The sequence below is a fragment of the Rhinolophus sinicus genome, linkage group LG11 (genome assembly GCF_036562045.2).
Source record: "Rhinolophus sinicus isolate RSC01 linkage group LG11, ASM3656204v1, whole genome shotgun sequence".
NCBI lineage: Eukaryota > Metazoa > Chordata > Mammalia > Chiroptera > Rhinolophidae > Rhinolophus > Rhinolophus sinicus.
Genome location: NC_133760.1, coordinates 66,363,660 through 66,435,748, shown reverse-complemented (window position 1 = coordinate 66,435,748; position 72,089 = coordinate 66,363,660). Strand labels below are relative to the sequence as shown.

The 72,089-nt window shown below is 38.6% G+C and overlaps 2 protein-coding genes and 1 pseudogene across 5 annotated transcripts in view; 1 reads left to right on the top strand and 2 right to left on the bottom strand.

Annotated features, from left to right (window-relative positions):
* Positions 1–7,255, bottom strand: part of ZC3HC1 (zinc finger C3HC-type containing 1) — a 15,749-nt gene extending 8,494 nt beyond the window's left edge. The window contains exons 1-4 of the mRNA XM_019751317.2: positions 7,072–7,255; positions 5,108–5,219; positions 2,184–2,334; positions 1,561–1,644 (exon numbers count right to left, since the gene is read on the bottom strand). Coding sequence (XP_019606876.1) covers positions 1,561–1,644; positions 2,184–2,334; positions 5,108–5,219; positions 7,072–7,217 — 493 coding nt within the window. The 5' untranslated portion in view covers positions 7,218–7,255. The remainder of the gene's footprint in view (positions 1–1,560; positions 1,645–2,183; positions 2,335–5,107; positions 5,220–7,071) is intronic.
* Positions 7,256–17,881: 10,626 nt separating this feature from the next.
* Positions 17,882–68,566, top strand: KLHDC10 (kelch domain containing 10). 4 transcript variants are annotated; one of them, XM_019751272.2, is made up of 10 exons: positions 17,882–18,157; positions 41,401–41,487; positions 54,488–54,709; positions 56,142–56,296; positions 57,422–57,570; positions 59,195–59,279; positions 60,153–60,219; positions 60,762–60,809; positions 62,623–62,762; positions 63,365–68,566. In XM_019751272.2, the coding sequence occupies exons 1-10, from the start codon at positions 17,986–17,988 to the stop codon at positions 63,572–63,574; spliced, it is 1,335 nt and encodes a 444-aa protein (XP_019606831.1). In that variant the 5' UTR covers positions 17,882–17,985; the 3' UTR covers positions 63,575–68,566. The 4 variants fall into 4 exon arrangements, with proteins under 4 accessions (XP_019606831.1, XP_019606845.1, XP_019606836.1 ...); XM_019751286.2 differs by having other exon boundaries at positions 17,883–18,061; XM_019751277.2 differs by lacking the exon at positions 41,401–41,487 and having other exon boundaries at positions 17,883–18,157.
* LOC109457991 (cyclin-dependent kinases regulatory subunit 2) lies at positions 34,587–34,843 on the bottom strand (annotated as a pseudogene).
* Positions 68,567–72,089: the final 3,523 nt, after the last annotated feature.

Genomic DNA, 72,089 nt, shown 5'->3' with positions numbered 1-72,089 from the left:
GAGGGTCCTATTTGAGGTCTATTTAGGAGGTAGAATGGATAGGACCAGGTGGTAACATAGGGAAGGCATCTAAGGTGACTTCCAAGTTTCTGGCTAGGACAACTGGAAGAGGAGGTCAGTACGATTTACCAACATGGAGAAAATATAAGAGAAGCAAGTTTTAAGTATGTGATGGAGTTTTCTTTACGTTGAGTTCTAGGTACCTGCAAGATATTAAGTAGAAATGTTTAGAAGGTAGTTCAAAATATAAGTTCAAAAGAGAGGTCTGGATAGGAGTTAGAGGTCTGCCAGTAGGTGGTAGCTGAAGTTATGAATGGGATCAAGACAGTGGAATGTATAATGGGAACCACCAACAGAGCTATAGGGGGACCCTTAAAAACGTGGACTGAGCACACTGGCCCTAGATCAATTTATATCCTCGTAGGACTCATAACTAGGCCAACAGCAGGAAATCCCTATTATACAGTCACCTTCTCTTTAAAAATGTTATTTCTTAATAATCCCTTTCCTATCACCTCTCCATTTAGCAGTAGATGGCACTCTACTGATGGTCACTTTGAATCCACTTTTTCCTCTTAGTGGCCACTCATGGACTATTGCTGGACATCAGTGACCTTGGAATTAGCCTGAGCTGTCCTACTGAGATAAAAAGTATGCCTACGAGGCACTCATCTCTGGCCAAGCATCAAATATATGAATTCCGTTGCTCTGTAACCATGGGTCGAAAGAGTTTTATACCTGGTCTTGCTGAGCCCCCCAGAGGGCTCTGCTGCCAAGGCTGGTTACTCAGTAGGAATATGTCTATGTGACCAGCAAAACTGAAGAAAATCCCACTAAGACTACATTCTGGGCTCCCTTGCTCTACAGCATTTTGCATCCACGTCAGTGGTTCCTGAATTAAGAGAGAGCACGTCCTGCCGTGGTCCTTACACAGAGTGGATGACAGGTGCCTGCACCTGGCTGGTCCAGACCATTCACTACTGCAGGGCAGTCTGGCTGTGACGATACCCTTAATTCAGTGCTGTTGTTATGTTGTGTCGTTTCACTGTAATAGACTGTAGATTTGTAATCACACTTACTTGGGGTTCTGTGAGTCCTCTTTAGCATCTGAACCCTGTTTGACTACCACCATTAGCGCTGTCAGTGCACCAGAGGAAGCTGGGCTAGAACACGGGGCTGCTTGCTATGGTAGGAAAAGCAGAGGGTTTGAAATCAGATGAAACCCTAAGTATGGCTCCTCACTAGCTGGTCTTAAGACTTCTGTTTCTTGGTTTTCTCACCTAAAAAAAATTGGGTTGACAGTGTCTACCTCCTAGGGCCTCAGTGAGGATTACATGGGACAATGTATGCATAGCTAAGCCGTTGGCATGTCAAATACATTTAATAAAGTTAAGCAGTAACATAGTAAGTGAATGAATGTTAAGTTATTTCTTCTTGAAAAGCACAAATAGAAAGGGAGAACAAGAACTTCAAAGATGAGACTTTCAGAAAAAAATAAACAATGTTAGAAATGCAGTGACCAAGAAGAGATGGTAAATGGGACATCTCGGAAACAAGTACCTGGAGAGGGACTGTCTGGCCAGAAACAGAACTTCTCATGGGCAGTACACAAGGCTTTCTTCAGCTCAGCACACCGTTCCTTATCTGAAACCCACATAGGTAACAACGCCTTAGAAAACACTATAGAGATTCAAAATCCAATGCTCTTAGCCTTTCAGAGTATAGCTACAACTAAAAAAGAAAAACCTAAGTGAATTTTAAAAATATGTAAAAATATTAGCAACCGCATCATCTTAATATTTTCTACAAAACAAGCTGTAAATCAAGATCCTAAGATCAATAACAGAGGGTATCATGCATCTTATCAGGCAGGGAGGACATTCCAAAGCGTGAGCACTCAACTAACATCCTACGTCTCTTTGCCTAAGCATCAATTTTGGAACCATAAAGTAAACACACTGCTTAGTTTCTCAGAATAGACAAAGTCAGGTCCACTCTAAAGTAGGTTAGTTTTTAAAAAAAGTGATGACTAAAGGTAATAATTAGGAGGAAGACTATCATAAATTCACCTTGTTGTATAGAGTACACAATCTTTGATCAAACACGTGACTGATCTTTTCAGAAAACCTAGCAGTGTATACCTTTGAATATGGTTAGAAATGTAATTTGTACATTATACTTACATCTGTCAAAATCAAAAGCTGGTTGTAAACTGGCACAGAGAAAAGCTTGGCAGCTGGAGCACTTGAGCATATCACATTCAACTGTGACCCAGCCATATTTTGCACAGACAAGTGGAGACAGCTCGGGGGGCTTACCTGCCCATTTCAAAGAGTATTCATGTTAAGAAAAACAACAAGTATATTCAATGCAAGTATATTAAAATGAGTAAGTCAGAAATGAAAGCTTTCACTCATTCTTTATGCACATAGGAATAAACACATTAAACTGAGGGGGAGGGCAGTAAGAAAATGTGTTAAAAAACTTTTTAAAGCACAGGCACATAATTCACAGAATGATGAGTCACTTGAGTAATAACCGGAGGGAAAAAGTTATGAACCTTTTCTCTAGGAAGCCCTATGTACTTTACGTTTAAATATTTATTTTATTATTGGCATGGGATGGCATATAGAAGCCATTCCCATCCACCTAATATGACATCCTAGGGATTTAAAAACACGAGTGGAATGCCTAATCAACAGGCATGGTGAAGGTCAAACAAGCAGCAATATTTTCCACCACTCATCAGGCTATTGTACCACATCCACTCTTACCTTCCAAAGAATAATCAGTATAATTAATAACATTCTTCATTATGGCCCCTGACCAAAAGTTACATACTAATGTGTGTGTGTGTAGTCTGTGTTTTAAATAGGCTGAGGACACCAAGAGCAGCTGTAAGCATGTGCTTGGGACAATGTCCTAAAACATTTCTTGATCTTTAATATTCAACACTCAGCTCTTTATATTTCACCCAAAGAGCTCTTATTTTACAGAGCACAGGAGGAAAAAAGGATAAAACATGAAAGAAGATGCAGGCAAGTTCTATATTTTTATAAAGAATGTGGGAATTTGAAAACATTCCAGTATCAGCAAAAGAAGGACTGAAGGCTAGAAAACAGAATTTAGATGTAAATGTGAAAGGAGCTGGGATTATTTAGAATAAAATTGAATTACTTAATTAGCTTAAGTTAAATAAATGATTATCATATCTGAAGTGGTGACCAATTTATATCCAACAAGAACAAAAGAGAACAAAAGGAAATGGTTCTAAATACTGTATTCAAATCAGAAATTAGTCCAGGGGACAAATGAAGTATCAAAATATATAATGATAGTAATGGATCATAACTCATTGAATAAAAAAGGAAATCATGACCCCATGCTGCTACAAATAAATTATATAAAGTTTGATGAGGAATGAGATATTTACAGTTTCAAAGCACCTCCCCACAAAACACTTTTTTATTGAAGGCGCAGCTCACAGTGGCCTATGTGGGCATTGAACTAGCAACCTTGGTGTAATTAGTGCCACACTAACCAACTGAGTAACTGGCCACTCCAAAACACTTCTTTTTTTTTTTACACTTCTTAATTACAAAGGAGGAAAGGGTTACTTTACGATGGAGAAGACTGACAGACACTCTCTTTATCAAGTAACCAAAGTGATCATTGCCAGTAAAGGGAAAAATCAAAAACCATGTGTCACCTGACACAGAACACCGCTCCACTTCTATGATACTCCTGCATGACCTGAATCTAATCATAAGGAAATACCAGACAAATGTGACCTGAGGTACATTCTACAGAAGAACTGGCCGGTAATTTTCAAAAGCATCAAAATCATGCAATGGAAAGAAAAACTGAGGGTTCTCAACTGGATCCATGTGATATAAAGAACATTACTGGGGCAACGATGACATAATTGGGGTCTGAGGGTTAGATGGGATTAACTTATTATGTGGATTCCCTGATTTTGATGGTTACATTGTGCTTATGTAGGAGAAAGTCCTTGTTTGTAGGAAATATTTGTGGGTAATGAGGTTATCACTTTGGCAACTTTTAAGTACTCAGGAAGGAAGTTCTTTGTAACCTGGGCAATCTTTCTGTAAGTCTGTATTTGTTTTACATTTAAAAAAAATCTCTAGTGAATAGAAAATGGCAAAGTGATGGGATGTCACTTCTGTAGATTATAGAGTCTAGCTTCTCTCTTGTTCTCTCTTGCTTGCTCACTCTGAGGAAAGCCAGCTGCCATGCTGTGAACTGTCCCAGAGGAAAGGCCCATGTAGCAAGGAACATAGGAAGGTCTCTAGCCAACAGCCAGTACAGAACTGAAGCCCTCACTCAATCCAACAGCCACAAGGAAATGAATCCTGCCAACAAACACATGAGCTTGGAAGTGGATCCTTTCCTAACTGAGCCCCAAGATCACTGCAGCCCCAGCCCACACCTTGACTGCAGTCTATGAGAAATCCTGAGTCAGAGGACTCAGCTGGCTGTACCTGGATTCCTGATCCACGGAAACTGAGATGCATGCTTCTTGTTTTAAGCCACTAAGTTTTAGGGTAATTTGTTCTACAATAATAAGTAACTAACATACAAAAGAAAATCTAGAAAGAGACAGGAAGCGCAGTATAGTCTCAAAAAAAAAGTCTGGGTGCCAAGAACCTAATCCTGCTTCTGCCACTTGTTAGCAGGTTGACCTTGGGCAAGTTACATAACCTACCTGAAACTGTTTCCTCTTCTGTAAAATGGGTATAAAAAATAATAATACCTATTTTCATAGGTTTAAGGTGAAGATCAAATGTCATACTACATGTGAAAACACATTACATATAAATGTTAGTTATTATTTGTTCTCCTCTCAGGCTTAGTTTTCTTCTGTAAAAGGAAAAGTTTTGATCATCTCAAATGTCCCTTTGAGGGATAACATTTTTGGGGGGTGGAGGGATAACATTTTATGATGCTGATTTTCCTGTAAAATTTCTTACCAAGTTTAACTCTTAAATTTAAAACATCAGAGTAAGTGGTGTTATTCCTGGGTGGGGGGAACAACAATTCCAGGGACAGGCAGAAAGTGCAACTCACATGAACTCAAAAAGGATATAGAAAATGTTTCCACTCTGCTAAAGAAGGCTTCTTTACTTGTAGATTCCAATGGAGGTTGTTCTGCTTGGGGTGACCCATTAACGGACTGGACTGTGGCAGAGGTGTCCTTCCTAAAATAAAGAGGCAGAACTGTTGGTAATCCTTTCATGGCATCACTTTACCTAAACACTTTGTACATAGTTTCCCTGAATTTCATATTATCAATCACACCACACACACTGGATTTTAACCTTTCAAAAAAATCATTTCAATCATGTTATTCCTCTGCTTTACATTTTCAATGGTTTCAAAATACAGTCGACCCTCTGTATCCATGGGTTCCACATCTGCGGGTTCAACCAACTGTGGATAGAAAATATTTGGGGAAAAAATGTTTTTGCTGATGTGAACTATGCAGTTAGGCCTAAGATGGTTGTTTCTATACTGAACACGTACAGACTTTTTCTTGTCCTTATTTCCTAAACAATTCAGTATAGTAACTATTTACATTGCATTAGGTATTTTAAGTAATCTAGAGATGATTTAAAGTATACGGGAGGATGTGCACAGGTCATATGCAAATACTACACCATTTTATATAAGGGACTTGAACATCTGAGGATTTTGGTATCTGAAGGGGGGTCTTGGGACCAATCCCCATCGGATCCCAAGGGACAACTGTAATTACTAAATAGAATCCAAATTCTTCAGTTTGGAATTCAAATGTCTTTACACTTTGGCCATACCTAAGTTTCAAGCAACTTCTGCCTCCACAGTGCTCCCCTCATCCTCTACTGGCAAACTGTTCCTCTAGTTCACTCACTGTACAACAATATTTTGCTTAACTTTAGTAAACACAAAATATGACTCAAAGCTTCCATGCATTATACAATTCGGACCACCTTAGAAATTTAACTCTTTTAACAGCAAAAAACAATCCTGATATTTCTACCTGGATTAACTCTCAATACCCACTCCTCCCCCAAAAAGCACCACTTTGAAAATTCAGACCAAAGTAAAGGTCTTCAGGCAATTTCATGAAAAAAATTCAGGGAGAAAAAGTCGCAAAAACAATTCTCTTATTTTCAGTCAAAGGCATTTCAACAGCACCTGGGAAGAGGTAGAGGGAGGAATGGCTGAAGACAAAAGTTATTTTAATAAAACCAGGATAACACCAACTATTATTACTCAAAAGAAATTTATTGTAGGAATCCTTCTCAGACAGTCACAGAGAGCTTCAGGGAGGTGTGGTTCTTGGAAAAAATTCAGAGGATTCCAGTAAACTTGGATGGGGAAAAAAATGACATTTATTTTACTAACTTCTAATTGAAATTTAGCACTGCCTTCGATTATGAATGAAAGTAATAAATAAAACCATAGTAGCATCAGCAATGGAAATTACAGAGATATTTTGTCACCGACAAAATGTTGTCCATGTTTTGAAATATTGTTTATGCTACTTCAAAATTATGGTAGCTAATCGACCTATAACTAGATATTATTTAACTTTTTAATAAAGAAGCATGCTACTGCATCACTTTTCTCTACTACCTTGATAACTTCATTCCAATGTAATGGGTTTCCTTTATAATCCTATGTAATTTACTTCATACATTTAAAATTATTATTCTGGTAAAGCTTATTATTCATAAGCTTTACCAGGCTCTCACAGGTGTCTACGGCTCAAAAAAGGTCAAGAAGCCCAAATAAAAGAAGTCAGGTAGGCATAGCTGGCGGTCTTTTTTTTCCTTTCCCCCCAAAACGGATTTATGGCAAAATTCCGCCCGTTGGTGCGTAATCCAGCACAAGCCGAGGAGATTAAAGCCGACTAAACATAGTAACCCCAGTCTCTTTCAGATCTCGGGACGAAGCCATCCATTCTCACCGCCGTTGTCGCCGACCCACGGGGTCTCCCTAGGCCTGCGTTACCCTAACCCTCTCCAATCTGCCAGCGCCGGACCCACGGTGCAATAGCGAACTCACGCTTCCGCGCCTCCCTCTTCCAGAGCAATTCCCTCATCTATCAGCTGCCGAATTTTTTGGGGAGTCCCTTCTGGGGAACGAACAACTGCACCCCAATTCTTTTCAACTCCCGCGGCAAACGCAGGCTCCTCACTGGGCGCCGCCATCTTGGTCCGTTGCCGAGTTGCTTCCCCGTGAGTTTGAAGGTTCAGAAACTTCCGTTCTGGGCGGTTAAGATTCTCTTTGCGGGCAACCACCCGCGCGATTGGCCACGCGATCCGCATGCAGAGTCTGACCCAGTGGAGGCCCACGCCTTCTTGGCCATTTTAGAACGAGATAAACCCCAACGGAAGGGCTCTGGTGATTAAACCTAAATTAATCTTTCCTTTATTCATGAGCTTATTTGGGCTGATAAAGGGATTTTCAGAGGACTGTCTCTCCAAATTCAGCAGGGTGAGGGGCCCAATTTAGTCCTCAAGTAATTAAGTTATATGGCTTTCCTAAATTAGGTCTTTTTACAAGTGAGGAATTGGCGACTGTCACTTGAGAGTAAATAATTTAGAATCCTTTCTAAACTGTGTTACAGGTGGGTTTAGAAGTCTGTAGCATTGGACATTATTGAACACTCCTTCCTTTGTCCAACAAATATTTATTGAGTGTGTCCTACTGACACTGTCCTAGGGGCTGGCAGTGACAGCAGTGAACAAAGAAAACATAGTTTAGAGGACTTTGACATCAAATAAATATATTTTACTATAGTTTTGAAATTATGATTATAAGTGCTTCAAAGAAGTACCAAGGGTATAAAAGGAGGACCTAATTTAGTCTGCAGAGTGTCCTCATAGTGTCAGGTGCTGAAGCTAAAGCGGGTGAGAGTGTGGGAAAGAGACCTGCTCAGAATCGTACAACATCCCAGATTGCAAGGAGTTTGTTTTATATAATAAACTGAAAAAAGAAAGCGGGACCAACCCTTCCAGCTCACTCCCTCTGGGGTCCTTACTTCAATGATCTTCCCGCCTACCAGGACCTTTAACCTACTGATCTAAGCTCCTTTCATTGTCCCTAACACCACCCCCTTTCTTATTTCTCTCCTTAGCCAGCTTAAGTTCATTGCCAATCATTATCATCCTTCCTTTGTAAAATGTGAATATGGACTGAGAATTAATATTCAAGAATTATTGTTAGTTTTGTTATATGTGATAGTAGCATTGTGATTATGGTTTTTTAAAAGTCCTTAGAAGAGATATATCTTGAGGTATTTATGGGTGAACTGGTATGATGTCTGGGATGTGCTTTAAAATTCTTGAGGAAAAGAATATGTGTGGAGGAATAGATGAAAGAAGATTGCGAAATGTTTTTAATTTTTGGATTTGGGTGATAGACATTATATTATTTTTTCTACTATTGAGATGTTTGGCAACATCATAAAAAACAAATGAGCTAAAAGTAATATATTCTTTTGAATATCCTCTCAATTTCCTTGAGCCTTTCTTGCTTTATAATACTTATTTGGCAAAACCTCAATCACAGTTGAGTTGAATTCAAGTCTCTACTAGTCTGCTCCTGCACCCAATCAGCTGACTATGTATGGTTAAAGAAAAATTTACGACATGCTGATTTGTCTCTATTTTCTCAACCCCAATGGCCCTTAATTCTGCCCAGTAATCATACAATACCGCGTTTCCCTGAAAATAAGACCTAACCAGAAAAATAAACCCTAGCATGATTTTTCAGGATGACATCCCCTGAACGTAAGCCCTAATTTGTGTTTTGGAGCAAAAATTAATATAGGACCTGGCCTTATTTTCAGGGAAACACGGTATTTCCCTAGTCCACTTCCTCTCTCATCTTCATATGTGACTATTTTCTATCTTTCTCCTCAAACCTTCAATGTCTCCACCTAGCATCTCGCCCCCTCCCATCCACAGATGTAGCTTGTTTCCTATTTCACTTAAAAATTAAAGCAATCAGAAGACTTCCACAAATTTCCATCACCTCATCTATTCTCTAGCATATAGAGTATCGGGAATTTTTTAATTTCCCACATTCTCATGGTAACAGCTAGAAATCAGAGCCAGTTTTAAGTTCAATTGATCAATGACAACTCACCGGAGTGAACATGCTTTTGCAAGCCCAATCAAGGACAACCCTTTGATGCTGAAAATCAACCAGTCATAAAGCGATTCACTTCAGTAAGCATGCCTCTGAATGCCAACCAATCAACAATAGTTTCACTCAAGTTATCACTTCTACATATGATGTCAACGCACTTAGACCCCTGAAAGTTCACCAATCCCTGAATTCCCGTTTCTCAACATCCAATATAAGATTAGCAGTCTGGTCTGTTTAGAGCCTGTGCCTGACCAGCATGGCTGTCACTGTCTCTAGTAAGCAACAAATTCAGCTTTGTCTTTCATTTCCTATATTGAGTAGTTGTCTTACCATCCTCTGATAATACTTTACTTTCTTTCCTGTAACTAAAGATCAGTGGTTCTCAAACTGGTGCATTTTTGCCTCCCAGGGGACATTTGGCAATTTCTCCCCCCTCCCCTTTACCCCTCTCTCCCTTTGTTGTTGTCTATAGTGTTTATCTTCCTATAACACAATATATACTTCTCGTTATGTTTATTTCTCTCCCTGTTCCCATTGGAGTATAATCTGTATACTCTTCTCAAGAGTAGGAATTTTTGTCTTCATTTTTGTATCCAGTGCTTACAACAGTGCCTGGAACAGAGTAGACACTCAATGAATCGTTTTTAAATGAATGTGTATAAACTTTCTAAAGGATTTGGACTTTCTCGTAAAACCCAAAGACAGCCATTGAAAGACCTTAAGCAGCCCAGTAACGTGAATAGTTGTGCATTTTTGGAAACATCACCCTAAAAGCTATGTGAAGAATGGATTGGAGCCAAGAGAGGATCTGGAGTGACCATTAGGAGGTTGCTAAAGGAACCCCTGCAGAAGATGATGATGGGTGTGGAGACAGCTGGACGTGGGAAGATTCAAGGCACATTTTGGAGCTAGAAACAACAGGACTTGGTAACGGGGTATATGTATATAGCAAGTGCGAGAATCGGTTTGAAGGAAGACTTACTGACTTTGGCCTAAACAGCTATGTTTGTATACATGTATTTCCAGATCCACTCAGACCTTGACATTTAGAGAAATTCCCCCCTTCTACCCCCTATTTCTTTGTTTGTTTGTTTGTTTTGTTTTTTGAAGTGAAAGATTGTTCAGGTACCAAAGGCAACTCCATCTTTGCTTGAATTTATTTGAAGCCCTTAGATTTGTTTAACACCTTTGTGTTTTGTGCTGTGTTTGTAAACTTACATTCTAAAAAGACATTGTGCTGTTTTGGGGGTAAGAGGTCTTCACTCTTAATGTTGCCACCCCAGAGGACAGAAAAATGGCTGTGGGTTAAAAGAATAAGGAAGTCCTGTTAAAAAAATTATAACAATATATCCAAGACACGTTCTATAAAAAAGAACAAAAGCCATCTGCAGAATATATTCTGTATAATCCCATTTATGTACAAACTAAAATAGAATACCTGTGTGGGTCCACATATGTGTATGTAAATACATAGAAAAAGATCTGGAAGGGTGGACATCAAACTGTTAACAGTCTTTTGGAGTGGGGAGTAGGATTGGATGGAGAGTGAAGGGGAGAGTTTCACTTTTTCTATACTATTTATAGAAGATTACACAGCAAGGATGTATTCATTATTTTTAAAATTAAAATTAAATTTAAAGACACAGTATAATTATCCATATGGCTATTGGGCTAATCTTGAGACTATTACAACTCTACATATTAATATTATTATCTTATTTCACCTCTCCCTGCTGAGTAATAAAAAAACATTTCTTAAGAATCTACTTTGTGTAGTAAATATCTCACATTTGTATTGTACTTTATGGTTTGCATCTATTGCTTACTACTCTAGGGGTAAGGTATTAGTTAGAATTTTATTGGCTTCAAGTAACAAAGCCAATTTAACTTAAGCAAGAAGGAGACTTCGGTAGAATAGTATTTCTTAAAATTGAGTAATGTTCATTCTACCTTTTAATTTTGTTTATCCTGTTTTAAACAGAAAAAAAACCTCCTCCTCAATGTTGACAAGTTATTTTTTATCGAAATGTTACTTAAATGCATAAATTATTTATAAGCTCCTTACGCTTATAGTGCTTATAAAACGTAAAATCAGAATAAACTTTACATAACCATAAACTCAAAACAATTCACATTAGTAATATTAATTTACTCTGATGAATGATGTTGCTTTGCTGAACTACGATTACCAATGTTGGAGAAAAGTAGAAAATATGTCCCAGTTTAACTTCTCTATTTAATCTGCTTCACAAATCTTTGCCAGAGAGCATTCCTTTAACGTCAGTTTAATGAGATGTCACTTGACATCTTCATAAAACTGTCTTGTTCCCTGGTAGTTAAGTTAGTGTTACTGAAATCTTTATCAAATGAGTCTATAAGTCAATTATTGCTGGAATTGGGAATAGGAAGTAATATCTGGACTTCAAGATCAATATTGCAGATGTCAAAAATATCATCTAGTTTTAGCTCAGAACTTTCTATTAGATTATTGGAGGAAATAAATACACAGATGACTCATTCATATAACTTTAAATGATTGACCATTGCTCAGTTTTTTAAAAATAAATTTCCACTTTTTATTGGACTTGGAGTATTAGGACCACTGTGAAACTTGCTTTGGATTTCTTATTGTGACGTCATGCAGACTTCATTTGATAAGAGTGTATATTTACATGTTATATGTCAGCCTTTGTCCTCTTCTCATTAGCCTGTAACAATTAGCCTGCAATATATTACTGCATCACATGATGTCATTTTCCTGACGTCAAGTATAAAACTAAATGTATTAAATAACAATAAACTAAAGTTGAATTCTGTTTCAGTCTTTCAGTTATAAAACACCACTAACAATAGCATTGTTTTTATAACTGATGGTTGTAAGACCAAGTGACTTAGTGCTAGAACAGTATTGCATTGAAATCGTAGCCTAAACAAGAATTTCAATCTTTTATTATATTGCTCTCACACACGCATAATGAGACGTGATATCATTATTGTGTCAGGTGGAAAGTATTTGGGAACAAAGGTCTTTTCCGAGGCTGTTGTTTATAGCCAGGTTCACCCATGGCAGTGGACAGCCTCCAGTGTAAATCCTCAACACAATCACTGGAGTGGTTTACATCTGGCAACCACTGATCTTTTTGCCATCTCCATAGTTTTGCCTTTTCCAGAATGTCATATAGTTGGAATTAAACAGTAGGTAGCCTTTTCAGATTGGCTTCTTTCATTTAGTAATATGATTTTAAATTTCTTCCATGTCTCTTCATGGTTTGATAGCTCATTTCTTTTTAGCGCTGAATACCACAGTTTATTTATCCATTCACGTATTATAGGGCATCTTGGTTACTTCCAAGTTTTGGCAATTATGAATAAAGCTGCTATAACCACCTGTGTGTACAGGTTTCTGTGTGGACATAAGTTTTCAACTCCCTTGGGTAAATACCAAGGTATGATAAGACTATGTTTAGTTTTTAAGAAACTGCCAAGCTGTCTTCCAAAGTGGCTGTACCACTTTGCGTTCCCACCAACAATGAACAATATTCCTGTTGCTCCACATTCTTGTCAGCACTTGGTGTTGTCAGTGTTTTGGATTTTAACCATTTTAATAGGTGTGTAGTGGTATTTCATTATTGCTTTAATTTTCAATTCCCTAATGATATATGATATTAAACATCTTTTCATATGCTTATTTACTATCTGCATATCTTTTTTGGTGAGGTATCTGTTAGCTCTTTTGCCCCTTTTTTAATTGAGTGAGTTATTGTTTTCCTACTGTTGAGTTTTAAGAGATCTTTGAATATTTTGGTTAACAGTCCTATATCAGATACGTCTTTGGTAAATATTTCCCAGTCTGTAATCTATCTAAATACATCAGTTACATGCCCTAATGTTGATAAAATGTCTGCCTGAACATTGTGAGGGAGGAGCTACTGTTTCTACAATCCATCCAGTCCTTCAGAGCAGGCCCTTTCAACTTGAATACTTAGAGGTGAGGTGTTTCAAAACCTTCCTGGACCCTTTGTACTCTGTTTTTTCTTGCACTATTGCATTTTTATTATTTTCCCACTGTATTTCATTCAAAAAATACTAGTCATGACCCCCTAAACTGATTTCATGACTTAAAGTTTCAGAAATACTATGGTAGGTTAATTTGCCCATTTAAAAAAAAATAATACACATAAAAGTGTCTAGTTTGTAAGAGGTGGTAAATAAATGTGAGCCTTCAGTCTTCTTTTCCTTGGGCAGCCAAACTTAACCTCAGCTACAATTTGCATTTTGTTTCTATGACATCTGTATGTGTAATCCTTATATGAGTAAATGATTATAATTTTCCTAATTAAGCAAATTAAAGACTCATTACTTTAGGCTTCTCAATATCAGTGCTGGCTTGAGCTGAGCTGATGACAAGCAGTTAGTCACCTTTGACTCTTCACCAAGGAATTTTTATGATCCTGGGTCATAGTTAATCTACAGCAAAATAACCAATAGTGCAAGAAGTAAACATTTTGAAAGGATTGCTATACATTGATTGGTAACATGGGACTATGACCTTATATTTACATAAAACATTATACTTTCCCATGTATTTTCACATATAACATTTCATTGATCTCACAATAACTGAGATGCTGCTAAAAGAAGATATTACTGCCATTTTACACGTGATAAAACTGGGGAACAGAGGATTACACTTGTGTTCTCAACCCCGGCTGTAGATTAGAATAACTTAGGGAACCTGAAAAATATGGCCAGTGCCTGTGCTCCAGAGATTCTGATCCAAATGGCTACATGGAAAACATCAGTGTTTTCCAAATTGGCTCCCAGTTAGTCCAATGTGCCGTCAGGCTTGAGATCCAGTGGCTTCCACAGTGCTGACTTTAAGATTCCAAGATGATAAATAAAATTAGATTTCATAATATAGTGAATACCTTTCAACACTTCCTCAATCCTTTCCTCCCTCACTGCATTACAGGTTGTAATTATAGAATCTGCTGGAAAACAATTCTGGAAATTTGTTTGAATCGTTGTATATATTCAACATTCACAAAATAGAATTTCCTGGAAAATATCCTCAATGCAGACTAGCTAATTCTGACTGACTTGTTTTCTGAGTTAGTGTGAACTGTGCATCCTTACCGCTGGTCATGTCATCTTCATGGGTAAGCCTCAGGCTGGTAGAGCGGGCCCTGCTATCTCAAGACATTACAATAGTTCATTCTTAAAATTTTATTATGCATCTCTAAAAAATAGATTTTCTTATACATTCTTGATATAATTATCACACCTAATCAATATAACGTTAATTCTCCAATATTCTCTAATAACCTTTCAAGTCCAATTTTTCCAATTGTCCTGAAGGTGTCTTTTAAGTTTGATTTGTTCAAGAGGACCACACGTATTTTGTTGTAAATTTCCTTCAATCTGGAATTGTTCTTTTAAAAATTACTAAAAAAAACACACTTTATGAGAGAAAAATTCAAATATATATAAGAGAGAGAATAGAGCAATGAACTCCAAGTACCCATCAACCAGCTACACTGAACATCAACTTATGACCATCCTTGTTTCGTCTACGTTCTCATCCTATCTCCTATGCCTCCTTCTTGGATTTTGAAGCAAATCCTAGATACAGCATTTTATCTGTAAATATTTCAGTATGATTCTCTAAAAGATAAGAGCTCATTAAATAAAAATCCACAGTACCTAAAAAAATTAACAATGATTTCTGAATATAATCCAATAGCCAAACCAAATCACCCATTAAAAAAATAGTCGGCTCGTTCTAATCAAAATGCAAACAAGGCCCAAATACTGCGTTTGGTTGCTGTGCTCTTAAAACTCTGTTAACCTGCAGGTTCCCTTTTCCTTGTTCTCCTTGAAATACAATGTTAAAGAAAATAGGCTGTTTATTCCATAGTTTTCTATATTACATATTTTGCAGATTACATCCTCAAGATAATTATTTAACAAATTTTCTGTCCTTTTTAATTTTCTGTAAACTGGTAGTTAAAAGTTTGACTTATTCAGATTTGTTTTTTTGGTAAGACTCCTTCATGATAATTGTGTGTACTTCTGTCAGCAGATACGAAATGTCTGGGTGTTCTTTTTTGTTATGCTAGGAGCCATCGATTATCATGGCCTGGATCTGTTATTTCATTAGGGATTACCACCCTCCCATTTTGTTTTCCATGACTTATTGACAAGGCCAGGCTAGACATTGTGGAGATTGTCCCCTGCATGTGTTTGATTGTTTCATATGTCGTTTAACTTGTTCCTTTGTCCTCGGAAAGTTCCTGTAACTGGACGTTATAGCCTAAATATTGATTAGATTCAAATTCACGGTTTTGGCATTATTACTTCATAGGTGATATTTTGTACTTCATGTTACATCATGTTAGCTGGTACATATTGTTTGCATGCACTTATTTTGAAGGTCCCTCTCCAAATCATGTCAATACCTAATCAAAGTATACCCACATTCCATGTTAAAAAATTTGGCTGTAACCTTTTTAAAAAGCTTTTAAAATAATTTAGTAACTTTAAATTTAGTAAGAATAAAGCTTACGTTTTGTTTCTGAAAATTAAAATTGATTACATATATAAAAACCTATATGAGTTAGTTGTCAGTTGATCGGTTAATATTAATATAATCTTATTTTTGTAGACTTTTTTTCCCCTTTATATTATGAGGAACTTCTAATAGACACAAAGGTAGGCAGAACAGTATAATGAACAGTTCTCATGTATTTATCACCCAGCTTCAGCTTATGGTTAATGTTATTTCATCTAGCTCCCCTTCCACTTCTCCTTTCCTGTATTATTTTAAAAAATTTTAATGAGATATAATTCACATACCATAAAATTCACCTTTTTTTCAAGTATATACTTCAGTGGTTTTTAATATATTTACTAAGTTGTGCAACCATTACTATTCAATGATTTTTAGTATGTTCACAGTTATACAACCTTCACAAGTCTCTTTTTAATCTATAGATTTTCCCCTCCAAATCCCTCTTTTTCCTTGCAATTTTTTTGTTGCAGAAACTTGCTTATTTATCCTGTACAACTCCCATAGTCTGGATTTTGCTGTTCACATCTCTGTGGTATTTTTTAAAATGTTTCTTTGTCCTCTGTATTTTCTGTAAATTGGTAATTAGATATAGATGTCTGTTGAGATTCAGGTTCAAATTTTTTCTACAAGACTACTTACTTCATAGTCATGTTTATGTTCTACAGATACATCTCATCTTTTATTTTGTGATGTTAGTGGTTGGTGCTCAATGGCTTGATCTCAGAATTCATTAAGGATTACAAATGGTAATGTTCTATCATTCACTCTTTATTACTTGGACTACTTACTCCAGTAAAAAGAAAATTTCCTTTACTATTTGGTTATTCAATGGTAGTGTTTCTTCAGAAAATTAATATTTATTAATTTTGATTTTTATATTTTAGAGCCATAGACTTTTTCAGGTCTCAAATATTTTCGTAAGCAATGCGTTATAGTGCTTAATGGGTAAAACACCTGCCCACAGGGATTAAAGTGGAAAATAAGGAGGCGGGGTCAGTGGCGACAAGAAATTTGCACCAAGAGGTGTGCATCCTCCAGCAGATTTTCTCTTTTTCCTCCTCATCGCAGAAGGTTCTCCCATAGGAAACATCACGGGGTGGGCGGGGTGAGGAGGAAAGAAGCCACCAGATCTAAGAACCTTGAAAAGTTTTGTCTTGCGGAATTTATATGCTTTCCCCTTATCATTCATAAACATCAATGAACAATCTGTGTTTTCCCACTTTGCACCGCGCTCACTAAGTTCAAAGCCAAATTTTCTGTTTGATTTTGGAACAATGGGAATTCCTGGTCTGTACATCTACGTTTTCCTTCGACCTTGAAGTTCTATACCTGTTTCTGTCTTTAAGCTGATTCAAAATTTCTACGAACAAAAGGGGTTTGATTGAACAAAAAAACATTTACAGAGCCATCAGTCACCTATGAAAACACCTTTCTCTTGGCACTCTACTCCCTGCTGGGTGTTACTTTAAAAATCTTTACTAACGTAATGAGTTAGAAATGGTTTCTCATTGGGGTTCTTAATTTGTGTTTTGTGACGACTGGTGAGCTTGAATTGTTCCATGTTTGTTAACAAGGTTTTGCTTGGCACGTGGCTTATATTGAATTAGGGAGGAGTTCATCCCGTCGATTTAAAGACGAGAAATGAAACCCAGGACTACCTCCTTACATTTAAGCTTTGACTCCACCCCTGGATTTTTCTCCCTCCAAGAAAGCCCTTTGTCAACGGTCAGGAAAAGGAATCTCAGTCTGCAAAGCTGGCAGGACACTGTATTGTTCCCACCTGTGCGTATTATGTGCATATCCTATTCCTGATTTCGGTATTTATGGGTAAGACTTCCTGAACCCTGAACGTGCCTGAAGTACTGGCTACCGCCGGGGCTCTTTCTGCAGGCGTGGCCTCTCTCACTCGGCCTTCGATTGGCCCGCCTGATCCGCAGGACTCGATGCGACGCGGGCTTGCTTAGCGCGGTGGATGCGAGCGAGGAGTAACTGCTTCTGCCTTTCTCTCCCCCATTTTTTTTTAGCCATAGCTATGGTTACCACGTCTCTCCCCGCCTCCCTCCACCAGGCAAGAAGGCAACTGGCCATTGGCTGCCTGTCACCAAGTCAGCCAGTCATTGGTCAATGGCGAAGACCGGGCGCTCCCCCTTCCCCTGTCTCCCGGGTCTCTAGAGGAGCCCAGGAAGGAGGCTCGGCTAGTGCCGGCGGGCCAGGGTCTGCCGGGACGCGGCTGCGGCAATCGTTAGCGGGTCATGTCGGCCGCCCAGGGCTGGGACAGGAACCGCCGGAGGGGAGGAGGCGCCGCGGGCAGTGGCAGCGGCGGCGGAGGTAGCGGGGCCGGCGGGGGCAGTGGGGGCAGCGGGGGTCGGGGGACTGGCCAGCTCAACCGCTTCGTGCAACTCTCCGGGCGGCCGCACCTGCCAGGTGAGTCGTGGGACGTGGTCCTGACTGCTTGCGCACGGGGCGGGAAGGTGACTGCTACCTTTTCTTTTATCTTTGGCTTTCTTTCCCTTGGGAGGAGGAAAGGCAGGCCCCACGCATAGCTCAGGAACTGGGGCTTAGAGAAAAGGAAAGGTGTCTTTGAGGTCAGGAGGGAAAAGGAGGAGCACAGCGAAAAAAAGTATTTTTGCTCTCTTGGAAGCTCTGTGTAGAGAGTTGTGTTTTCAAAGGAGAGGCCACTGTCTCATTGACATTCCCAAATGTTTCGCTTACTCGGTTCCCAGTCTCGTCCTCTTCCGCAGTTTGATCTTGTAAACGAAAGACATTGGCGCCTACCAGTGGAAATTAAAAGGGTGCTGAATTGAGGAGAGAAGAGGGTAGAGCATTCCACAGAGTGATTTTTGTAAAAACCATCCCGAGTTAGAGTTAGGCATTCTGAAACAAGAAAGGAGGATTGGGGTGGGGGATTGCTGGGAGGTGGCTGAAACAGAGCCAAGAGAATTAGGGGAAACTAGTTGAATGAGTAATATTTTGGAATATTCAGAGACAGAATGGATAGTGTGTCTGGATTTTAAGGAGAGAAAATGAAGATCGAGAATGTATTTAGTGACAAAATTATGCTCTACGACATAAAAACAGCTGGTTGAGAATTGGAAAAATGTACCCAATGTGATTATTTCACGTTTTGGCCTACAATTCCCTATCCTCGAGTTCAGATGCCTTAAAAAACAAAGACAAATCAAATCGATATGTGTGTGCAGACAATTGTAAAGAGCTACATTTGTAAGTGAATATTCAGTAGAATATTCAGTAGTAGAAGGAAGGTAGGGAAGTAAATATTGCACAGAATGTCACATATTAATTGGGCAAGCTTATTTTTATCATGAAGAGAACTATCTGGAATGATGTGTTAATCGTTCACCATGTTTTTTTGTGAATAATGTTGAACATTTTATCAGTGATACATTTGTTTAGCTGATGAGTTTTAAGAACATGATGGTTTTTGAATTGTGTTTACTACCGTGCCTTATATTTCTGAGAAGTCAAAAATTGTTATTTGATTAATTTGAAGGTAAATTAATTTTTCTTATGAAACAGTTGCTTATGTTTGTGATGAGGTTATTGACGTGTGCTAGAAATGCCCAATAACGCATTTGATGCGCTATTAAAATTAACATTGAAGCCGTTTTAAATAGTCAAATGTGTAATTTACCAGGATTTGGGTTTGAGAGGATAGTATCAGACTGGGTATTCTAGAATTGCTAAATATGTGATCTTCAACATGAAAAAGAACAACAAAAACGAAGTCTTTTTTTTCTTATCCCAAATTAATAGCAAAAACTTATATTTTTGTGTATTGACAGATTAGGAGATAAATCTCTTACCAAAGACCATCACCAGCTTGCTCTCTACTAATGCAATCTTTAGGTCTTTGACCTTAGATTAATTATACTATGGGCTTCATGTAGGCATTTCCAGGCTCCAACACACTGGTTGGTGCACTTGCTCACTGCCACCACCTGATGGCAGTGGAAGCCGTGATTTCTCATAAGGGGCTCCGTTGTGGAGCTATTATTTGTGCATTCCCTTAGCACACAAGGCCAAGAACAGCCGTTTGTCCAGAGATAAAGATAAACGTGTTTAAACTGAAAATTCATGCTGTGGGGTCATCAGCTTCTTCTTTCAGCTTTCTTCTTTCCTTGACTGGCACTTCATTCTTCCTTCCCTAAGTAGGCAGCCTCCGTCTTTTCTTCACCCTCAGAATTGGGAACATCTGATATCTCAATATATACTGTGAAATTCTTTCACACCAATGCTTTATTTACCTAAGTATTGCATTTTAAGCTTCCTCTTCCCCCCTTGATTGAACGGTTTTATTTTGAGATGTTTAAAAAGATTTTAGGTAATGGGGAAGGATAGAAATGTCTAGACATGTTTTATGGTTGACCCTGGAGGTGAAAAAAGAAATTAAGTTTTTGTAGCTAACGTTCTCTCTCTCGAACTCTAATCCCATTTTCCATTTTTCATCTTTTTCTACCAAGACTTCCAGATACCGAGCGCCCACATCCCTTTCTTTCTTTTTGCACATCTCTATCCAGCCTTTAATGAAACAAAACAATCTGGTCCCCCTGGAGTGCGGTTTTCTCTCTCTTTCAGCGATAGCATCATTATCCATGCAGTTATGCAAATCTGAAACTTGGGCATCCTCCTTAACATTTTCCTCTCCCTTGCATTTCAGGTGTAATCAATCACCAAGTCCTGTTTTATTTCTGATCTAACTCCAGTCCAGATGCTGCTGCTATCATCCCTCACTTAGGTGTTCTGCAGTAGATTTCTAAGCAGTCTTCCTGCTTCTACTCTTGCCTGCAATTTTTTTTATTTTTTTATTTTTTTAACATTTTGGCTCCAGAGTCAAAGCTTTTTTTTTTTTTTTTTTTTACTTTTATTTATTTAAGTGTGTTTTTCCAGGACCCATCAGCTCTTTTCAATCTAGTTGTGGGGGGCACCCCTCAGCTCCAAATCCAGTTGTTGCTTTCAATCTAGTTGGGGGTTGGGCAGCGCAGCCCACCTGCCCGTGTGGGAATCGAACCGGCAACCTTGTTGTTAAGGGCACGCACTCTAACCACCTGAGCTAACAGACCGCTTGTGCAATTCTTATAGCATACTGATCTTTTGCAAGCACAAATCTGTTCCTATCACTGCTTACAATCCTTTACTAGCTTTTTATTGCTCTTGGGATAAAGCAAAAATCCTTAACATGACCTGAAAGGCACTACATGGTCTGGCCCCCCTCATCTAGTTAATCCACCTCATATGGTCTTGCTCTTTGATCTTTTCCCGCCTCCTTAGACATATGGCCCGTCTGCCACAGGGCCATAGCATATGCTATCCCGTCATCAGGAACCCTCTTACTCCTCATTCTATTCTCTTTTTTTTTAAGCTTTGGATCTCAGCTTGATCACACTGTGTTTTTCAGGAAGCCTTCTCTGACCTTCTGATTTGTTCTCTTCTCCCTATACACACTCATAGCACCATGTGGTTTTCCTTGGTATACTTACCATTTGTGTGTGATTCCTTGATATGCACGATTTGATACTATTGAGATATATATACCAGGGGTGCCAAAAAGATGTATACAAGTGGACACTTTGGTCAACGTTGCTCAAGCAGTAGTTCGCCGTAATCAGAAGTGTTTGGATGCTGATGGTAACCACTTTGAGTACCTCTTGTAATTGCAGAGTCAAACGTGACTTGTATTCATCTTTTGTTATCGGTATATATTGAGTATTACAATTTTAATAGCTTTTTCCTTTCTTAAAATGTGTATTTTTTTGGCACTATACACACACACACACACACACACACACTTCAAGTATATATGTATATACACATGTACTTATAAATGTACACATATATTTTTAAAATTGTAAATACGTTGGCATTATGTGTAAGTAAGTAGTTTCTTGTGGATTTGATTGATTAGTGTAGTTCAGTCCTCTACAGCTCTATTGACTCTGGACAAATGGATAAAAGCAAGTTCTTAAATATAAAAATAATGGACTAGACTCTGCCTCTATGGTGACAGCACAAATGATATTTTCTGAGACCTTATTTGAGCAGCTTCTTGAGTTTTTGCTGTCTTCTGAAATACAGTAGTGATTATCTGTTTGCCCCATAGGCCAAGAAATTTGTAGCTTCTTGGTCCTGGGTTTTTACTAATTCATAATCTCCATTCACAAAGTAAAGAACAGTGCTTTTTGTAGAGTAGGGATGCAGAGGTGGAGCTCAGGGGCAAGGAGATCATGGGAATAATGGAACCCAAGTTACTATTGTGATTTAACTATGTGAGTTTAATTAAATACTATGTACAGCATTAATTGGGAAAACAGGTGAAAAAAAAACATGGTAGGAACTGGAAAATTGACAAAGAGGAGGGAAAATATAACAATTGGCAAAACTGGGTAAAAATAATATTGAAATCTTACTTAAAAATTTTAAATGCGATATATGTTCAGGATATAAAATTCAAATAGTACAAAGGAACATATGATAAAAGGCAAATTGTCCTGCCTTTGACCCCAGCTAATTGGCTTCCTTCTCTAGAAGCAACCAACTATAAATTTCCTGTGTATCCTTTCCAGAAAGATGTGGGGTGGTGGGGAGGGGGAGAAATGGTGGCATTTCTTTTGAATGGGCACTTAAAATGTTTACAGTCATGCTAATACAAATGATGATACAATGACTGTCCCTGTACATATATAATTTTGCACATGAGTGAGCCTGTCTTTAGAATAAATTCCTAGAAGTACAATTGTGGGGTCAAAGGATATATGTACTATTTAAATTTTGATAGATACTGCCCTCCGCAAAGGTTGTACCAGTTTATGTTCTATCGGTTTTGGGAGTGCTGGTTTCCCATTCCCTTGGTAACAGAGTGGGTTATCAAACATTTTTAAATTGCCAATTTAATAGTTATATTATTATTCATCTTTTCAGTAGGTGTGAGAACCATATTTTTTTATTTATAGCAGCTGCTTATATTTTTTATTCATCTGGTTATATTTTTTGTTCATATCTCTGTTGGCATGTTTAATATGGTTTATAGGAACTCTGTTTTTAAGGAATTTGTTTTTCGTTTTTGATATGTGTTGCAGATATTTTTCGCAATTTGTCATTTGACTTTGTTTATGGTATATTTTTATGGCAGAAATTTAAAAAAATTTTTGTAGTTGTATGTTTTCTGTTACTTCAGCAGGGAGAATCTGTTTCTCTTCAATTTATCATATGAATAACCTCTTAGGTTTTTTCCTAGCTGATGTGCTATTTTACTTCTCTGCCTCACACCCAAACTGTTAGGAAAAATAGACTCTGTTGTTTTTTTAATAACTTTTTTCTCTCTTTAATCTTTTGCAGTCTCTCTTCTGCCTCTATTGTTCTACTCAAGTACTCTTGCTAAGTAACTTCATAATTGCTAAACCCTTTAGATATCTCTTAGTCTTCATCTTACCAAACTTCTCTAGATTTTGATTTTAACTACCTCCTCAGAAGAGCCTGGCAATACATACTGATTATTTTTAAAGGGTCTGTTTTTAAAGAGCTCTTTTTTATCCTTTTATCTCTTGAACTTCTCATTAGCTTTCCTTTATCTGCCCCTTAAAATTGGTATCCAAGACTGTATCTGTTTGTTTGTTTGTTTTTCTTTCTTACTCTTATAGTTTCCCTGGCTGATAGCATGATATCCTGACAACGCGCAATCTGTCTCCAACCCAGACCTCTTTGTCTTGGCCTCTTTGCCAATGGCTATTAGACATTGCCATCCGACTGACTGATGAGTACCTTAAATTCAACATGTCCAAAAACAATTTCTTCATCATTCCTGCCAAACCTGCTCTCCCTTCTGTGCTTCTTATCCTGACTGATTTAATGTCTATCACATCAATTTAGTGACTCAACCCAGAAACCTGGGACTCACATTTGATTGTCCTTTTCCTCACCCCTTATCTAATTGATCACGAAGTCTTGTTGGTTTTTTCTCCTCACCCTAACTGTCCGGTTTCCCCTTTCTACCTCTCCAACCTCATCATTGACGCCTGTCATCTTATATTTCAGCTATACAGAAGTATTTGCAGTTAGTTGCCTTAAATTCTTGGAACAAGGTAGATTGGGAGAGATTAAAAACAACGCAATTTCATGCAATACTACACTGGGTCATGTTTCTGTACATACCATTTCTTCTTCCTAGAGTGCCATTCTCCAAATTGTCTTCTGAGACCCACCCAAGTATATTTTATATGGCTTTCTTCTAGTCTCTCTTTTAATGCAGATAGCTTACCTGTACTAAATAGTTACTATGTGTCTAACCCTAGCCAAGGTGTTTTACAAGCATTAATTTATTTAGTCCTCATTCTGAGGTAAGTAACTTTTTCATCCCCTTTTGTGATGAGGCACTGAGGCTTCCACAGAAGCTACATACCTTGCCCAGAGTTTACTAACAAATGTCGGCGTTAGGATTCAGCCCCAGTCTGTTAGACTTCAAAGCCTTGCTGTCCTGCCTCTTCTTGGTGCCACCACCTTCCATTGTATATACAAAGGATCACAGTACTTATCCTGAATTGCAAGTATTTGTTTTGAACTCACCTGCTTACTAACTACAGGCTTCTTAAAGGCAAAAATAATGTCTTACAATACAGAATGGGGAATAGAATCAACAATGTTGTAAAGATCATGTAAGGTGCCAGCTGGGCACTGGACTTATCAGGGGGATCACTTCATAGACCGTGTAGATGCCTGACCAACGTGCTGCACAACTGAAGCTGAAATAAAATAATGTTGTATGTCAACTATAAGAAAAAAATACGTAGATAGTCATGGGAGGTGGAGTATAGTAGCATAAGGAATACAGTCGATGGTATTGTAACAGGTATATAAGATGTCAGAGGGGTAATAGCTTGTGGGGGGTTATCACTTGGTGAGGGGTGTAAATGTCTAACTATTATGTTGCTTTGTGCACCTGAAACTAATAAAAAAAATAATGTCTTACTCTCTGTCACCTTCTACAGAGACTAGAGCACTGCCCAGCTTACAGTAGGTTTTTAGTAAATGCTTATGAATGAGTTAGGAATTGTCAATGTCTCTAGTTATTCATGCAAGAGAGTTGAATTTTGGTGATTATATGTTACAAAAGTCTAAATACATTTTTTAACCTAGGAATTTAGGGCATACAATTTTATATGGTTTTTCCAAATGCTTTTTTTTCAAGTACAATTTTATGTTGAGTGTTGTCAGAAATAGTTGTAGCATCCACTCCCTCCTACCTTTTCAGTAAATTTACATTATTATCCCTTCTCTGTCCTGTGTCTTAACGGTCTTAACTTCGCTCTCTCCATTGAATCATTCCTGTAGCTCAAGTTTGAGCTTGCTCAGGTTTGATCTCTTCTGATCTCTCCCCTTTCTGTTACTGTCAGTTCGGGAAAGCATCTACCACAGTTGCTGTCTTCATCGCCGGGCCTCCCCATCACGTCTTTGAAGTAGCTCTTGCTGAAGTCACAAATGGCTTATGTGTTGTCAAATCAAGTGGACATTTTTCAGTCTCCGTCTTCCTTGATCGCTCTTCTTCTTTTTTTTTTTTTTTAATTTTTATTGGGTAACTGTGTTTTTTCCAGGAGCACCCACCATCCCGCGTGGGACTTGAAATGGCAACCTTGTTAAGAGCACGTGCTCTAACCAACTGAGTTATTCAGCCGCCCCAGATCTCTCTTCATTTTGAAGCATCCATTTCCCTTGGTTTCCCTGGCCTTGGGTCTGGTTTCCTTTTGATGTATCCGGTCTCTTGTGCTTAGTCTCTGTCAGCTCTTCCTCTTCTGCTAGGCCTTCGTGTATTGGCGTTCTTAAGTCTTGATCCTATGTCTCCGTCCTTCTTTTTTCAACTATTTTCAGTATCTTCTTCCAAATCCATGGTTTTTATTTTACAGTTCACTTGCAAATAAGACCACTTTATAACTTATGCCCACATATCTCTTGAAAGCCATATACTTGCTTTCTCCATTGTCTCCACTGTAACACCTCAAGTTCAGCATGTCATTTGTGACCTTTCTTTATTTTAAAAGGGGGCTATTAGTTTTAAACAGGGGAGTGAAGTGATGTGACTTGCATTTTTTTTTTTTTTTTTAGATTTTATTGAGGAAGGGAAACAGGATTTTATTGGGGAACAGTGTGTACTTCCAGGGCTTTTTTTTTTTTTTTTCAAGTCAAGTTGTCCTTTTCAATCTTAGTTGTGGAGGGTGCCATTCAGTTTCAAGTTGTTGTCCTTTCAGTCTTAATTGTGGAGGGCGCAGCTCAGCTCCAGGTCCAGTTGCCGTTGCTAGTTGCAGGTGGCGCAGCCCACCATCCCTTGCGGGAGTCGAGGACACGCTCCAACCAACTGAGCCATCCGGGAGGCAGCTCAGCTCAAGGTGCCGTGTTCACTCTTAGTTGCAGGGGGCGGAGCCCACCATCCCTTGCGGGACTCGAGGAATCGAACTGGCAACCTTGTGGTTGAGAGCCCACTGGCCCATGTGGGAATCGAACCGACAGCCTTTGGAGTTAGGAGCATGGAGCTCCAACCGCCTGAGCCACTGGGCCAGCCCGTGACTTGCATTTTTTAAAGCTCCCTCTAGCCGCTGGATGGAGAATAGATTGTGGGAAATGGAAAAAGTGAAGCATAAAGGCCATTTAGATGACTATTGTGTGGCCTCCTAAAAGGGTGATGGTGGTGTGGACTAGGGTACAGTGGTGTAGGGGGTGAGAAGTGATTGAACATGAGGTGTATTTTGAATGTAGTGTTAACAGGATTTACTGTGAGATATGAAAGGAAGAGAGGAATCAGAATGATTCCTAAGTTTTTGACTTGAGCAACTTCAAGTCAAATGGATGGATGATGGTGTCATTAATTGAGATAGAACAGACTGGAAGAAGCAGGATTGTGGGCGGTCAGTCAGGAGTTCTGTTTTGTCTCTGTTAAACTTGAGATGCCTATTTGACCTCTAAGTAGAAAATATTGGGTAGGCAATCTTCAATATAAATCAAACTCAAAGGAGAGGTGGAGGCTCAAGATATGAAGTTTGGAATTATTAGCATATAGATGGTATTTGAAGCCAGTGGACTGGATGAGATCACCAAGGAAGGTTAAATAAAAATCAGGGCAGAAGACTATAACTCTTGAAGGTGAGAAGGAAAGGAGAAGCAAGCAAAAAAGTCAGTAAAATAGGAGGAAAACCAGGACTGCTTGGTTTCAGAGAGGCCATGAGAACATGTTTCATAAAGGAGGGCGAGCTTGTCAGATGTGCCTGAGAACTTGAGTAAGACAAGGTTCTAAAATGATGGACTCTGTACTACGATTACAATACGATAGGTTTTCATTGTGGGGATGGTAGGCTCAGTGGACTGGCCTAGGGCTCTATTAACTATAACATGGGAAAATATATCCAGAATTTCAAATCACAAACGGACATATAAATTTCGAATTTTAAAATGCAGTCTAATTTTTAATAGCCTGTATACTTTTTAAAATTTTCTCTTTCTTTTTTTTTTTTTTTAAGGAGGGCACAGCTCACAGTGGCCCATGTAGGGAGCGAACTGGCAACCTTGGTGTTACCAGCACCACTCTCTAACCAACTGAGCTAACCGGCCACCCCGCCTGTATATTTTTTAAGGTTCACTTTGTTTATTCTCCGTGAACAATTTTTGAAGCCATTCTTTGGTGTTTTTAACGCCCAGATCATTAGACTGTTACCAATATCTATACTGGGCGAGCTTGTAAAACACATAAAAGTTATGCTACTTAAATATGTAAATATGATTTCCTTTTATTGAACTCATCCTTCCCTACCCCTCATATTTTTTAAATTAATTTTTTAAACTGAAGAACACTAAATAAACATGGTAAAATCAAATAGTATACAAGGGGGACAAAATCTCCCCTCTACCCTACTAAATCCCTAGTTCTCTATTCTCTCCCAGATGTATCATCTGTTAGAATTTCTGGTGTATCTTTCTAGAAATAGAATTTGTATATATATGCGTGTAGGTATATGTTATCTTTAATTTTGAACAAATTAGAGTACAACACAAAGTATTCTTTCTATACCTGTCCTTTTTATTTTCTTTCCTAAAAATATATTTGGGGGTTGTCCTATATTAGCACATTTAGATTGATCTGATTCTTCTTCATGGCTGAAAGTATTACGTTGTATGGACGTACAATAATGTACTAGCCGCACAAATGATAGTTTAGATTGTTTCTGGTCCTCTGTTTAAAAACATTGCTGCAACACCTAGTGATAAATATTGCCAACTTACCCTTTAATATCTGTGTTTTTAAAGTTTTCTTCAAGTTATGGAACTTAAAAACTTCCACTTGGATTTATCTTTTTATTTTACTCAACTTTCCCATCCAGCTAGTCTTTAAAGTCCTTCTGTTTTATCACCATAGAAATATGATTAGCTAGGCACTTTTACAAACCTTATCTCATAACCCTGTGAGGAGGAGGTACTGTTATTGTCCCCTTTTCATAGAGAAGGAAGCTGAGGCCCAGAGGATATGATCTTGTCCAAGACCATACATACAGCTAGCCCGGGGCAGAGCCAGGATCTGGACCCCGGCAGTGTGGTTCCAACGTCCCTGCTCGTCACCCCTGTGCTGCCTGGCCTCCCCAATTCTTTCTGGGACTGCTGGCATTCAGGCCTTCATGGCCTTCAACTGGGCTATCCTGCTAATGTTTTTGTCATTCCCTTTCCTATTCCAGCCTATATACTATAACAAGATTAATCTTCTTTAAGCACAGCTATGATTTTACTTCCCAGATCAAAAGTGGCTTCCTGCTGCATTTAGAATCCAGCCCAATCACATGCTCTTCCCTTTTATATTTGCGATACTGTCAGCGAATTTGCTCTAAGCTTTCCCTCAGATGTGATCATTGAGCTGTCTATCAGACCAGATAGTGAGTTGAATGGTGTTTTTTTAAGGGTTCTCTTTTTATCCACAGTAGCTCCTGCCATATGGTTTCAACAAACTGTGAACTCAGTTAATGTAAATCAGATGTGTAATTGATCAGACGCTAACCACAAACGTCTTGGTGTCACATAAAACAAATTCCTTAGAACACACCAACCTGATGCAGGAATGTGAAACTTCCTGTTTTTTTCCCCCTTTCTTCCGCCTCCACACCCCCCACTCAGGTTCAAGCCCTTGTTTCTCAGTCTAGTTGTGTAGGACACAGCTCCCTGGCCCATGCTGGTATTACTAGCCTTGTGCTTCCCCCCAGCTGAGGCTGTCAGTCGCCAGTCATCAGTCAGCTGCTCACAGCAGCTCTCGGCAGCTCTCGCCGGCTGCCGGCAGCTCTCGCCGGCTGCCGGCCACTCACGATGGCTGCCGGCCACTCATGCTGTCCGCTCCTGGCAGCACATGGTAGCCCATGGCAGCATAGCATGCCACGACAGCCCCAAGCAGCTCTTGCTGAGCTCCGGCACCTCACCGCAGCCCAGCTCCAGGGAGAGCCGTTGTTTACAATCTTAGCTGTAGAGGGTGCAGTTCACTGGCCCATGTGGGAATCGAACCGTGGACATCAGCCTTAGGAGCAGGGCGCTCCCACCACCTGAGCCACAGGGCTGGCCCAGGAATATGAAATTTCTAATGTGCACCCCAAACTGGGTGCTTTAGAAAGAGGTAATATATTTAGCTTCAAATACACATGCATATACAAAACAAAATATTGAGAAACACTTTCAGGGAGAGAAAAAACTTCTGAAAGCTACATCAAATTTTTTTCTGCTAAGTTATAATTTTAAGTTCAACACTTATCTCTGCATTTATAGAAAAAAATGCTTCCATGCAAATGTTCCTGTGGAATGTTATCCTTTGACAGTTTTATTTCCGAGTAAAGAATAGCTCTTCTTTCTGAATATAATGCTTCATGCAGATGTCTTACTAGAAATCATATCTACTTTGGCAGTATTCATATCTGACATTTTTTAGTTTTGCATTTAAGATATTCTTACTGGCTGTCTGCTTCATAACAGAATTGTTGTTGATTTTCAGAATAGCTTGTTTTTTAAATATTAGGCTTTTTAAACAATTTTTAAAATATCAGACTTTAAAAATTTGTGATTTAGTGAATATTTTGTTGCTTTTTGCCAGATTTACTCCAACACAGGCTTTTTATTGCCTTAGGTCAAGTCTAGTTAGTTTCTTGGAAGACATTGCATTCGCCAACAGAAAATGGTGACGAGAGAGGGGAAGTGAGTCCATAAAAACCAGTTGTGTTTTCACTTGCGAAATTGACTATTTTTTCTAATTTTAATCAAGGAACAAAATGAGTAGTAAAGGAAATAAATGACATTTCTGGATACAAGGATTTAACTAACTGAATTTGAGGATTTCCTTCTGCTGAGGCTTAGTTTTACTTGTAGAAATAGGGAGGGTTCTGTGTCTCTATAGAGCTACCATCTTTGGTGCTCCTTAAAAGGAGGGAGTTTGCAAAATTTCAGTACATCAGACATTGTCAAAATATATTGATTTAAAAATCTGTTTTTCATATTTAGTCTCCTAAATCTACGTTCACCCAATACATAGTCTTTTTCTCTCTCAAGGATGTTTTTAAGGAGAGAGGTTATTCTCTGGATACTCAGAGTGCAAGAAATCCAGGAGTAAGAAAAGACGAAATAATGTGGTCTGACTCGTCAGTGGATTGTTACTGTAAGTTTTTATGTCAGTATAGTTAGGATACAGCATTTAGTTGTTAGTAAAGAAACTGAGTAGATTATTTTCTAGGGTTGTAGGAGGTATTCTATGCTCATTCTTTTAAAAAATAAAGTTTTGCTGGAGATAAAAAGGAGGGAGGTGATATTGAATTAAGAAAAACAGATCCTCTAGCTATAGTTTACATTTTAAGACAAACACATTGACACAGATCCACATAGAGTACAAATGCATGCAGTCTTTTTTTTTAAAATCTTAAACACAGAAAACAACCCAGAAGCAGTAAAAAAAAAAAAAGTTTTAAAATTAATTTTTTATCTTTTTCCTTTTTCCCTGCTTCTAAAACTCCATAGAATCATAAAATGTAAAAATTGAAAAGACCTTGGAAGTCATCTTGCCCTGTCTTCTACCCATCGTGGGAATCCTTTCCACAATAGCTCTAATCTTTTTTTTAAAAACCTGCATTTTAAAGAGGTCTACTTAATTTCAATTTCTTAGATTAATGGGCCACCTTTAATTACTTTTGGAAGAGAACTGTCAAATTATTTGTTGTCTCTAATTATTACAAAGAGTTGTCATAAATTCAGCTGTGACTTCTGTGACTTTCTCCCAGTTTTGTCTGACAGAATATGGAATAAATCCATGTCTTTCTTACATTTAACAGCTCTTTCCAAAACAATAAAAACATTCTTGGTCTAAATTCTTTTTTTATTTTTTAATCTGGGGTCCGTCAATTCATGAGTCTGTGGCTGGTCTCCAGGGGATTGTATCATATGTAAAATTGTGAGTATATGTGCATTTTTCTGGGGAGAGCCAATAATTTTAATTAGTCTCAATGGAACCTGATTCCCCTCCAGAGTTAGTATGCTAGACTTACTGGGATGGACCTGGTAATCTACTTTCTGTTTTTTAAATTATTATTATTTTTAATAAGCTTGAAATGCACCAGCTAGTCCAGCATTTTCAGAATCATTGCACTAGGTAAGTTCTAAGATTCTTGGAACATACCTGATTCCATTGAGAATTATAGAATTTTTAGAGCTTTAGAGACCATCTGGTATGCATATAATTTATAGTGTATTTATAATTAATTCTTCCTATCAAAAGACTAAACTGGTGCAAAAAAGCGGGGTTTTATTTGAAAATTTATTTCAAAGTCTTGACTGCTATTTATAAACATTAAGAATGTGATGGTGTTATTTTAAACCAGGAGCGTTCTCAGGATTTTTGTTTGTTGGATTCAGATTTAATATTTTAATCTAACACAGATTTATGAATTATAATCCATCTTGATTAATTTTTAATCTAAAATTTTTAGCCTATTTAAAAAATATTTCTAAGGAAGGAGAATATAGCTTAGAATTCAGTCATTTGTGAACACTGGTTTCAAATATCACATCTACATTTTGGAATAGTTTGAGCCTAATATAACAACTCCTGTGATTCCTCTGAAAACTCCTCAACCAACAAGCTGTTTTTTCAGTAAAGTGATACTTGGACAACTAATAATATAAACCAAATGACAAAGAGCAGCTTAAGATTTGAAAATGCCTTTCAATGGGATATGATTACTTCACTTTTTTAGAAAGAAAGAAGTCTTTGGTAGGCCTTTTTGCTACAAATGTCAGAAGAGACAAGAGATTAAAATGAAAGAAAACAGAAAAATGAAATATGGCAGGGGAAATTAACGTATTTTATTGAACAACAGAAATGGCAAGCAACAGAGACGGTGAAAACCGGCAATTTTCATTCATTTACCGTTTATTCCCTTCTTGGGGCTAAAAATATTTGAGTTGGCTTATAAACAGATATATAAAAATAGAGTGTTTAAAACAAACAAACAAACAAACAAACAAACATGGGGTGTGGTTAAAAACTGAAGATATAACATCTGATGTCTGGAGGGCAAATACCGTGTATCTCCGAAAATAAGACCTAGCCAGACAATCAGCTCCAATGCGTCTTTTGGAGCAAAAATTAATATAAGACCCAGTCTTATTTTTCTGTAATATAATACTGAGTCTTATGTTAATTTTTGCTCCAAAAGACACATTGGAGCTGATTGTCCTGCTAGGTCTTATTTTTGGGGAAACACTGTAGCTGCCTTTGTCTCAATATTGTGACTCTCTAAAGATACATTTCCTGTGTATATATTAGGGAAATATAGTAGAAACCAGTATGTAGTCAGTAGCTGCTCACATCCTAGCTTTTGAAGGCCCTGAAAAGAATCAGTGCGTGTTCAAGTTGCCGACACAGCAATTGTTCTTTTTTTAAAAAAAAAAAAAAAATGAAGTGAAGTCCATATTTATTCAGATTTACTTAGTTTTTAACCTAACATCCTTTTTCTGTCCTGGGATCCCACTTAGGATACCACATTGCATTTAGTCATCATGTCTCTTTAGGCTTCTCTGTGATAGTTTCTGAGATTTTCCTTTTTTATTTATAAAAACAATTTTTTTCTATTTTTCAATTACAATTGACTTTATTATATTAGTTTCAGGTGAACAGCATAGTGGTTAAATATTTATATAAATTATAGAGTGATGTCCCCTCTGGCCCCATACAGTTATTACAATATTATTGACTATATTCCCTATGCTGTACTTTACATCCCCATGACTATTTTGTAACAGCCGATTTGTACTTCTTAATCCCTTCACCTTTTTCACCCAGCTCCCTCCCATCTGGTAACCATCAATTTGTTCTCTGTATCTATGAGTTTGTTTCTGTTTCAGCACAGTTGTGCTTAACCAGTTTTTGATTCCTAAAAACCTAAGGGATGGGAAGTATTAGTTATTCCAGCAATTGCAATGATTTACTGTGGTTTTTATTCTTAATAAAGTGGAAATATGATGGCATAATGGAAGATAATACCAGAGAGGAGAGCAGCTTCTTTGGGGGGTTGGGAAAGTACTTTTGGTTGAGAATCACTGCCTTCGTATTCATTCATTCATTCATTCATTCATTCAGCAAGTATTTATCAAGTTCCTCTAGGAGACACACTTTTGCAGGTGCCAACTTGAATTGTGACTAAGTATTATTGTAGAGTGGTTAAGAGTGGTTTGGATCCAAATTGCATGGGTTTGAATCCCAGATTTTTCATTTGCTTAGTTAGTTAAGTGACGTTGGGCAAAGTACTTAATCTCTCTGTGTCTTAGTTTCCCCTTCTGTAAATCGGGAGTCATCATAGTATCTATCTCATAGAGTTGTAGTAAGGATTAAATGAGTTGTTGGAATAATATTGTTATTAAGGAATGCAGTTGTTTACACACACACAATGCCATGACTAATTAAGCCATAACACAGTACAATACAGCACTGTAACTCATATTTGAGTTTGTATTGATTTATATACCACTTTGTTTTCAAACGGATTTGAGATAGACCTGAAGCTCTAAGGAACACTCTACCCCCAAGCAGCACAACAGCACTAAGATGTGGGTTCAGATATTGTTTTGAAACGCAAAAGGCAGAGGTTTTAAAATGAATGTATATAAATGCTAGCAATACATACTCAATGAACATTATTTCTCCTCTGTTTAAAAGAAAGTCCTCACGTAACAAGTGGGTCACTGGTAGCCCAAAGTGTGCCATTGTGCAAAACTTTTTAAACGCCTCTTTCCAGTAGGCACAGCCCTCTGGGTGCATCGGGGAGTGGAGTGCAGGCTGGGTTTAGCCCCCATCTCCACTTACCCACTTGGCCTGGAGCTGGCACAGTAAACAATCTGCACAACTGTGCAGTGGTTCTAAATACAGTATTAATTTGCTTCTCTTTTGAAATTCTTTATAGATACTGATTGTATAAGGCATTAGGACCATCACGTGGCATAGCCACCTAAGTCAGAATTCTTAGATCGTGTTCTTTATCAGTAGTTCTCATTATTAAAATGTTTATCATTATTTCAGATTTATCATTTTGGGTTTTTGTACATGCAACATACGAAGTTTATTTACAAAAGTATCAGGTAAAGTGAAATAGGCACTTGTATCAAGAGAAAAACTGACTAGAAGAAATGTTATCTTAAACACCTTGCAGTAACCTACTTGTAGCTGCATTTAACTGAGCTCTGTTGCTGTGAAGAATACAGCTCGTGCACAGATATGGATGAATGAGCTGTACTTTTTCAAGTATTCACTGAATACAACTATATACACATATGTCTTACATACACATATACATTAAACTTGAAAAAGATGTAATTGACCATCCCCAGATATACTTCCTTTTTGTTGATGTTTTGGAAGAGGTCGTTTAAAGAGAAGAATATGTGGTTCTGGCTCATGAATCGTAATGAACCCAGGCTCCTTCTCTCCTCTTCAGACATCAGACGGGTTTTGGGTAGTTGTTCGGTAAGTTCCCTGGGTAACATGATATGTTGGTACTCGTAGTGCTCATTGAAGTACTTGTCTGAGCAGTGGATCTGCTTGTGGGCCATCCTGCCGGTCGGTGGGCAGTGTGGAGGGGGAGCCAGGGAACAGGAAAAGTGGGCGCAGCAGACCAAACGTCCACATCTGGCCAAGGCAATGACTCAACTGCCCAGATTATCATTTTGAATGCAGTCTGCCCGTAGCAGCATAATCAGTTTTTCCCTTTCGGATTTATTTATTTAGTTTTTCGTACTTTTTACTTTCAAATATTGTAGATTCACATGCAATTGTAAGAAATAATACAGAGAGATCTATATTCCCATCATCCAGTTTCCCTGAATAATAACATCTTCTTACTATTTTTTTTTAAAAGATTTTATTGGGGAAGGGGAACAGGACTTTATTGGGGAACAGTGTGTACTTCCAGGACTTTTTCCAAGTCAAGTTGATGTCCTTTGAGTCTTAGTTGTGGAGAGTGCCGTTCATCTTCAAGTTGTTGTCCTTTCAGTCTTAGTTGTGGGGGGCGTAGCTCAGCTCCAGGTCCAGTTGCCATTGCTAGTTGCAGGGGCGCTGCCCACTATCCCTTGCGGGAGTCGAGGAACCGAACTGGCAACCTTGTGGTTGAAAGGATGTGCTCCAACCAACTGAGCCATCTGGGAGCTCAGCGGCAGCTCAGCTCAAGGTGCCGTGTTCAATCTTAGTTGCAGGGGGCAGAGCCCACCATCCGTTGCGGGACTCGAGGAGTTGAACCGGCAACCTTGTGGTTGAGAGCCCAGGGGCCCATGTGGGAATCGAACCGGCAGCCTTAGGAGTTAGGAGCACGGAGCTCCAACCGCCTGAGCCACCGGGCCGGCCCTTCATCTTGTTACTATTGTACAATAAACATAACCGGGAAAGCCATCCACTGACCGTACTCAGATTTCATTAGTTTTATAAGCACTCGTGTGTGTGTGTGTGTGTGTGTGTGTGTGTGTGTGTGTGTATTGAGTTCTATACAATGTTATCGGGTGTAGATTTGTGTGACCAACTCATCAAGATATAGAGCAGATCCATCCCAAGGCTCCCTACTGTTACCTGATAGCCACAGCCTGGCAACCCTAATCTGTTCTCCATCTCTATGCTTTTGTCATTGGAAGAATGTTATGTATATGGAATCATACAGTATGTGACCTTTGTCGTTGGCTTTTTTCATTCAGCATAATTCTCTCAAGAGCCATCCAAGTTGTTGCACATATCAGTAGTTCATGGGTACTGAGTAGTGAGTACACCATGGTACCAGTTTGTTCAACCATTCATTCATTGGAAGGTTTCCAGGTTTGGCCTGTTAAGAGTGAAGCTTCTGTGAACATTTGTGTACAGGTTTTTGTGTGAGTATAAGTTTCTTTTTTTCCCTGTTTGCTCAGTATTACATTTCATCAAATGCTTTTTCTGCATTTATTGAGGTGATCATATGGTTTTTCTCCTTATTCTGTTAATGTGAACTATACTGATTTTTGAATGTTAAGTCAGCCTTACATTCTTGGAATAAATTTCACTTGGTCATGATGTATTCTTCTTTTCAAATAACTTCGATTTGGTAGTATTTTGTTTAGGATTTTTGTGCCTATGTCTATAAGGGATATTGACCTGTAATTATTTTTAATGTCTTTACCAGATTTTTATATCAGGGTTCTACTAGCCTCAAAAATGAGTTTCTCTATTTTCTGAAAATGTTTGTGTAGGATAGGTATTATATCATCCTTAAATGTTTGGAGTGAAGCTGTCTAGTATTTTTAATTTTTTTATACAATGCATAAATTTTCTATTGAGATCTGTATTCATCCCTTTCTGTATCATTCTTCTGAACAAGACAAAGACTTTACCATTCATCGGCCTTCCCTTCGCCCAACCCTTCTTCTTACCCTCGCAGTTATTTCTGTTGATATCATCTGAGATTGTTATTTTGAATGTTAGGTGTGGTTTTTTCCCCCATTCGGTACTTACTTAAATTTAAAGGCTTTACTTGTTTCTCTGCTTATACTTTTGTACCCTGTTTATTATTCTTGGATTATTTTTTTTTGTTCTGGATGTATATCTTGGAGCAAGTCTTTCATCAGACATCTGATGATACCAAATTTTTGTCCTTGTACATTCCAAATGTCTTAATTCTACTGTCACTCTTGAGAGTTTGAGTAGATACAGAATTCTAGGCTTAAAAGAGCTCTGAGAATATCCACTAAGTATATCCAGTTGTCCCAGGACCATCTGTTGCAAAGACTATTCTTTCCCCATTGTATGGTCTTGTCCCTCTCGTCAAAGGTAAATTGACCCTAGATATATGAGTTTATTTGTGGACTCTCAGTTCTATTCCATTGACCTACGTGTCGATCTTTGTGCTAGTATTACACTGTTATGAATACTGTATCTTTGTACTACGTTTTGATATCAGGAAGTGTGAGTCTTCCAATTTAGTTCTTTTTCAAGACTGTTTTGATTGGCTGGGTTCCTTGCATTTCCATATGAAGTTTAGGACTGGCTTGTCCATTTCTACAAGAAAAGAAGTTGCAATTTTGATAGAGCTTGCTCAATTCTCTTTCATTTTTATCTTTTAAAAATGTTTTCCACTTCTTTTTCCTTCTGTACTGTATTCTGGTGAATTTCTTGGCTCGATCTTTCAGGTCACTAATTTAATTTGCTCATTAACTGTATTTTTTCAGTCCTTAATTAGGTTTTTTAGTTCAGTGATCAAAATTTAATTTCCAAGAGTTCCAGTTGATTTCTTTTTAAATAAGTGTTATCTTGCACATCTCTGAGGATATTAATTGTACTTGATCAAAGGTCTTATTCTATTTAGTTTAACTTTCTTTGGGTGTGAGTTGTGTTTGTTGAACGAATGCCCCTTTTTTCATGTGTGAGTCTTGGTTTTGTGCTCATTCGTCTTTATTTGAAAGTCCTGGTTAGTTTACCTTCCTGTGAATGTTAGACCGTTTACTGAAGCAGGTCTGCAGTGATGGTGGGTAGATGTGGAACGTGCAGTGAGATGGAGTGCACCACTTACCGGTCTTCTTTACTGTGAGGGTCCCCATTTCTGCCTCGGGGTTAACTTCCACCCAGGGATCTGTCCTGTCTCTCACCCAAGTGTTTATACTCATTGTTTTTCCCTGGGGAATGACACCTTTCTTGTTTGATGCCACTGTTCCCATCTGGGAGCAAATACCTCTCTGTTCTATATGATGTTTGACCCAAAGAGGTAAACGGGTAGGGACGGTTGACCTTCTTTGTAACTTCTGTGCTACCCTCTAACCAGTTATGCTGTAAATTCTGTAAATTGTTTCCGTTCTTCTTACTATCTTCTACCTCTGGACTTAGTTTACCCTGAAGGCTGCTCGGACCACTTGCAATAATACCCCTCTACTCCAAGCATATAGGATCGTGGTTTCCTCCTTTCCACTGATTCTATCAGCTTCTCATCTTTCAGTGATCCCTCGTAGTTTTAGTCCACTAAGGACATTTCTTGCTTTCTTTTGATTATGGATTTATTTAAAAAATGCCATTTGTTATTTGTGGCTCTTTGGGGAAGGCGAGGCTACCATCTTGATTTCATCAACAGCTATGTCATATTTATAGTGAAATTAATTTAATAAAAAGGAGAAAAAATTTAAAAATCTGGCAAAAAATAAAATATTGATGAGATGATTGAAGAAAATATGTTTTTTGTTTTGAAGAGTAGATGTCATCACAAATGAAGATTGCCAGTTCATAAAAATACATAAAAAATTAACGCTTCAGTGAACAGAATTTCAGACCAGGAACATATTTACAAGAAACTGGAAAGGCATATATTTGCAGTGTTTCTGGTTTTTCTTTTTCTGCTCTTTTGGGTTCTGAAGTCAGTGCCTACCTTATGTGACTTACCTCTATGGAGTCAACATTAGCCTCTGCCTGTGACAGGCTTACATTGGTTGCTGAGAGCGAAACAGGCCAAAGATGTTTGCCAGAGCTCTGAGAAAACATCTAAAAGGATTTTTGATTACAACTTTGGTTCAGGAATTTTCAATGTTATTCCCCTCAGTGTTATTCTAAATTGGTTTTATATTTTTCCATTATAAGATAATATATGTCATAGAATTTGGGGATAATATAAAAGAGATGATAACCCTCCACCCCGCTCCATAACCACTGTTAACACTTTGGTATGTTTCTTTACAGTATTTTTTTTTATCATAGCTTTGAAACAAAATTAAAGTAATATGATATTGTTTTTCTTCCAGTCCAAAAGTAATGCCTACTCAATGAGAAAGCTTGGAAAATAAAGACCAGCACTAAGGAGAAAAAAACAAAATCACTCATAATAACCACCCAAAGATAACTACAATTAAAATTTGATGTATATCTTTCCTGTATTTTTAATGAATATATAAAACACTTTTTTCTTTATTAATATGGTGTCATACTCTAGTACTATTTTGTACCTTGCGCTTTTCACTTGCTATATATTGTGAATGTTTTTTCATGTTAGTAAATATTCTTGTATATACTTTTTAGTGTTGCATAGAATATTAACATATTTAAGTATGTTTATTTAGCATACTTACTTAACCATCTCCCTGTCTATCATTGGACAGTGAAAGTGTTTCTAATTTTTTACCATTGTAAATAATACCATAGTGAGTATTTCTGTCCCTATGTTTTTCCATGCATCTATGATTGTTTCTTTAGGAATAAATTCCTACAAGTGGAATAGCTGGGTCAAAGGGTATGTACATTTTAATGCTTTTGGTACATAAAAATGTCAAATTTTAAGCTAATCACCTGTTATATTCTGTCTTGTATTGCTATATAATTGTTTTATGTGTCTGTCTTGTCTCCCTAATTAGAATATAAGCTTCTTCAGGGCAAGGGAAGTTTCTTATACGTCTTACGTATCCTTTGACAGTGTATGGTTTACAGTGTTGGACTTACGAGTCATCAACAAATATTGTATTGGTTTAAAGCTGTGGTTTAACAGGCTGTTGGATCATAAACCTGTAAATTAAAAAGTATATGTGTTTTGGGGATACACATAGGTTTGTGAATGTTCTATTTTTCCAAGAAAGAATATTAAAAAAACAAAACCAACTGCCATTTCCTACCACCTTCATCTCATAAAATAAAGAATGTGTAACAACAGAAGTTTCTAATCTCTGGAAAAAGGACAGGCTTTTAAATGGAACATTTTGGCTTTTAAAAAAACTTGTTGCCTGGTCCATATTTCTCTCATTTTGTGTTGGGCTGGTAAATCGTCCCCTTAGCCTAGCAGTGGTCTATAGACCAACACGTGGGCACTACTGATTTAAAAGATAAACCCTTCTGCAAAATAAATAGTCCTTCCTCTTGTCCACGAGTCTGTCTTCTCCACAAGATTAAGTACACATATGTAGGTAATGCCATTTTTAATTACACAGAATTTATGTATCTGTCTGTACAAGTACTGCACTCAAGAAACCAAACCTTGCTGGTGAACATTAAACTCTATTTCCGTTTGCCAAAACCAAAAACTATATGCTTTCCTAAGGAATTTGAGACAGGGTAAATGTGATGTAGTGGAAAGAAGGCAGGTTTTAGAGTCAGACGGCCGGGGCTTGAATCCTGACCTTGGCACTGTCACTTATTTATGTCTTCCTCGAAGTTTTTTTATATCCCCAGTTATAGCAGTTACTTCACTGTAATGTAATTATTTGTTTAGACATCTGCCTTCCATGCGAGACATGAGCTCTTGAGGGTAGGAGTCATGGCTTTCTTTCACTGTCCTAGAGCCTAGTCTCGGGCTCAAGGCATAGCAGATGCTTAATGCAATGGCTGCTGAATCCATATAGGATTGTTGTCAAGATTAAATGAGGTAATATGTATGAAAGCTCTTTGTGAACTTAAAATTCTATACAAATTGTTCACTGTTTTTATTGCCAATAAGAGCTGTCTTTGGGGAGCTATCAAAACTTTGGGAAGAAACAAAATTAGCCCATTTAACAGTTCTATAATGCTTCACATTTTTCTTCTGTTTTATAAGAAACCAAGTTTTAATTGGGGTTAATGTGGAGCTAACTAGCTTCCTGGGAAGGCAGCTGAACCCCCCACCTTCCATCCCCAGGCCGATGAAGTGCCAAGATATTATTTCATATTTAAAGAATGGTGCGCCCATTGCTTTATCCTTTTAACCATATAACGTATAAACCGATATCAAACCTGGAAGAGAGCGGGTGCCTACATTATGCCAAATTTATTTTAATCACAGCTTTATTTTGACCTTCACTGACTTTTAAAAATGTCCTAGTTTCTAATCTGTTTGTAAAGGTCATGGTGGATTTTTGCCACAAGATGGCATTGGTGATTATTGAATGCATGTTATATTGACCCAGAATTCCAAAAAATGGTGCACACAGTTGTATGTATTATTTGGGGATGAGTTGAAAACCTTCATCATTGCTTATATATTGATTTAATTTTGTTTTGACTCCCAAAACAGGGTTAAATGCTACTTTACATCACTTCTTTCTGTATTCAAGTATTGTTTTGTTTCCTGTTTTTCTGTCTTTAGAACTACAGTAACTATGTATTATTTGCCATGTGTTGTATGTGTCTGACTTATTGCTGATAATTGTGGTAACAGGTAAGAAGAAAATACGATGGGACCCAGTTAGGAGGCGCTTCATTCAGTCCTGTCCCATCATAAGGATCCCTAACAGGTTTTTGAGAGGTGGGTGATAACTAGAAAGAGATCTGTGCTTCCTATGGGTTAAAGGGAACTTTGAATGAATTTTCTAAACTCAAAACTCTGGTTTTTAAAAGTTGTCTAAACAGCTAAAATTGGAGTAAGAAAAGTCTAGAACTTAATTTTAAGTCTGTGTTTCATACTGACCACTGTTGGAATTGTAATTTTAAGTTTTAGGGAGTTAAATCACTTAATGTGCATTAGGTGGTAGAAATAAATCATCTCACTGATACCACTATTATTCCACTATAGTCATATTAAAAAGAACTTTGAAAAATTTATAAAATGTGGGTGTAGGAAAGAATTTTCTAATTATGATTCTAAGGAAGAATAAAGATTAATTTATGTGACTGTATAAAATTGAAAACCTCTGTTAAAAAAACAAAAAAAATATATAAGGGAGAATTATTTATAATGTGGTTAATATCATGAATATATAAAGAGCTGTTATAAATCAATAGTTTAAAAGCAAATACCCACTAGAAAAACAGTAAAAGAACATGAGTAGGTAAAATAACATTTTATCAATTCATAAAAAAGAAAGTTCAATAAATATGAACAAATATTTATTTTCACTATTTTGTAAACATAATGATTAAAATAATAAGACATTTTTACCGATTAGATTTGCAAAGAATAAAAATAATACCCAGTGTTGGCAAGGTTATGGGGAAATGAAGCTCACATATTGAAGGACATGTAAATTTAGCACAGCTTTTTTGAATTCAATTTGGCAGTACGTATCAAAAGCCTTAAAAATGTTCACATCCTTTGACCTTGTAATTCTTACTTTTAGAAATGTTGCATTCGTTCTTTTTCATTTTTTCCACAAGAGTGTAATCCATACTGAAAAAAGAAAATTTCACAAGAGGGTTGAAAATTCTGGTTCACACTATTTCTAGATATAACAAATTGTCAGACAGACATGCTTAATGTTGTCATTCAGACTTTATTAATTTATTAATAAGCCAGTGTCTCATTTTGACTGAAGAGATTATTAAAAAAAAAAAAAAAAAAAAAAACTAGGAAAAAATCTTGCGACTACTATATATGTTTCTATATCTATCTAGTACCTAACCTATTTTTAGCAGCCAAGCTCCAGAGCATGAAAAGAATAAAATCTAGCTTAGGGTCCTGTGCTACCTTTTAACATTAATAAACAATTATTGATACAAATTCAGAGGTAATTTTAGTTTTATGTGACTGAAAAGCTATTGTGCACACATGGCCAACAGGCACATTTAATTCTATAACCTCTTTTTCTTTTTTCTGTTTATAAATTAGAATGTAATTTCTTTACGATGAGAAAGCTAATGGGCTGACTAAATTTAAGTATAATTAAGAAATTATTTAATTAGGATATATAATTCAATACAATACCAGTTTTGTACAAATATAAACAAAAAACAGGAAATGGTGAAATAATGTTATATCTGGATGGTGGGATTTTATTTTCTTTCGTATATTCTCTTTTTCAATTTTTTTAATCATGAAAAAAAGAGATTAGCACAGGTAAGTTCTAATACTGTTAGTTAATTTGTAAGTCCTAAATTGCCTTAAACACTGGCTGAAGATGTTTCTCACAGTGCTGAGAAGAGTGAGGCGGCAGTGAACAAATGCAGCACTAGCAATGTCAAGGTCACTAGCAACCACCTCTCAATCAGTGGCCTTGTCTTAGTTCTCACCTTTGACCTGTTTTGTAGTGTTTGATGCTGTTGACCACCTGCATCTTCTTAAATTTTTCTCTTCTTTTGGGTTACTTTACTGTCCAATCCTAGATGTTTTCTTCCTACTTCTTTGATTGTTCATTCTGTTTTCTTCACTAGCTTCTTTCTTCTACCCACTAAATGTGGGTATAGCTTCAACGTTCTGTCCTCTCCATTATCTCCTTTGGTTATCTCATCAGCTTTCACAGACTTAACTATCTTCGTTCGTTCGTTCGTTCATTCTTTCATTCTTTCAGTATTTCTTGCTTGCCTCCTAAGTAATAGGCACTGTTGCTAGCTCAGTGATCTAGATACTAGAGATCCAGGTAAAGAAGCAACAACAGAATAATTTGAGTGTAATTCTTTGTGATAAGTGTCCTGATGAGGTAGTATGGTATGGGAGCATATAGAAGAGGTACCTGGCTCAGCTCGTGGGGAGGACAGCGAGAGAGGAGTGGCCATCAGGATGACTTTTCAGAAGAGATGTGCTTTTAAAGGCTGAGTGGGTATTAACAAGGGAGGGTTAAAACATCTCAAACCACGGGGACCAACGCACTCAAGTAAAGGCAATTAGGCAAAACAGCATGGTCTTTCAGAGAACTATAGCAAGTTCAGCTTAGTGGGAAAGAGTGTGGAGAGAAGAAGCTGGAGAGGGCCCGGATCAAGTGGGGTGCCACCCAAGGAGAGTTTGCAGGATCTGTTTTTTTTTTTTAAATTAGTGAAGAGATTTAATTGAAAGGCCAGATACGAGTTTATGACAGTTATCAAGTTGAGAAATGATGGAAGCTGCAACTAAGGCAGCTGTAGTAGGAATAGAGAGCAGGGAATTGATTTGAAATATAAGGAAGTACCATTAGATGAGACTCGATGACTAATTGAAGAGGAGGAGGGAAAAGTCAAGAAAGCTTCCAGCTTTCTGTGTGGAATTGTGCGCGTCACCAGGTGGTACCCGATGGGTGGAGGAGCAGACTGAAGGGAAAGAGGGCAAATGCAGTTTAATCTCCCCAAACCAATAATTGTGTATTCTCGATCAATCAGGCTAAGAGTTATTTTCAGGGAAACACCCTTGGAAGGCCCGTCTCTGTTCTGATGGCACCCTCTGTGCACCTGCCTGTGTCATAGCACTTATCACACTGAATTATAGTCGTTTGTTTCCTTGATTGTGCCTGCCATAGACTGTAAGCTCTGTAAGGGCAGGGACAGTGTGACAGTGCCTTTTATTACTTTATCTCCAGTTTGTAGCGCAGTGCATGTAGTAGGTATATCGTATGTATTTGAGTTGAACTGAATTATAATATTTATAAGGCCACTGTCAGGAATGGGATGGAGCTAAAATTTTAGTACGTTCTCAGCTTCTCTCTGGTGGTGGTGACAGCAAACTAATGAGTTGCTGAGAACATGAAAATGCTGTTGTTTAGTGTTTCTTTAGATTAAAAAAACCCCACAAAAAACAGAAAACTCATCCATGCTTCTGAAATTCCCACTTCAAGCCTCTCATTTTAGGACTCCTACACAGTACCTCTGTTGATGCTGATTGAACACAGTTGCATAGGGCTTGTTTTCCGCCACTAGATTTGTTTGCTAGATTCTGCATCTTCTCTAAAAGACATTTCTACCAATTAAAATTGTGTGGTGTGAAAACAATACTGGTGTAGTGAAAACAATACTGGTGTAGCGAAAACAGTTTCCATTACAAAATGATGGCCCTAACACATACACTTTCCCATACTTCTCAGATATCACTGAAAATGACAAAATAGACATACGAAAAAAAGACTAAATCATAACTGTATTGAAATGGAAAAGGGAGGCTTTGAAACCAAATTACCTAGGTCTGAATCCAGGCTCTGCCGTTTACCAGCTGTGTGACTTTGGGCAAATTCCTTATTCTTTTTTTGGCCTCAATTTCTTCATCTGTAAAAATAGGATGATGATAATAGTACCTTCCTCTTAGGGTTGTCGTGAGGATCAAGAGAGAGAAAAGCAAAGCTCTTAGGAGAGTTTTTATATTTAGTCCATGTTTTACATTTAGCCAATTAATGCTAGCTGCCATTGTTCTTATTATTGCTATTATACCAGAAAATTGGAGGAATTTCAGGGTAATAGAAAGCAGTTGGGATTATAATAATGGAGAAACCAGAACAGAATAAAAATGCCACCCCAAATAGGTGTGCCTGCTGCATGCTGTAAGTCAAGAGGATTTCTTAGTGGGGCCCCTTTTCTGAAGCTCTAAGCCTAGAGTCAGCAAGTACAGGAGGAGGGAGCAGGTTGAGGGAAGATGGGACATCAGGGCAAATCATTAAGGGTCTGTCTCCCAAAGCGGTTATTTCCCTCCTCCTCCTCTCCTGTCATGTAAGGAGCTCTGGCCACGCCTTGCTTCCCAGGATAGAGCTATGAGAACAGCTCTTTGAGCAAAGTAGGTGGTTTGCTTTGGGGGGGTTGAGCAAGTGGCGCTCTCATGGCCTGGGATTGGCAAGTGCGTGCGAGCACAAAGCAGAGCTTTAGGTAGTGGACGTCCCCAGTGGAGTGGGTGAGATGTGGGGAAGGAAAGGGCGCTCCACCAAAGCTTGATGTGCAGTGAAGGGCCATTCCCACAAGATGCAGCCTTTCTTACTTTGACGATCATAAGGCAAAACTGTGTTTTCTCCACTTCTAAAGAGAAACCTACAGAGACCCACAGTCAGACAGATCTCCCACTTGGAGGTTTGGAGACAGAGTAACACAATTGTTGAGGAAATCTGTATCTCTTACAATTACTAATCAGTGTAGTCCTGCATTTATTGATATGTATAGGTGATCAAGGCCCACTAGACATTTGAGGGAAAGTAGACTTGAAAGAAGATGACTAAGCTGAACAAATAAAACAACTGACCGTGGTAGAAACAGATAATGAGAGGTAGACCATGGTAGAAACAGATAATGGAACTTCCTAAAGTTCCATTCTGATCATAGGAGGCTTCCTTAACGTCAAGAGTGAATTGCAGGGTGGCTGGTTAGCTCAGTTGATTAGAGCACAGTGCTCTTAATAAGGTTGCCGGTTCGATCCCCGCATGGGCCACTGTGAGCTGCGCCCTCCACAACTCAGTTGAAACTTCTACTTGACTTGGAGTTGATGGGTCCTGGATAAACCCACTTAAAATAAATAAAAGTTAAAAAAAATGAATTGGATTCATAAATAAAAAAACCAACTGCTGTGGAGAAAAAGGAATGATAAAGAATTAGTTCTATATTAAAGACTTGATTACTGAAATAAAAATGCAGTTGGAGGCTTAAATAATAGGCTGAAGATCAATTTTTATGAAAATAAATATACAAACCATAAAGCAAGAAGACCAAAGAAGAAAGTACGTAAGGAAAATTCTACTTTGACAATCCATCTAAGTGATCCAGTATCCATTTTACAGAGTTATGGAAGGAGAGACAATGGAAGGGAGAAAATAAAGAATATTTCCCTACACTGAAGAAAAACTTTCAGTTTCAAGTATGACGAACTCACTAAGGAACAAGCTAGGAAAATGAAAAAAACGAAAGCATCTATTTACATGTTACTGAACTTCCGATCCCAGAGATTAAAAAAAACAACAGGTTACTCAGGACTAAGAATCAGAATCAGAGTGGTATGGGATTTTTCCTCTGCAACCTGGTTTGCCTTCATGTTCTGAGGGAAAATTATTTTGAAGACAGAACTGTACCCAGCTTCACTAATGTTTAAATGTTTACATGGGGATCAAAGTAAATAAGAACTCTGAAATTTTATGACACATCTTTTTTTGAGAAAATTACTTGAAGAAGTACTCCCAGTAAGATGAAAAACAAATCTAAGAAAGGAAGATTTGGTATAAGAAGCAATGTTGTACAAAGAAACCAGTAAAACTTGTTTCATCTAAAGGGACTATGAATAAAGGAACTTAATATAATTGTTAAGAAAAGATTTCTAAATATATAGAAGAACATAAATACATATATATGTATATGTAACATTCTGTAATATTTCAGATTTAAATTGGGTAGGGAGAAAGTAAAACTGCTAAATTTATAGCTGTGCTTATTAAAATTCAAATAAATTGGAAATACATTGGGTGAAAAGTGAATGTATCACAAGCATGTATACAAATTTGTACAAATCAGTAAGAAAAAAACATCTCAATGGAAGAATGTACAAAGGCTTGAGCAGACACTACCCAAAAGGAATAATCTAATTGGCTGATAAAAGAGGTTAAATAAAAAAAGTAAGGGTCCCACTTCCCATCTACACTCCTCACCTCATACCCTTTTCGGAGGTAACCACCATTAATAGCCAAGTTTCTTTCCAGATGTGGTTTATTCTTAAAAATGTTTAAAAAAAAAGTTTATGGGTTTTTAAAAAAATATTAGAGTTAGTAGGATGTAGACCTTCCTATAAAAAAAGGAAAGAAAAAAGCTTATTTCAGTAAAATCAGAAGAGTGGATAAATGAAACACTAAGAGTGATAAATTAAAAAATATATAAAGTGACAAAGATAAATCTAAATAAAAAAGAAATCAAGATCAAATTGGGTTTATATGTGGAATGTATTTAGTTCATTTACTTAATAGGTTAAGGAAAGTGTGATTTTCCTGATATCAAAAAAAGCATTTAATAGTTTGATACTCAATGTGTTCATTTGTTAAAATGCATCCAACTTTACTCTTATACATGCACTTTTCTATATGTTACCTTTCAATATTTTTATAAAATCACACTCTTCTCCTAAGGAAAAAATTTGTAGGCATTCAGGAACAAAAATTTTATTTTATTGATAGATTATCTGCAAGAAACCAACAGTGTATATATATATATATATATATATATATATATATATATATATATATGGAGCATTACCAGTATCCTCATTAAAGTGAAAAACAAGACAAAAACGCCTGTTATCATCTCTTTATTCAACTTGTTTTGGAGGTTTCAGCCAATACAGTAGAAGATCAGAGGGGAAAAAGTACTGGAAAGACAGAGTTGAAACTTGTCATTAATATTAGATGATATTATTGTCTACTCTAAAATTCAGGATAACTAATGGTAACTAACACTAGAGTTCAGAAAATTGGCTGCATAAAATTTAAACTTGCAGAGCTAAAATACTTTTCTATATATTAACAATAACCAATTAGAAAAGAAAGCAAAAGATATCTATCTATTCACAATTGTATGGAAAATTCCAAAGTACTTAGAAATAAAAAAAGAAGAAAACAATGAAATTATACTGATGGATATTTAAAAAGAGGAAGATAAATGGCTAGAGATTTTGTTCCTTCATGAGTTATCCCAAATAAAACTCCCAAGGGACTTTTTTGAAATTTAATTTTTATTATGATTTAATTTCAGACTTACAGAGAAGTTATAAGAATGGTAACAAACGCTTCATCCACAGTCCCCAAATGTTAACATTTGATCACGTTTGCTTTATCCCATGTACATATTGTTTTTCTGTTTGAACCATTTGAGAGTAAGCTGCAGGCATGATGGCTCCGTACCCCTAAATAGTTTAGTGTCTGTTCCTGAAAACAAGATATCCTCTTATGTAATTACAGAACTAGCACCCAAATCAGGAATTAACACTATTAACACTATAAACAATGGCTAAAGTTAACACTGGTATCTGAGTCACAGACCTTATTTCAGATTTTGCCAGTTATTCCAATACGCTTAATAGTAAAAGATAATCCGTATCATGCATTGCATTCAGTTCTCATGTGTCTTTAGCCTTGACATTGATGTTTTCTGAACAGTACAGACTAGTTATATTGTAGAATGTCCTTTAATTGGGTTTGACTCATGTTTTCTCATGATGACATTGAGCTTAAGCATTTTTGGTAGGGATGCTGCTGAAGTAATAATATTGTGTTCATCTCATTGCACATGATGTGGGTTTGTCCCATTACTGGTGACGTTAACTTTGATCACCTGGATAAAGTGGTACCTGCCCAAGGAACATTTTATAGCTTTTAACAAACTGATTCTAAAATTCATTGCAAGAGTAAATGGAGCAAAATAAGTTTTTGGAAAAGAATAACACAAAGGGGATTTTGTCCTACGAGGTGTTGATAGATACTTCAAAGCCATCATAATTAAAACAGTGTGGCAATGGGATAGGAATCAGTAATTAGACAGTGGAGCTAAACAGAGCCCAGGAGCCCATGACGATAAGGTAACTAGGTAGAGGATGGCAGCTACCTCAAGTATGCTTTGCTCAGCACTTGGAAACAACTCAGTCTGTCAAGACAAGTTAATTTTATGGCTGCTGTCTTAGACAATACGATTGCTCTGTCCTGAGAAGTCAGATCTTTACATGTGCACCTCATACAGGGTATGGAATGAGTCCCTGTGGTGGGAGACACATGACTAAGAAGGAATATTGCGTGCTGGTGTGAATGGATTGCTTTTGCCTGAGCAGCTTGGACTGGGGGAGTAGTAGTAAGGTCTGCCCGCCGGCTCCATCTTCCCTGGCTTTCCTGTCTGGGTACCTAGGTGGACAACAGAAGATCTGTCTTCTCAGGTAGAGGTAACAGTGGGCTTTATACTTGGAAATAAGTGAACAGTTGAAATTAAACTAAACTTATCCTGAATTCAGGCTATTTGATATAACTAGTTAATACTCTTAGCAATAAAGGTTTTACTTTTTTTTAAATGGCCTCACCACAAATTTTTGATAGCACAATCTAGAGGTGGCTGCATCTTGTCACTGATAGACTTATTAAGCAAAAATGTTGTGTGCTTTATTTGCCAGCTTTTGCATTTCAAATTCCATGATGTTGCTTTATATTGATTGTGTGCATTCCCAAAGAGCAATAGATTTTGTGTAAAAGGTGATTAGCCTTGGATACTGGGATTTTCCTAATTCTACTCTAGAACATGTCAATTTAGTATGTGATAAAGCTGGCATTTCAATTCAGTGTAGAAGGGATGACTTTCTATAAGTTATTTGGGACAATAACCTATCCATTTTGGGGGGATAATTAGAGCCCTATCTCATACAATACACAAAAATAAATTCTGGATGTATTACTAGAAATAAATAAGAATATTTTCATAATTTTATAATGATGCTGAGATAGATGTAAAGCAAAGAACCTTATTTTTACTGTCCAGGAGCCTTAAAAAAAGATTGAGAGATTCAATTACACCAAAACGTCCATATGTTAAAAGATACCATAAACAAAATTAAAAGACAAGTAGCAGGCTGGAAGAAAGAAATACAATAAATAATTTTCTACAAATATGTGAGAAGACAACTCAATAAATAGAAAAGTGGGCAAGGAATATGATCAGGCCGTTCTCCAAAGAAGAAATACAAATGGGCCAATAACCATGTGAACTAGTGAAAATCAGAGGAGTGCAAATGAACCCGACACCAACTTCCACCCAGTAGATTGGTGCCAATTAAGGTTGAAGAAGGAAGAAGAAATAGGCACTTGCATTCACCATTGCTAGGGGTATAAATTGTTCTGGTCTTTTTGGAGAGCAATGTGACTATGACAATATTGCGTCTATAACAATTTTAAGTGTATGTTCCTTTGACCCAGAAATTCTATTTCCAGAAATACTCAGACACTTGCATATGAATCTATGTAAAGGAAGCTCTGTTACAATATTATTTTTTAATAGTGAAAACATTTGGCAGCAGCCTAATCACTATATCTCAGACAGCTAGCTTCTTTTTTCATTTGGGCGAGAAATTAAAGCCCATTTCCCTGGTCACCGTAAGCTCTTGCTTACTCCCTGGGGTAAAGAGCAAATGTTTGTGACATGGTGAGCACATGGATGAGAAGGTGGCCCAGGCATCACAGGGACACTCCCTTAGCTGCCCGTTCCTTCTGGATACTAGTAACGGTTCACCTGGGTCAGTTTTAATTTTTGACTTCTACATTTTATAATGGGAGTTCTTGAAGCAAGTAACCTTATTCTATGGGTGATTTTATTAGGAGCCAGTAATTTTTAGGAAAGTGAGATTTGCACATGGAGAATTTGGGGGAGGATTCCGAGAACTACTTAAATAATCTAAAACCCAATTTCATTTTGGTCAAGGTTGATGAGCCTATATCCCACATAAAGGAAATTAATTCTTGGTCTCCAAGGCATTTATCCTGACAAATTCCCATGATTTATTCATGATAAAATTTGGCTTTCTAATATGTTAGTCACTCTAGGGCTATAGACATGTACCAAGAAATCTCTAGGTAGTGACTAAAGAGAATGAAGAGTTACCTCTTTACTCCCAACTGTAAGACTTCTTGACAGGATGTTTAATATTTATCAAACATTGATCAGATGCCCTTTACCCAGCAGTTTAATTTGCATAGATAATGAAGTTATTTACGGAAGCCAGCAACTGAGCTAGACCACCGCTATTCAATACAAATATGTGATCCGCAAATTTAAAATTCTCTGTAGCTATATTAAAAAAGTAAAAGACAGGTGACATTAATTTCGATAATATTTTTATTTAACCCACGATGTCAAAAATATCGTTTTAAAATTTAATACAAAAATTAATAATTTCACATTCATTTTTGCGTATACGTCTTTGAAATCCAGTGGGTATTTTACACTTGCAGCCTATCTCAGTTTGGACCAGACTCATCTCAGGTCATGTGTGGCTAGTGGCTGCTGCCTTGGCCAGAGCAGGACTGGACTTGAAGCTCCAGAGGATGGAGATAGTAACGGTCTTATCATCAGATCCCCAGCACCTATCACACTACCTGGTACATAGCAGATGTCCAGTAAAAGTTTTGGCTTAATAAACGAATAGGTAAATATAAAACCATCTTTTCACGGACTCCCCAGCCTTTAATCCATGTGAGTTATATTGGTCACAAAAGTAGTTGTCAGTAAACATAATGGAATGTCTTCTCTGCTGTACAGCCATTTAGAGAAAACCCTAGAACATACTGTATGTTTGTCTTCTCATATTTTCCCAAAAGCAGTTTTACAAATTACCTGTTGGCTCCAGGTAATAAAGTAAATGGCATTCTAGAGCTTCTTAGAGTTCCTATCTGTTGACCCTGCCAACTCTGGTATGATTTTTTTTCTTTAAATTTGTTTTGCTAATTCTTAGAAGTGTTTGCACGTTCTGAGAAGACTGTTGCACAATCCAAGCCCTCCCCCCAAATCATGTCTCTCTTATGCACAATAATAGCAAAGTCCACTGAGAGTTTATAGTGTTGACTTTGACTTTAAGTTAAAATTAACAAAACTTCTAATATCTGTCATATATCTCCAACTGTTTTAGGGGTTGTGGGTGATACGGGATAATTGTTATGTACAGTCTTTGCCCGTGAGAAGTTTATAAGCTATTTGGAAAAGAATAATAAATGTTAACGAAATGAGTAGAGAAAAATGAAATTTGTAAATTCAGTGTTTCTGTGTGCCTCAGGCTTGGTGGTAGAAAAGGTGACTAAGAATACATTCCTCGTCCCTCAAATAGTTCACAGCCACCCGGAAAGATACATATATAAACCAATAAACATTTTAACGTAATAGCAAGTCTAGTAAGTCTGAAGCACAGGATAACATCCCCTTATCCCGATGAAGAAGCTGAGCGTCAGGGAGGGCAGTGACTTGCTCAAGGTGGTAACAGTTAGAAGGAACCTGGATTCAAATCTAGATTAATTTGTAGGAGCCCCGTGCTCTTTCTTCCACACCACACTTTCTGTTTCGAGATTCCTAGAAATTGAGTTCTTCACTTGAGGTAAATCACAGCTCCTGAGTAAATTTTCTAACTGATTATAGTTTGCCTAATATATTTATTCATGTATTTACATAGTGATGGTGTAGTATAATAATCTTATTAATGGTACATGTATAGCCTAATATTTGAGTAGTAAGGGGCTAAACTCTTAAGGGCCATCGGGTTTTATTGTTGAGAAAGAGCTGTATGGGCCAGACTCGGAGGCATTTCCACCACGAGGCATTGAAGGGTAGGTAGAGCAGGCCAAAGGTCAAGGGGAAAGACTGGGCTTCCCAAGCAGAGAGACAAACAGGCAGGAGTGTGAGAGGTCAGGACTAGGCTGTGTGGTGAAAGGTTCTCCGCTGCTGGTCGTGGACCTCATTTCATACTTGAGCAGGAAGGAACCATCAGAGGCTCTCACAGCTGACAGGTTGGACTTGAGTGATTCAATGACTCATGGTTTGTTTTTCAGTTTCTCTAGATCTGTGCAATTTCTTTTCAGGTCTTGTTTAAAAGCAAACCTAGGAAGTGGGATCATTATGATTTAAAACAAATAAATATTTCAGGCCTATGTTAGGTTGGTGATAAATGTTTATATAATAAATGTTTATTAGGTGTCTAGCATTGTCCTAAATATTGATTAATATTATACTAGTATCTACTCCTAATATATGAAAGTAGGTAAGTCTTTAGGGTAACAGACAACTATAGTCGCTTCTTACTCCATCCAATATATATTTAAGCATCTTTGTTTCTATAGCTATGTAAGGGTTTGCATAGGCTGGTATAAAAAATTGTAAGGGTAATAGAAATAATGTAAAGTTTGGGGGGTTTATTTTTACTCTAAAATAATCCCGAGATAATTTTTAGTGAACTAGTTGACAATAATTTAAACTTCAGAAAGCTTTCAAATATAAGTTGTAGAAATAGCTTTTCTTACTGTAAAGCTCTTAATAGGATGAAAGATGCTCTTTGAGATATAAATATATTTTTTGTTAACTGCCATAATGTCAGGAGTGGTATTTAAATTCTACATTTTGCTGTAACTCTTTGAAAGCCAGTTTTCTTTTTAAGTGTAGAATTATATATTATGGGGAAAAAATAGGTTTTATGTGTGTGTATTTTTATTTATACATGACCCATTCACATTTGTGATTATATTTATGTAGTTTTCTAATATTTTCAGTTTAATTTAGTTGACCTGTGTTTTTTTCTCTTCTAAAGAAATAAGAAAATTTGTCATTTTAGCTTTTAGAGTATTAAGCCCCTCTTCCTTCTAGTCTTGAAAATTCCCAGTTATCAGCCATTTTCTTGAGCTTTAATGCTATTTTGCCTCCCTTGGGAAAAATATTTACAGTTACCAAAATCCGAAAGTAGTCCTATGAAATAGAACTGGAGACCAGCTCCTTAAAATCTTAAGTAGTGTGTGTGAATGTATAAAATAACCTAAGCAAATAAAAAGGACATCCATCTTATAAATCTTCCCTGATCCCCATTTAAAGTTAAAATGATTGTTACCAAATTCTGTTTGTGCTTTGACTCTGCTGGGCCATCTGTGGAAAACTGTCCCCTTCTCTCCTAGGCCACAGACCTCCACCAGCACGAAGTGGACATCGCTGTGTGGCAGATAATACCAATCTCTATGTGTTTGGAGGTTATAACCCAGATTATGATGAATCGGGAGGGCCCGATAATGAAGACTATCCTCTCTTCAGGGAGCTTTGGCGGTATCATTTTGCTACAGGAGTGTGGCACCAGATGGGCACAGATGGGTACATGCCCCGGGAATTGGCCTCTATGTCACGTGAGTGCAGGCAGTTCTGAACTTTGACTTTATGAAATGTTTGAGGCGTCTGGTTCAATGTCATGTGTGCTTTGTTAATAATTAATAGTAACACTGTAATACAATTAAACCCTGTTAATGGATAGACTTTTTACTTTGGTCCTAACATGGCGTGGTGATTCAGAATCACTCGGGAGTTGCCCAGTCCTGAGTTTGAATCCAGCTGCTGCCATTGACTTGCCAGATGATTTTTAGCTCAGGTTCCTTAGCTGCAAAGTGGGATTAATGGCATCACAGAGGGTTCAGCATCAAGTATCATATACATGCCAGGCAGAGTGGAGAAGAGCCATGGAGGAGATTTATCAGGATGATGATAGCTGCTGAGCACGGTACCTCACACTTGGTGTCTGTGTCCTCCTCACAGCATCCATACCATGCAGGTACTGCAATTATTGCCTGGTGCAAGTGAGGGCCCTGACGCTTTACAGAGACCCAGAGACCCTCCGGGTGTGGCTAAGCGTGCGGGCTCTGGAGCCAGACTGCCTGGGCTTGAATCCTAGCGTGGCAAGGTTCTTTTCAGGAAACCTTCGACAAGTGGTTTAAACCACTCACCACTTCCATTTCATTGTCTATAAAAATGCAGAGGATAATAAAAGTTCCTACCTCATAGGGTTATGGTGGAGATTAATTTAGAGAGATTAAATAACTTTCCTGAGGTCACATGGGAATTTAAACCCAGCTCTCGATGGCTCCAGAGCCCATGTTGTTGACTCTTATACCATATCAGTTGAAGAATTGGTTAAAAAACGAAAATGCCATTGAAATACTACAGTATCGCTAGTTTGAGAGTATTTACCATCAGAGAAGGAAAGAAGGTATGTGCGAGAGTGAGTGTTTGTGCATATGTGTGTCTGGGGGCAGGAACAGAAGACATGGAGAAGAGCGCCAAAGTTACCAGCAGGATATTGGTGTTTCTTCTTCTCTGGTGGAGGGAGGATGAAGATGACAGCTGTAGTTTAAAACGTAGAGATCCTTCCCCTAGCAGAAACAGAATGATCCTTTTACCCCCTGCATCTTGAGTCCCCCTGGGTCTCTGCTAAGGTGAGGATGATGCTTCCTTTTCCTCTGCTTTGCTCTGTACGTGAACTTTCTTGCGAGGCAGTGGTGTACCGTAGTCCATATCATTCAGTGTTGTTATACACAGTATTTCATTAATTCCACACGTGTGCTGAATACATGTTACATACCAAACAGTGAGGTATATGATACAGCCCATAGGGTGTGAATTAGACCTTTTTCTGCAGAACTTGGTAGTCGTTAGATGTCAGTGGTTTGAGCTGTCTTCTGGCAGCATTCAAGAAAACATTTTTGAGTTTCTCGTTATTCTGGGTATGTGTGGGAACGCGCTGCAGGTAACCAGTACATAAAGGGATGTGTGCTTCTCCTCCCCCAGTGGTGCTGCACGGAAACAACCTGTTAGTGTTTGGAGGTACAGGCATCCCCTTTGGTGAGAGCAACGGCAATGACGTCCACGTCTGTAACGTGAAGTATAAGAGATGGGCTTTACTCAGCTGTCGGGGGAAGAAACCCAGTCGTATATATGGACAGGTACCAATCTGTGGCAGGTCATGCTGGATGTATTTGTCTGAATTTTTCTAGTTCTGGGGACAATGGCAGAATCTTTATATTACTACCAATTTTTTAAATGGAGAATAAATTCACTGTGGCCAATATTTGATTTTTCAGTTCTCATGTGAAATTGTAATTCATAAATCTGGTTGCTTGCTGCCTTCTTTTCTTTCCCTGTCCCCCCTCACTCTACTAATCCAATTTAGGATGGTGATCTAGACCTGTACGAAAGTTTCTTTCACTGTCAGGACCTCATCCCACCTCCACTCCCTCCCCCAGTGAAAGATTGGGCTACATATGGTGTGGGTCCTGTCATCTTTAGAGTGACAGGATTCTTTCAAGAGCTTTCTGACCCTAAGTAGCAGAGTAGGTGATCCCTGCATGTGGTTAAGAACGGAGCTAAAACGCGGATTATGTAGAGATTAGTTTCTAGTTAAGTTCCCGTACTTCAAGTTGTACGCAAAAAGATAGGGAGCAACTCACCGCACATGAGACACCCTTCAAGAGTAATGGGCTAAGATGGAAACAACCAGTCTTTGGCTTCTTCCTCAACTAGTTGGCATGAGTGCTGATAAATAGCTTTGGAGCTATGTGTAGAGGCACATACTGGATAACTCTGTACCCCTCCACAGGAGGCATTTAAGCTCTAAGTAATGACCGTGACTCTGAAGAAGAGTCTGATAGAAAACGTCACGTTTTGGGGACTGCCAACTCTAGATCTTACCTGAGGGATTCGGGTGGCTTGTTTTCATATCAGCTCCTTCTTGAGAGCATTTTTCTTCAGACTGCTGAGAAAGAGAAGCAGCGTTCAGTGGAAATGCGCATGTCCATGATCTATAGATTCTTCTGCTGGCCAGGACCCCCTAAGGGTCATCCGATCCCCTTGCCTGTCTAGGTCGAACTTGCTTTCCAGTTGAGCAAAGCTTTACCTTTCTAAAAAAAATCTCCATGTTCTGTAAAATCTTTAGTCCTTTAAGGGTCTGGTATTTTAGAAGGTTATAAGATATAAGTGAATTTCATACAACCTGATTTTGGGGTACCTAATAAGTGTACATTCTTTAATACAGTGTTAACGCGTCGGTCTGGTTCCCCTTTCCTCATTAGGCCATGGCTATCATCAATGGCTCCCTTTACGTCTTTGGAGGGACAACTGGCTATATTTACAGCACAGACCTGCACAAATTAGATCTTAATACCAGAGAGTGGACACAACTGAAACCAAACAACCTATCCTGTGATCTACCAGAAGAAAGGTGAGGTTCTAGGATTAGAGCAGATTTATTCTTTCTTGCTAAGATTTGACTTTTTTTCAGAATATCGGTAATGTGGTTTGAAGAAAACCCTTTAGCCTGGTTAAAATAGCTAACTGGCTGTTAGATCCCAGTTCAGCATTAAAGAAGGGCCTTCTGGTAAGGAAATGGTATTTCCCTTTCAACTATAGAATTTTTTTCATGTTATTTCCTCTTATATTTCAGTTTTCCTGTATTAGGAAGATAGTAACACTTTGAAGGGAAAACTAATAGTAACAATTTTAAACTAAATTTCATGTTAACAGGCAAAACAATTACTTTCTAGTTATTTCTTTATTTCCCTTCCTAACTTGCTTATTAGGATTCTTTGGCTCATTTGCTCGCAGCTGTGTCCTCAGTGCAGGCCACAGTGTGCCATGCCTACAGGGGTACTAAGTGAATGTCGACCGGATGGATGGATGATGGATGGAAGGGAAGAAGGAAGGGAGGGAGGGAGGGAAGGAGCAAAGATGGGTGGGGGGGTGTCATTCACTTTAAGTGCTCTATTAAACCCTCAAATATTATGATTCTCCCTAGTTGCCTTCTAGACAGCAGTCTTTGATCTTTTGCTTTTCTTTCCTAATAGTTCCCTCTTCTTAGAACTAAACTCACTGGAAAACTTAAGGACATCTTTTGTTCTCTAGTTTAAAAGCAAAGATAATAAACCATTTTTATTCATTCCGTTTAGACTAATCTAATATCTCTTTGTTGCCTTTAAACAAAATGGCATAAAGGTGCTAAAAAAGAATTTATTTTTATTGTAGTATGTTAGTGAGCTGACTATCACAGAACTACTATGAAAGGACTTGGGAAATGATGTACTGTTACTGGAATAATTTTGATGTAATTTCTGTTATCAGGGAAAGGAAGAAATAGATTGTTTCAAAGCATTTTCACATGGTTGCCTCATCATTTTAGGGACATATTGTAAGTTGTTTCAGCTTGTAGCTAGACTGCTTGGATAAAAGTTCTAGTAGGCGTTTCACATTATAGTCACAGTTCTGTGTAGCATAATTTGTCTGATATCTTTGTATCTGTTAAATAAGTTTCTTAATTTGAACACCCACAGTCTAGGGTTTCTAATTAAATGTAGGCAGATCACTTTTTAAATCTCTGTAATAATTTCCCCCCTTAGACAAAGTTATCACAAAAATATTATAGCAAATCTAGAAAATACAAATGAGAAAAATAAGAAAAACAAAATCTAAACTCAGAGGTAACCAGGGTCAACATTTTGGATGTAACCTTCTAATCATTTTCTTTGCATATTTGTGTAACTATAAATTTTTAATGGGATTATAGCCCATCTGCTCTTATATAACTGTGTTTGTGTGTGTTTTTTCAGTTAATGACACGAAACCAACGTCTCAATATCATTAATCATTCTCTATGCCTACGTTCTTATTGGTTGAATTATTAATTCAATGTGTATTCTGTAATTTATTTAACCAATTTACTATTATTAAATACTTAGGTTAGTTCTGATCATTTATTATTATAAATAATGATACAGTAAAAAGCCTTGCAGCTAAGTCTTAGGTAGATCATTTTTCCCTTAATTATAAATGCATTTTATTGTGTATTTCAGATACCGACATGAAATTGCACATGACGGGCAGAGGATTTACATCTTGGGAGGTGGCACTTCCTGGACAGCTTACTCCTTAAACAAGGTGTATTTTATAAAAGGGAGAGAAAGAGAGGGAGAAGGATAGAGAGAGGCATATCTTATACTAAGCAAGATAATTCTGTTACTGTAGATATTTTAATTTTTGAAAAGGTTCTTCATCCACACCTATTTTGTGTCACATGCTCTTTATAACATAAGATTGAACTCAGTGCCTCTCATGTGCTCTCCAGTCAACAGCTGCGTTATCACACACTGAAAATACTTTATGAAAATGATCCCCTGATGCTGGGTGAGGAAATGTGACTAAAAGGAAGGTACAGTAGGTTAAATGGAGCAACTAATTGGAATTAGAACCAGAATTCTCAGAATGTCACATCCCTGTCATCATCAATGCTGTCTGTCTAAAAAGAACAGGCCTTTTCAGGGCTACATGTCACTAACTTTAGGAAGCTGAGCTCTGAAGGGCTTTTCTTCATCCCTGTGGCATTTCCAAATGCACACGTCCCAGGGGAAATCTACAGTAGGCTACACAGCTCCTGGTCTGCTTCAGAACCTGAGTGGTCTTTTTGGACAAAACTGCAGTCCCATGTTTTCTTACCAACACTTGCCTTTTTTTTTTTTTAATCATAAAAATGATGGATGTTCATTGTAGAATATGTGGAGGTTTCAGAATTCCAAACTTTTTACTTCATTTTTCTGTGATTTTTAAATATTGAGATCATACATGTGCTTAATTTTCAACTGTTTCATTTAATGTTTTGTCTTATATTAGAATTAGCAAAGATCAGAGAAAAGCAAAAGAAAAGAAGACTTTTCAACCAAGAATAGATGTTTGTCCAGGCTGTTGTTAAAAATCCAGTTTTATAGCTAGCTAAAATTATTTGTGTGTATATCTTCTTTTTTTCTCTCTTTCCAGATCCATGCTTACAACCTTGAAACAAATGCATGGGAGGAAATTGCAACAAAACCCCATGAAAAAATAGGTAAATTTATAATATGGATTCATTTATCTTTAACAAATGTATTTTATCTTTTACTTGTTTTGGAAGGGAAAATTAATTTTATTGAGTTATATGACTAGTAAAATATCTGTTGAAGTGGTATTAGAAATTACTTGTAGTCCTTAACCCAATTATTATTCTTCCTCAGCAACTGAGCAGAGACTTTTAATGGGGATTGCTGCATTCTGTGGAAGTGGGGAAATGTGGGTGGGATAAGAAATAAGCACCTAAATCAAGATCTCCCTATCTCTTTGTGGGTAAAGGGCTGGGGAAATCCACTAGTAACCCCTGCCCCCCGCCACCCCACTTTGTTTCCCTGACGCCTTAACATGGTACTGTTACGAGACTTCTGATGGCTGTGTGTTAGTGTAAAATAAGAAGGGATTGGAAGGACTAATTGATGTTTGTTTAATGCAACAAAAAGACTTTTTCAGTGAGTTACTCATAGTATGTCTTTCGTTATAGCAGCATGAATCCCAGTCTTTCTGTGAATAATGGAATTTCTGTGTTTATGTGTTTGGCAGGTTTTCCTGCAGCCCGAAGATGTCACAGTTGTGTTCAAATAAAAAATGGTAAGGATTTTAAATAACCTTCTGGTTCCATTTTTGTAATTATGTATGCTGAGAATGTCTTATTTCTTAAGAACAGCTCCTTAAAAGAGGAATAACTTAGGGAAGAGTCTGTTCCTTGTAGTTTAAACTTGAAGGGAAATCCACAAAGTGATGCCTCTCTCAGCAGTTTTCATGAAGTAAACTAGTATGGTGTTTGGGTTCCTTTAGTTATCAGAGAACTCAAAAATTGGCAATAAATAAGCTTTTATTGGCTTACCTGATCTTTCAGCATCCCGCCCCCAACAGATTTCTGTGGTTATGGTGGGGAATACTAATAATCCTGACCTACAGTAGAGACCTCAGTGGACATTGTATTAAAATTGTACTAACTCCTTCAGAGTGTTATTTCATAAAATTGATTCTCTTCTCTGTGTGATACCAAATAGGATTCTGAGCTCACTCTTTGGCTATATTACAACAAAGGCATTGTATGGCTTCAGAAAGCGGCTGCAGCGACTTTATCTAAGTGTAATTAATGACTCCTCTTTGTGTAACCTTCCTGTCTTTTAATTTACAGCTTATTTTATAATTTGATATAGTGCCTTACGTTTTTTTCTGGGAGGAAGTTGTGTATAAATGAGTTTGATAGCCTGTGTCCTTTCAGCAGCTTAGTTCAGATTTTCCTAGGATTATGCTGCCATCTCTAGTACAGAGGTTCTTTTTATTCTGCTTGTGCTTTTGGGATAAGATTTATAGCATTGTTCAGCTTTGCCTTTCTAAGAATGGAGCTGTACTCTTCTTGAATCCTAGCCAACAAGGTTTCCAGTGTATTTTATAGTTTAATTAAGTATTGACTGGAACTTGATCTAGACCTGAATTCTGACATCTGTTCATTTGATTCTTTGAGGCCAGGCCCCATCCAGACGGAATTCAGCCTCAGTTGTGGGCATTTAGTTGGAAGGTTCACATAGTCTTTGTTACAAGTTTTCTAATTAGTTACAACTTAACTGATTTTAGAAAAACAAAACAAAAAAATAACAAAACCTTTGATTTTGGGAAGGTTTTATTTCTGACAAAAATAGCCACACGGATCAAATGGGACTTCAAATTGTCCTCTTTGGGCTGAAGAAAGCTTGGCAGAGCCTCTTTTGTGCCCCCAAACTGAGCTTTGCAGCAAACTTTTCTCCTCAGGTTAACTGTCTGCACAGAGAACGTTTGTCTCTATGGGCAGGTAAATATCTACCCTTTCCCAGATGTTATTTAAGAGATCACAAACTGGTGGCTTGCAGATGTGTTTTGTTTGGCTCATATGTGTATTAAAATTTTTGCAATTAGTGGCTACCCCTTAAAAATAAAAATGTTTCCCTTTTTAAGAAATCCAGATTTGCAGCTTCTCTTGAAAGATTGCAGGAGGTGGCCATTGCTGAGCCTAAGTCCTGCATGGTGTCAATCAGCGGAGCTGCGTCACCCTCTCCCCCTACAGAGCGTGTGCACTCCCGTTTGTTCCCTGCACCCCATTTGTCTATTTTCCCTGGACCTTCCTGCTCATTCACGTTCTGTGCCTGGCACCTCTGTGTACTTAAATTTGAGAACCCAGATGTGAAGCCTCCTTAGAGGCTTGCACCCTTAGTGCTAGCAAAGAGCCCAAGTAATGTCCCAACTCTGTAGAGGGACAAGGCAGCAGCAGGGAGGCCCGCCCAGCTGAAGGCCTCTATGGAACGGGGGAGTCCACTGAACTGGGCCCAGGTCAGCGAGGCGTGTGAGCTACTACGGAACATGCTGTGGCCATGGCTCATTGCCTTTGTGTGATCTTGGCTTTCTCTTTTCTCGATAGATGTGTTTATTTGTGGGGGCTATAATGGAGAAGTGATCCTGGGAGATATCTGGAAGTTGAATCTGCAGACTTTTCAGTGGGTAAAGCTCCCAGCTACCATGCCAGAACCTGTGTATTTTCACTGTGCAGCTGTTACACCAGTAAGTTTTCATTTTCATCTCTTCCTTACGTAGTTGGAGATGCTAAGGAAATCTTAGGGATATTATTAGCAAGAAAAAAAAAGCTCCTGATATTAGCAAACCTTGGATGAAGAACGTGTTGTTTAAAACTGTCTCCCAAAGCTAGCTCTTGTGAAAAGAGGAGAGGAAAAAAACGTCCTATGCAAGTATAAAAGAGCAGCATAAATGTAAAAGGCCCTGGTAGTGATGTCAAGGGGCTTTCCTGCAAGGCTAGGAGAGTTTTATCCCAGGATGCCACGGTAGTGAAGATCCTACTAGTTTTTTGACTGCAAAGATCTTGATTTTCCTCTCTGTATTCCCCGTGTTTGGTACAATGGATACTTAATACAGTCTTACTTTAATGCTTGTTGAAGTGAAAAAAAGAATCTGTAAATTTTGCCTTAGGAATGCATTCATTATTTAAATCAGTCTTGATCCCTGCACTCTGTTGGGATCAGTGAGAAATTCTTTGTTTCACCTCATTGCAGTTCAGCTTACTGTGAAGTTTTTTGCTGTATCTTCAGCTTAAGGATCTGTATGTCTCCCATTTGATTTGATCGTCTTTGACTGCCATTTGTTCATAGGCTGGTTGCATGTATATTCACGGAGGAGTGGTGAACATCCACGAAAACAAACGGACTGGGTCCTTGTTTAAGATCTGGCTGGTGGTACCTAGCCTGCTGGAACTGGCATGGGAGAAGCTGCTCGCGGCCTTCCCCAACCTAGCAAACCTCTCCCGAACACAGCTTCTGCACCTTGGACTCACACAGGGACTCATCGAGCGCTTGAAATGAGCATTTCTGGACTGTTCACTGATACTGGAAATGTTAACTTAAAGAGACTCCTTTATTTATGGGCAGTGTAGAATGTGCTACAAAGAGGATTGGTTACCCTGATCAAGGCCTTATTCAGAAAATACATCAGATGCCTTTCTGTACATTGGTTCTAAGTTTATGGAATCTCACTTTCCCTTGTGCTTCTTTGCTTCTCTCCCTCCCGCGCCAACACACACGCACACAGGCACACACGCACACATGCACGCACATATTCACTCACTCATGTACGCCCTCATCCTTGATGGAGTTGAGGGAAAGTCTAAAAGTACCTTAATGTTATGAATCAAGATAAGATAACGAGTTTTTTAAAGGAACTCAACATACGACCCTGTCAGCCAGTGCGCTATAAATTAAAGCCACGTCATCAAGGAAAACAAGAATGAAATGAAAAAATTTTAAATCCTGCAACCACAAGACGTTTTGGGGATAGGACAAGAAGGCTAACCTTGAGAACCTTGCAGGCTACATGTAGAGCTACATGTTTAACTTTACTATTTATTTTCAAAGAGACATCTAATTGAGGAGCTAGATCTAACGGCAGCAGGCGTCGACATCTTGCTGCGTAGGTACCCAAACCTAACTTTTGACTTTGGAGGAAAGTTAAGCAGCTCAGCAACTCTTGATTAGTGATTTCTTTTCTCATCCTCATGATGCCAGCAATAGTTAGAGTTGGCTTGTCAAAAGACTTACGTGTGTGTCGTAGTTGTGTTGTTTATTGTCGCTCTTAGAAATTATGACACCAAGAAAATTTCGAATCAAGAAACTTACAATGGTCAGAGTCCTTCCTTCAGAGCAGTTTTGAAATTCTCCTAAGCTTATTAATGGTTTCCAGTATCTCTTTGACTTCTTACTTCTTCATGGGGAATTGCAGACCCTAAATATGTGGCACAAATGCCATGGGACATAAACGTAAGCTCGTGAGAGGCCAGAGAAGGGTGGGGCAGGGAGGGCTGCTGCTCTGGGCTGTGAGCTTTGACTGTCATGTTGACCCTTTCCTTCCAGAACTTGTTTCTTTTCTAACTCTGGGCCATGCTCCTGCCATTTTCTTAGGTGACAAGTTTTATCTCTAGAAAGCCAATTGGCCCTTGCTTATTCTCTTAGCTTTTTGCCTCCTTTTTTGTCTGCTTCAGCGTGCATGGTGCTGTGAGTAATTATCTAGTAAGGGGATAAAAGGTTTTGCAGGAAAAGCCACGGGTCATCCTTCCTGAAGAGCAAAGTATCATTTAACAAACTAACAGGAGGAAGGAATGAAACTTAGGATCATTCGCTTTTTGGTGTGAAATTTTTAGTCCTGGTTTGTTTTGTGTTGTTTTTTTAGTTCTAAAGAAGAAATGATCTAAACGCTCCGTGCTTCGCCATCAGGCTGCTAGAGTGGTTCAGGGAGTCGCCAGACCTGAGCATTGGAAGGCTACAGTGTATGTACTACAGGTGCTATGGGTGCACAGGGGGCAGTGCTGACCGTCCCATTGGTCACCTTGCAACAGGAGGCTCAGATGGGGATTTAGGACACGTTTTTCCTTTAAGTGCCTCTTTTTCACTTAGCTTTTAAAGTTACTCTTCTTTTTCCTTCGTCCCAGAAGGGATCGCTTTAGCTCATGTGTGGATTTCAAATCACCTTTGAGTTATGGCCCAAAAGTTACTATCCAGTGTTCATTTCTGGGAAAGAGAAAACCGTGGCCTCTAGATTTGGACTCCTAAATTCCAGGCCTTATTATAACATCCCATCCACGTTGGGTTGAGTTCATGGAGACTGTTCAGCAAGGTCTTGTAATAACCATTCATCTGTGAGTTTGGGTCCTTTTTGGGGGAATGAGGGGTGTGGGAGAGGCAGGAAAAGGAGCAACTCCCCTAGAAGTCCCACCCCCATCTTGCCATGACCAGCTCGTGTAGCATTTAACCTTTTACCATCCACTGCTGGGCTTGTTGCCGTGAGGAGTTGTCTCTAGCACAAGCCAGTCTGAGCAGCCCCATTAGTTCAAAGCACAGCTTTGCTGCCTGACTCCAGCCTGGTCTCTGGATTATTAATTCTGGAATATATCTAGAATTAAACAAGTCTTGCTGCCTAGGGTGGCGAAAGGATTTTTGTCGTGGATTTATTTATGTAGGGATCAAAGACTGAATGCTCAGCCTGTGTGCTTCTCCTTCCATGGTTCTTGGGATATAAGCAGGTCTCCCGCTCTATGACACAAGAGAGCTAGGAAGAGTCTTGTTCAACCCACATGCTGTCATCCTTTTTAAAGCCTTCTGAGGGCAGTCTTCTTTGAGGTAGACTTTGGAGGCCCGACACCCAAGACCTTATGTTTGACGTTTTCATGAAAGTACATTTCCTTGGTCTAAAGTGTCTTCTTTTAACATAACACCAGTGAAAATGATGGAGTACGAGCAGCTCTGAGCGCGACAGAACAACACATTGTGCACATGCGCTGGACGCCAGATGAGACTGTGTGATGGCGTAAATGTCACTGACTAGGATGCCATGTAAGGGCTCACCAGGCGCTCCAGTACATGCATCACCAGTTTGTAAAGTTAGTCTTGGACTTGAACTCTGAATTCCCAACTCTGTTACTTGATTTAGGGACGTTGACGCCTGCTGCTTCTCAGCCTCTTTGAGGTCCCCCGAGCCATCTTACTGCAGTCCTATAAACTTAAGTGCAATATATAGAAACACATATGGGTATATGCAGATGATATATATAGGGAGGGTGTGACTGTAAAGCAGGTAGACTACTTTTGTGTATCTGTCTTGGGGAGGCCAGCTCAGTACTTTAGAGACAAACTATACCAAGAATTGAGATGTGATTGGCTGGCTGAAGCCAACTCTTAGTAAAGCTGGATTTTCAAGTCCGTGTTTTCTCACTCCATTTCTGGTTCCTTGAGTTTCTTAGAGTTGAGACTTTCCCCGGTCATCTTTGTACTATCTCATGTTTGCATATCTTCCTACATTTCTTTGCCCAGGAACAAGGAAGTCTATCTGTGAGAGTTTTCTAAATGGAGAACTAAAATCTAATATTTAATACTATCGGTTCTCCCATGCATATACTAATTTATCTGTGAATGTCATACTTTATTAAATAAAGAAAATCATGCTTTATTCATTTAATAAAGCATTTTCTACATTCTGGAAAAAAATCTATAAACCAATATAGAATAGATTGAAATTTTAACTGTTCTTCAGGGGTCAGACTGAAACCCTCTCCACTAGCAGAATCTTCTTTTTTCAGGGCCCTGGTGACATGATACAAAAATTTGCTCTAAACTATTCATGTCTGTTACATAGCTAGATTTTAAAATACAGTAAAAACATTAACTTTACTAAGCAAAAGGTATATTAACAGTGACCTCTGGTTACCCAGAGTAGCAAGACTAAAGCACAGATAATTGGAATCCACAGATAATCACCGTTTCTATCAAACCATTGATTCATATGTAGCTCTTTCTCTCTACCCCTTGCCCACAGGCACCTCCTCTCCAGTGGAGTGAGGCTAATGAGTAGTTAGAAATGGAAAAGGAAGACTCACGGAGGGGCTAGAAGCCAGCAGACCTGTAAGCAGCCTGACTAGCTGTAACTGGTCAACCTGCGGACAGCTGCAGATTGCTGACATTAGGACCCAGGGCTGGTGATCCCAACTTTAGCTGTTACTCCTCTGCTTGGACATAGTTTCCTGCCCTGAGTTCTAGTCCGTCTCTCCTCTAACCACCAAAGAACTCTTAGCACCTGTGGGAAGACAAAGCAGAGCATGACACACATGACGCCCGTCACTTGAACACATTTCTTTGGCTCTTAACAGATACTGCTTTCCTGCTGTTCTTGCAGGAGCCTCATTGTTTCCCTTTGAAATACCTTTTCCAGCCATATAGTAGCTTGGCACGCAGGAACGATGGAGTTATCCTCTAAGACTCTGTTGGTCTTAACTCTGTAAAACCGCTTTGTTTTTAGGTGGTCTTGCAGATGTTTAGAAAGGAGCACAGGTCCCTGAATTGCCTGCCTGCCAGCGCTCTGGTGTAGCACAAAAAGCCGTTTTTCTTGTTCTTCATTGTTTGGCATTGAGCTCCGAGATGGAGGAGGGTTTATGGTCTCGTGACCACAAGCTCCAGAAACTAGTCACTTAGCTTGAACTGCTTTGTTTCCCCCAAATACCTTGGGACTCTAGGGGTGTTGGCAGGTCCTGAGGTGGGCTCCGTCGAGTTCCATAACCTCCGCATGCGTCACCACCAGAGCACGCCCCGCGGTGGCATCTCCCTTCTAAGGTCCTTAGATTCGGTGGAAAGCGACCTCTTCCCCTGTCTGGTGTTACGAAAAGAAGTTCTGAGTTGTGCTTCAAAAGTGGTGCCATCTTTTTAGTATAATTTTCATGGTTTTTTATTTTATTTTATTTTTTTTCCACTTTTTAGAAGTTTTTTAAAGGCCCTGCCTAGTCAGTGTACAGGGTGAGCCAGAGGCGGTTCCACCTTAGTAATTGCTGTTGTACTAGTTGCACATTTAGAATACAAAGGAGGCATCAGAAACACACTGACTTTCTCTAAAGCCACTTCCTTGTACAGAGTCTGAGCAGGGACACGTCCCTGTAAAGGCACCTGCTAATGAGGACTTTACTGGAAGAACCTAGGCAAGAAAGGGAAACCTCTCGCACATGCAGCCTCTGAGGGTGAGCCTGGGCGGGGCTCTTCGTACAGGGTATGCTTAGGCCACACATGATGCTTGCCTTACTATGAAGCTATTGCCACAGTTCTGTTAAATAGCGTGGAAGTCCTTTTGCAGTCTGGTGTGCATGCCGTATGATCAGGACAGCTTTTCCACCTTACCTGATTTCCTCCAAGCAGGTAGGAAATATAGTGAATTTACCCTAAGATGTCCAATCTGTATTTATGTACCTTGTCAGTGTTTTGCTGTTGGTTTTCTAAAACAGTCTGATCAATAAATCTTATCCAAGTCTGTTTGGTTCAAGGCCACCTTGATTGTCTGACAGTAATTTGTGTATGTGAGCTCACCTATGTAATCTAAGCAGCAATCCCACCCACCTCCACCACCTCCTTTATCCCCCACCAGGGCTCACTTTTCTCTGTAATATCCACCCCCACTCCCTGTGGGCTCCTTCTGTCTGCTCACCACCTGGAACTCCTGGACACACAGTAGTCCCCTCAACTGAACTCGGCTCCCTCAGGACGGCAACACGGATGTGGCTGTGGGGTAGGTCACACCCCCTTTTACTGCTCATCTCATATATTCCCCAAACTACCACTAGACAAGTTTGTAAGTATCAACACTTTTCTGAAGGTCAGAGGAGCTACTGAGAATTGAAAGGGAAAATGTGAACCTTCACATACAGAGTCATAAGATTATGATTCAAGGGAAAAGCCCCAGAAGGAGCAGAGACTTTCATCGCGGTCCTTTGGGGATGAAATCACAGTTCCTAGTTCTGGCTTTGCTCTTCCGGATGCTTTCCTCTCCAAAACCTCTACTTGGTCTCACTTCACCCTCTAAAGGATCCCTTTTCCCAGCAGTACTTTTCCCTGGTCTCTTAAGTCTGTAGTAGGTGTAGACACTCCCAAGTCTGGTCACTTTCAAGTGACCCTTCCAGAAATGCACACATGCCTCTTATTTTTGTTTCCATTGACAAACTGTTAGAGCAAATACACCTTCCCAGGTGTATTTGAGGTTACAAGATAAATCTACAAGGAGGAAAAGGTACAATTTCTATTCCATAATTAATTTCAAAGACTTCCCTACATTTATTATGCAGAGTGATTTTATTTCCTTTGGTTTATTTCTCTCATCTCTTCTAAAGTAAACTCCCCTCAGACATACCAGGAAAGGGAAATGGACCCTGTGCCTTTTAGGCTGTAGACCAGCCAGAGCTTTGAAATGAACTCCTGTTTGTATCTGATTTGGCTCTTAAATAAGGCCCATCTCAGCTGGGGGAAAGGGTTTTGATGGCTTAGTAGGTTTGGGTGCTTTTGCTCTTCCCAGCTGTGTGTATAAAATTCTAGTTTGTTGAAATGCTGTTACTAAGCTGTTAGAACTGGACCGTACAACCATGTTCTCTTGCAGTGATTCTTCTGCAGTAATTGAGAAGAGAGGACATAGATAAAACCACCCCATTTCCATACTATCTTCAAAAGTGAGGCCCAGGTTCCAGACCAGCGCTAAACTATCGAGTTTTCTGCACTGACGGAAGTGTTCTATAATTTCACTGTTCAATATGTAGTAGCTACTAGCCACTGGCTACTGAGCACTTCAAATGTGGTTAGTGTGACTGAGGAACTCAATTTGAAACTTGATTTAATTTATTTAAATGTAAATAGCCACAGGTAGCTAGGGGCTACCTAAATAATTTGATAGTGCAGTTCTAGAAAGAAATGACCTGGAGAGTTGGGAGACCAGGGCCTCAGTTTTCATTTCCCTAAAATGGGGCCAACAATAGTAACCCATCTCTTGACATTATTGTGTGGCTTAAATGAGTCCATATGTGTAAAGTGCTTAGAGCGAGGCCTGGCATGTCATAAGCATGATTAGGTATTTATTATTGCTCTCTACAGTGGATGGAACAAGAACTAAAGGAGCAGAATTTACTTAAAATCATGGAAGTTACCAATAAAGAAGTTAAATATAAGAAGAGGAGGCAGGGGAGGTAGATTGATGGACGTGAGCTAAATCCTCATCTTCCATAGCAGGCAGGTAATACAGAGAATGTCTCAAGTTGAAGCAATCATCAGGAAAACATAGTAATGAGAGCTCTAAAGGAAGGTAGCCCAAAAAAGCCCAAATTGCTAACAGTAGTGAGCAGGTGAGGAGGTGAGAAAGGGCTATAGGGAGGGACAGCTGTTTTCTGTTTGTTTTCCTTTTTTTCCCCTTTATAAAGCAGAACCCTTTACAGCTCTTAATTTAGCTTCTTTTCAGGACACGGTAAATCTGGGTCCTTTCTGAACAAATCAGATTGTAAGTGATGGGGTGATTCAAAGGGTGGCTGGGGCTGGAGTATTAGTACGTTTAAATCCTTCATTGATTCAGATGTATTCTGACTGGTATTTGGGAATCTTTGATTTGAAAGTCAGTCTTGGAAGCTAGTAGAAGGAAAAAGTGCAGGAAGGGAAAGAAGGAATTGTTTAAAAATACACAATCTCTCAAGGTTTCAGTGTGGTTTTATCCTGTCACGCAGAGCCCATCCCTCACGATCCTGTCCATTCATAAAATCAAGCAGGAACATTATTCCAGGGCAGAAGCATTTTCTTCCATAAACTCCACGGTGAAGTGAGAGGACACAGAGGGTTTTTTAGTGATACGCAAAGCAGATGGGCGAGTCCATCCATTCCACACAGGCCTCAGGTCTGGTCCTGAAGTTGCAAATTCAGAAGTGAGACACTTCTCTAAGATTTTCAAATACAAAGTGTGTCCAAGCTCCCCTCCAGCAGTCAGCTCAACAGGAAGGGTTCAGCAGCTTACGTCTGGGAAGGAAGGTGCCAAGCTCTGCTGTCAGGAAGGGCAGTTACCAGCCCGGCCCACACCAGGGCTGGGAAGAAAAGAAGGATGGAGACAGGTCGGAGCTCTGGCCACTTACTATTTCAGGAACTCACACTAGGCCAGGAGCTTCAGAACGGAATTGTAGATAGCAACTGTGAAAAGCAGAGGAAGCAACTGTCATTGTCTGTGTCACCATAGAGGGGACAGACTAGTTAGTTCATCTTTCTTGAACCTTCCACCTAAAGCTGTCTGGTTATTGGAGCTGAGGTGGCTGTCCCTGGGACTGCCCAAGGGTGTTTTCAAAATCTCCCCCATCCCACTATAACAGCAAACTTACTTGCTCTGCCAACCACAAAGGAATATATCCAGGCATCTGGGGGATTATTTACTTCCTACGGCTCATCCTGGAGGAAAAGGTAGAGTGTGAACTGAAACCGCCGTCAGATCGTGGCTCAGGATGACAGCATCCACTCCTTGCTCCCCCTGCACTACCCAGACTCCCTGGAAAGTAAAAGGCCAGACTTGCCAGCCTTGGAGGTTGCTCAGAGTGGCATGTACCCGAGGTGCCAGGTGCGTTACAGAATTAGGACCAGAACCCCAGCCCTGCCTGACCTCACCACAACTGCAGGGCCCAGGCTCTCTGTCTCCTTGCATGTTAGCCAAGCATTCTCATGGTTCTTTTCCTCCTCAGCAAATCTTGGTGGTGGAATGTAAGCCTGGAGGTCTTACCCCATTTCACAGATTGCTGGGCCAAGACAAGCCAAGTTAAGTGGTTTGCCAAGGTGGTTACCCAGATCCGCAAGACCCTGCCTGCAATTCTGAGAGGTTTCCTTTGTAAGAAATGTCACCCTATGGACGGGGCCTGTTTGCTGGTTGCCAGTCGTTAACCACGAGAAGATGGAAGATGGAGAAGGGCGTCTGGAGAACCACATCCCCTCTGGCCTCCTGGAGTGGGTGGTTCCGCCTGCAGCCCCGGGCTACGGTGGGAGGGCCGTGCTGGGAATTTTAGACCGG

Coding starts and splice junctions, on each gene's coding strand:
- KLHDC10 (XM_019751272.2), top strand. CDS start 17,986: ATGTCGGCCGCCCAGGGCTGGGACAGGAACCGCCGGAGGGGAGGAGGC. Junction 41,488..54,487: donor CCCTAACAGGTTTTTGAGAG/GTGGGTGATAAC, acceptor CTTCTCTCCTAG/GCCACAGACCTCCACCAGCA. Junction 56,297..57,421: donor CCAGTCGTATATATGGACAG/GTACCAATCTGT, acceptor TTTCCTCATTAG/GCCATGGCTATCATCAATGG.